Source organism: Silene latifolia, chromosome 9 (assembly GCF_048544455.1).
Source record: "Silene latifolia isolate original U9 population chromosome 9, ASM4854445v1, whole genome shotgun sequence".
Classification (NCBI taxonomy): Eukaryota; Viridiplantae; Streptophyta; class Magnoliopsida; order Caryophyllales; family Caryophyllaceae; genus Silene; species Silene latifolia.
The window spans coordinates 39,530,834-39,602,922 of record NC_133534.1 but is presented as its reverse complement, the minus strand read 5'-3'; the positions used below and the strand labels follow the sequence as shown (position 1 = coordinate 39,602,922).

At 36.9% G+C, this 72,089-nt stretch overlaps 1 protein-coding gene and 2 long non-coding RNA genes across 3 annotated transcripts; 1 reads left to right on the top strand and 2 right to left on the bottom strand.

The window, feature by feature from the left end:
- Positions 1–31,629: 31,629 nt before the first annotated feature.
- LOC141599633 (uncharacterized) lies at positions 31,630–33,292 on the bottom strand. The gene is made up of 2 exons (XR_012523875.1): positions 33,082–33,292; positions 31,630–32,012 (listed from the first exon to the last, which is right to left on the bottom strand). It is a non-coding gene; the product is annotated as an uncharacterized LOC141599633 (long non-coding RNA).
- A 1,236-nt stretch (positions 33,293–34,528) lies between these two features.
- LOC141599624 (KH domain-containing protein HEN4) lies at positions 34,529–45,279 on the bottom strand. The gene is made up of 7 exons (XM_074419695.1): positions 44,458–45,279; positions 43,041–43,550; positions 42,474–42,749; positions 38,021–38,845; positions 37,825–37,904; positions 36,187–36,298; positions 34,529–34,924 (listed from the first exon to the last, which is right to left on the bottom strand). The coding sequence occupies exons 1-7, from the start codon at positions 45,067–45,069 to the stop codon at positions 34,787–34,789; spliced, it is 2,553 nt and encodes an 850-aa protein (XP_074275796.1). The 5' UTR covers positions 45,070–45,279; the 3' UTR covers positions 34,529–34,786.
- Positions 45,280–57,150: 11,871 nt separating this feature from the next.
- Positions 57,151–59,356, top strand: LOC141599632 (uncharacterized). Its single transcript, XR_012523874.1, has 3 exons — positions 57,151–57,318; positions 57,416–57,523; positions 59,269–59,356. It is a non-coding gene; the product is annotated as an uncharacterized LOC141599632 (long non-coding RNA).
- Positions 59,357–72,089: the final 12,733 nt, after the last annotated feature.

Genomic DNA, 72,089 nt, shown 5'->3' with positions numbered 1-72,089 from the left:
ATCTATGGCACTGCCGTATGGGACACATTAATGAGAAACGCGTAAAACAGCTCATCAAAAATGGAGCTATCTCGGCCTTTGATTTTCAATCATTTGGCACGTGTGAATCATGTCTCATCGGTAAGATGACTCGGATTTCCTTCAAAGGTGTTGGAATGCGCGCTGCTGACCTATTAGGACTCATACACACGGATGTATGTGGCCCTATGTCAATCACCGCACGAGAAGGCTATAGGTATTTCATCACTTTCACGGACGATTTAAGTAGATATGGCTATGTTTACTTAATGAAGCACAAAAGTGAATCCTTTGAGAAATTCAAGGAATACCAGAATAGGGTACAGAACCTATTGGGTAGAAAGATTAAAACACTACGTTCAGATCGTGGTGGCGAGTATCTTTCTCACGAGTTTGATCAACACCAAAGGACCGTGGGATTGCCCTACGCTTAACTCCACCGGAACACCTCAATTGAATGGTGTGTCCGAACGGAGAAATCGAACTTTACTTGATATGGTTCGATCCATGATGAGTCACACGGTTTTACCTGATTCATTATGGGGTTATGCTCTTTTGTCAGCCGCTCTAATACTTAACCGAAGTCCGTCTAAAGCTCATGACAAGACTCCATATGAACTATGGAAGGGAACGGTCCCTAACTTGTCCTTTATACGGGTTTGGGGCTGCGAGGCTTATGTCAAGTGGAGACACGAGGATAAGCTCGGCCCGCGATCGGTCAAGACATACTTAATAGGTTATCCTAAAGGAACGCTTGGTCATTACTTTTATTCGCCAACCGAACAACGTGTTTTTGTTGCGGCTAGTGCGACATTCTTAGAGAAGGAATTTCTCGAGAATGCAAAGAGTGATAGAACCTTCGACCTGCTCGAGGTTCCAGAACCAAATACCGAGCAACTATTGGAGGAACCTATTCCTTCAATCCCGGCTGCGGTTAACATTCCTGAGGAACCTAGGAGGTCGGGAAGAGTCTCTATTCCTCCGGACAGATACATCGGTATGGTCGAGGAACATGACATAGATGACGTTCTACTCTTAACGAGTAGTGAACCCGCAACATATAAAGGTGCCATGACCAGTTCGACTCAAAGCTATGGCTTGAGGCCATGCAATCCGAGATGGACTCCATGTATGAGAACAACGTGTGGGATCTTGTTGACTTACCCGCTAAGGTTCGTCCCCTTCAATGCAAATGGCTTTACAAGATAAAGCATTCTGTGGAAGGTCACCAAGATATCTACAAAGCACGACTAGTTGCTAAAGGTTTCACCCAAGTGCCAGGTTTGCACTACGATGAGATTTTTGCACCCGTAGTCATGCTGCGTTCCATTCGGATTATCTTAGCGATTGCCGCTTTTCATGACTATGAAATTTGGCAAATGGACGTGAAAACCGCCTTCTTAAACGGCTTTTTGGAGGAAGAGTTGTACATGGTACAACCCGAAGGTTTCATCGATCCAGTACATCCTAAGAAAGTGTGCAAGCTTAAGCGTTCCATTTATGGACTTAAGCAAGCATCAAGGAGTTGGAATCATCGCTTCGACCAAGTGATAAAAGAAAATGGATTTACTCGATCTGTCGAGGAACCATGTCTATATATCAAGTCGAGTGGGAGCAAGATTGTCTTCCTAATATTGTATGTTGACGACATACTCCTGATTGGGAATGACATACCTCTCTTAACTTCGGTGAAAGTATGGTTGAAAAACCATTTCCAGATGAAAGATCTGGGAGAGGCACAGAGAATTCTAGGCATCCGTATCTATCGAGATAGATCACGACGGATGTTATCTCTCGATCAGAGTCTTACATAGACAAAGTCCTAGAGAGATTCAAAGATGACTAACTCCAAGAAGGGGTTCCTTCCTATGGCTCCAGGGGTGCATTTGAGCAAGTCTCAGGCACCAGAGACACCGGAAGAAAAAGAGCGCATGACACGGATTCCTTATGCTTCGGCTATAGGATCAATCATGTATGCCATGATATGCACACGTCCGGACGTGGCATATGCATTGAGTATGACAAGTCGATTCCAACAGCAACCAGGTGAACCACATTGGTTGGCGGTCAAGAACATTCTTAAGTACCTCCGGAGGACTAAAGATTGGGCATTGACTTATGGAGGCTCTCAAAAGCTATGCGCAACCGGTTACGCAGATGCTAGCTTCCAAACGAATCGAGATGACTCGAAATCTCAGTCTGGATTCGTTTTTACTCTTAATGGCGCTGCATCACCGGAAGAGTTCGAAACAAACTGTTACAGAGATTCTACGATCGAGTCCGAGTACTATGCCGCGTCTGAAGCAACAAAGGAAGCGATATGGATGCGTCAATTCTTACATGGGCTCTCTGTAGTGCCTAGTTCGAATGACCCGATCACCATCTATTGCGACAATAACTCAGACTAACTGGTTAGTCAAATTTGGCATCTACATGACTGTATTTTCATACCGTCACATCACTCAAACGTATCCTATAGGTGTGACTTTTAGGGACCAGTTGATCACCGCCATCTGTATGACAATAACGTCAAACTTATCTAGCAAGCCAACCGTTATTGATAAACGTGGATCAACTGATTATGATACAAAGTATACCCTTTGATCCTTTTAGAGGTTTATAAGTCCTTGCACTAACTGTTAAGGACACCAACCCCAACAAGCTCCCACTTGTCCGTGCAAGTGTATGTGCAATGACGTTATCCGCACTAACTGGAGGACACAAGCTCCAACAATGTGTTCACTTAATAAGGTAAATAGAGAAATCTTTGAAGAAATTCAAAGAGTTCATGGAATCACGATTTAGTCGTGATGAGATTATCAAAGTAAAGACTTTGATATAAGCCAAATGAAATGTGATATAGTATCACAAGTTAATCTCTCTTAGCACGCATTATGGGATAATGTGTGGTTGGATAAGAAATCAAACGCTATTCGATATGGTTTGGACTTCAATCAAGTTACTTTGAGTTACTTGATCCTTTTGGGGATTTTATCATTTTGTCTAAATTATTTTTCCACTAAATCTAAAATGAATCTATGAGATATGAAATGGTAGGGTAGCATGGTTGTAAGTTTTCAAAAGAAACAAATGCTCATTTTTCCTTATTATAATCACGAGTACAACGGGTTTGTGTCTCGTGAAGCTGTCTTTTTAAAATACAAGTTTATTTCTAGAAGACAGAGTGGGAGAAATTATTCAAAGAGCCACAAAGAATGTTATGTCACAAGAAACTGGTCTTTCTTGGCTACATGAAACGTTTTGTGTAAGACGTTGTTTCTTCAAAACCTAGGAGGTTAAAGTCATAAATTGTTGAAGATGATGAATTAGTGTTACTTTTAGAAAGTAAAGAACTTGCAACTTTTAGAAAGTAAAGAGCTTGCAACTTACAAAGAAATTGTTTGATTCAAGTTGATTACTTCTGGAAAGTAATGAACATATGACTTACATGAGAGTGTTTAAGTCACAACTCAATACAAGGCTTAGTGCCATGAAAATCCGAAATAAATTCCAAGTGAATTGTTAGATATCAAAGCTTGATTGGTAGCAAAGGGTTTTGCACTAGTTGAAATGCTTAAGTCTATTTGGATCTTCTTAGGGATTGTGTTTCATTATGATGATATACATATAGCGAGTGAATCTAAAACCCACTTCTTCAATTAGAAGGAATGTATTCAATACATGTCTTGAGTTTTGTAGATTCTTGCCATCCTAAGATAATGTGAAACTTAAGAGAGAGTCTTAAGTAGGACATAAATGAGTTGGAATCAATGTTTTGATCATGTTATAAAACTTTTCTTGATAAGTCGAGAAGTTGTGTTTATACATGGAGTTTAGTGGGAGTTACGGAAATTTTAATTAGTCTTATATGTGGATGACATATTGATTATTGGGAATGATTTAAGACTAGGAGAAAAATAATACATCTTAATATCCGGATTTATGGAGATAAATCCACATGATATTAATGTCAAAAAAGGAGTCTTATGTTGATAAGGTTCATGACTAGTTCAATCGAATTGAACATATTTGATTGATTCTATTTGCTTCCGCTGCCGAATCAATTAAATAGGAAATGATGTATAACACTTCATATACTTTGAGTATGATGAATTGTTTCAAATCGAATTTAAGTAATAGTTACCAAGTAAGCCATGAAGATTACCCTTGAGTGCTTGCAGAAGCATTAAGGATGTAATGCAAAGTGTTTTTGATGCAATTTTGTGTAAGGGTGTAACACAAGTGACAATTGACAATTGAGATTGCGCATGGTTTTCGACAAAACCATAATCAAAACACATTAAGATGGTTAAGATACCATTGTGGCTATGTTATTTAAGAAATAGATTTTCTAGAATCGTTCTAGGCAATAAAGAACAATGAGAAATATTTACAACGGAAATTGAGTACACTTGCAATCATGGGATGTACAAGAAGGATGAGTCCCGCACACTGTGAAAACAGTGGGAGCTTGTAATACCCGCCCTTTTAGGGATCCTTTGACCAGCGTTGACTGTCCTTGGGAGCGGGAGTAACCCTAGGGAAGCGTGCCAAAACCGTCTTGGGGTACGTATTAAGAGTGGTACTCGATAGAGTAGAGGCTACTCGATCGAGTAGGTAGGGTACTCGATCGAGTAGGGGGCCACTCGATCGAGTATGTTGGGTACTCGATCGAGTGCCCGGTTTTCAGCGAGGGTTTTATATCGCGTTTTGTTAAATCCGCAAATCACTTTCGCCACTTTCCTCCTATCCTTCAGCCGCCTCTTTCCCTTCCCTTCACCTCAAAACCTCCATGGATGTCTTTTGAAGACTCTTGAGCCTTAGGAGAGCGTCTCTTGGGTCGGGTAGCGGTCTCTTGCTGAGTTTCCCCTATTAGGTATGTCATATTCATCATCCGTGCCTTTGCTTCTATAGTTAGGGTTTTGCTTGTAGTAATAGATATTTGCATGATGGTAATAGGCTTTGCTTGGTTGCTGGATGTGTTATCTGTCGGCATGGATTGGTTGCGGTCGCTTAAAGGTAGGTTCGCCTACTCAGTTTCTGTTGACGGTCTAGTGTGTCGGTCGTTGTGGTAGTGTTGTGCTTGTTTGATATAGTATTGGCGTGTGTTGTGACTGTGGTGGTGATCGTTGTTGATGGTTCTCGAGATGCGTTCTCGGCTGAGTGGGGTCACTTGCGGGAGTGACTTCACGCCCTAGTTTCGCCCTTCGTGGAACCCGCCACGGGAGGGGATGTGCACATTAATGGACAGGGTTATCGCTCGTACGATGAGCGGGGCTTAGGTGGGAACGGCTGCGGTCCCCCACTGGCAGGGCTGGTCCAGTGGACAGTCAGTGACAGGTTTGGTTGGATTATTGTGATTGTGGTTGGGACTGGTGTCGTTGTTTGTATTGGTGATTGTAGTTGTCGTTGTCTTGTCTTGTCTCAGTACTGACCTTGTTTGGTTGTCTGTTTGTTGTGTGTCAGCCGTGATCCCTTATGGTGAGCAGTCGGTCTTAGCAGGTGTTGATGATGTTGATAGGTGGTTTCCGGGCAGGGATGAGTCTTCACGAGTTATGATGGTCATATCGAGTAGTCCTTGAGTTGTACCCTTTGTATTGTATTTTGGTTTAAATCACTTGTAACACAACTTAATAGTTCTTTTATTGACGTTTGGTAACTGCTTTCCTCGGGCAACCGAGATGGTAACGCCCTTGTATGCTAAGGAAGGCCTGGTTAAGGCTCCTCTGGATATGGGGGTGTTACAGAGCTATTCTAAGGCTAGAGGGCATATGTCTTGATTGGATCTCGACACGTACTCAGAAAGTTTTGTAATGCAAATGTATACATTACAAAGGAAAACGAGTATGTAGTAAGGTTGAGTAAGGTACAAGAAGTTGATAAAACCTACTAACCAAAGCCTTCTCATAGGCTTAACATGATGAGTCATGTCATTTCAATTGAATTGAATTGAGATGAACAACTACATACAAGATCTAAATTGGATATGAAGTAGTAATCAAGTATTGACTACTCATATGATAATCACATTTGTCGTTCGAGTTTTTAAAAATCTGAAAACTCCTTTTATACTTTGTTACATCCAAACGGGTTGTAAAGACAATATTGAACCCCGTTAAAGTGAACCCGGATTAACATGGTATTCGCCCATAGTCACTTGTATGAGGTGACGTCTCGAAGTGAATAGAGTATGATGTGATTGATGGCAAGTTCAAGTGTCATAGAGTCATATGAGATGACTAATCGATCACATAGGCAGACTGTTAGGAACGCTTTGTCGGGCCTTATGACCGCTTATAGAGTTCTGGCAAATTTATATAGCCTGGTCGTGGCGAGAGCTAATATAGTATTCTAATGAGTCAATTCTTTTGACTAAAGATTGTTCGCCTAAGGTGGCACAGTTTCAGATTAACTTTGATTTGTGTTACTACGACCTTCGTAAACGGGGTCAAATGGGCATATTTTGGGTTATGATGGTTGTGGCTAGTCGAACGGAATAAGTGCGATAGAAATTGTCCACCCCCTTGTTAGGGTTAAAACAATATCTCAGGGCTACTCGAGGAGTAATGAACTGGAAATGTGTGGCCACGCTCGGAAGGTATCTATGGTAGATAATTCCGGTCAATCAGTTATTCTCCAGATCGAGGAAACCACTCTCGATATGATCACTTGCAAGTACGACCTGAAAGACACCTTGCATTGAGTGGGAGATAGTAATAGGACAAGAGAATTGGTGACGCACACTTGTCGAGGACAAGTGGGAGATTGTTGGATTAAGTGTCCTCCGACAATAATGCGATCACAACTGTTGATCATAATGATCACATGTTTAAATCTCATTTTAAGAATACATGTGGGATGTAATATTTTACAGTCAACTGGTCCACACATATCGGTAATGATTGGCTGTCTAGAGTTTGACATTACTGTCGTGCGACGGTGGTGATCAGTTGATCCCCTTAGGTCATACCTATAGGGAAATACTCTTAATTGATTATTTAATTAATCGTATGCCGATACGAGTTAATTAAATTGCTTAAAAATTGACGGATGATTTTGTGAGTAAAGTTAACGTGTCTTATTGTAATTCGATTAAATTAGATACGGTCTAAGTAATCAAATTGTCTTGTTACTTAGATTAAATTATTGTTTACGAAACAATTGAAATTGAATGAATAATTTATTATAAATACAAGACGTTGTAATTTATAATTTGATAAACCATTTTGGTACAAGTAATTACGAATTACTAGTCGATTTTGTAAATGACATATTTTATGAGTATGTTGATTTTTAATATGTTAAAAATACATTACAATTTTACATGACAAGTAACATGTCACATTTGTCACATGTGACATATTGACAAAATCACAATTAAAATGGACTCATCCATTTTATGTGTGTGTACCGAAATAGAGGGAGTTTTAGGATAAAAATTGTGTTGATTATTTTTAAGTGGAGAACACAATAATTACCTATAGTCTTAGCCTTGCATGCCTATCTTTTCTTGGGTAGAAAAACTAGCCCATGCATTGGACATCATACTCCCTCCAACTGGTTTTACCATGGTAATAGAGGATGTTTCCTCTACAATTATTCATTCACTCTTATCAAAAAATTTCTAGTGTAAGTAATTAATATACTCTCTACAATTTGTGAAAATTCTAGAGAAATAAACTCACATAATCACTTCCTCTTGAACCGATTTTTCAAGAGCAAAACTATAATTTTTGTGTCAATTTTATAGTAAGACTTATATTATTTCTAGTACAAAATAATATTAGTTATTAAGAGATTTCCTTGGGTATATGCTTTTGGGAGAGATTATAAACTTGAATCTTGTTCATCCATTGTTGGAAATCTCAAGAACTAACAAGAAGGAGATCTTGTTGGTGCCTATAAAACCGAAATCACTTAGTAAGGAAATCGATTTCTTCTCTATTTCAATTTATGTTTGCATGCATAAGATCTATATTTAATTTTATGACTAAATTAAATGTCACATATATGAATATGTAAATTAATGAGATTAATATTTTCTAACACATTGGCATAATTAACAGGGAAGCTTTTCTTCTACCTAGACTCAAGGAAGCAAGCTTTCCTGAGTTATTTATATACATTAACAATTAACAATTAGCACAAACTTTACTATTTTTACGTTTTTATATGCATTATATATTGTTTTAACTTTTATAGAAAAGGGCAATGATAAGATTCTTTGGTATGCTAAAAATTCAATTTGGTATGAATGAATATCATGGTTTTTTTACGTCTCTATATTGCCTTACAATAATTTCGTAACTTTGAGAGCAATAATGTTGTATGTAATGTAAATTATGACTTCCTCTTTGAATGGTGCGGTCGTGCAGTTAGTGAACTTGCAAGTTTCTCAATGTTTACAATGGAAATAGTTGTTAGCTTCAATTGAAGACCCTCATATCATTATTAGCAATTTAGCATTACCCAAAAGTCTTCCGATTTCCCCTTCTACTAGAATCTTTTTCTAAAGAGCATATTTTATTTTTAATATATTTGTAACTTATATAGATTTCTTTGAACACTACGCTATTTTATTTTGTATTTTGCAAGTTATGTTATAGTCATGTGGTCATCCAACAATGGTTGTGAATTGTGATGAGGAGCGAGAAATAAGCTATTGTTGCTGACGTTACATATTTGAGATTGATTGAGACATAGATGAAGAATTAGCCGCCATTAAAGAGTTGGACAATTAGAACTCAGACACACATATATTAAGTTCAATAAATTGGTGAGAGGGATTTAATTTTCAAAGATTATTATGTAAATAATAGTGTGAATAACTGCAAATAGCTCACTGTAGGACGGAGTCGAGGGACGAGGGTGTAATAAGTCTACTAATGGGATATATCATAGCCCTACCGAATACTACGATGCTTTGTTTTACCACGTCATCATATGTCCGTAATAGCTATTACTATATAAGAGAAGTACGTGAATTTCCCTTGAACAATTAATAACCTTATACTATGACTAATCAAGACCCAAACATCTACAAACTATTTGAGTTACCCCTTCTGTTTCAATCATTTGTTCTGTTTCAATCATTTGTTTGTCTTTTATTAAAATACCCCTAAAAAATAATAAGAAAAGACAAACAAATGATTGGTACAAAGGAAATATTATTAAATAGTAGGAGTAATCCTATAAACATTATATTATGATTACAAAATCATCAACATCGTAATTAACCAGCATCGTAATAAGAGAATAAGAGATGTATTGTTGACAATCTTAACATATATGGAGTCCTATATTGTACAATATTTCATACAAATTACTATCCCTTATGTGAATTAATTTTACAATGATATGATGTTTTTTCTTATGTTGTCATACCTAACATATTAGTTTATTAAAAGCGACGATCGAGATACACGTACACTTAGAGATAAATAAACTCAATTTGGACTTAGGAGTTAGGAGTAAACTATTCTATTTAATTTGTGTCGTGCACGATTCTAATTAATTACATAAGTATTTGCTTGAGTAGGGCATAAGTTTTGGTTTTGGCATAAAGACAAAGGAAAGATGAGGGAACCAATTATAAGATGACAAGTAGCACCAAATTGAGTGTGAAATATTAAATTGCTCATCAAATGCAATCTTAAAATAGAAAGAACAACAATTGATTGAGACACCCAAAATGAAATAGGACAACAAATAACCGGGGCGGAGGGAGTAATTGGTCTATATTTTCAGTGCCTATCATAAGTAAGTTTTTTTTAAAGTTCATTAAGAAGAAAGTATATAATTGTAAAAGATACGAACCGGAGGTCAGTTTCTTTCCAATAAGTCTTGCTTGTGACGGGTTATCCGTCACAAGTAAGAGACGGGGCGAATAGTAGTGTTTTAGTGGAAACGGGTTGAGAGTTGATGTTTGATGGATGTACAGTTGTGCATGGGAAATGACAAAAAATATAAATATTAAATAATACCCCTTTCCCAAGACAAGCAACCGTCCACCAATTTTGAAAACCCACCCTAATCATTATTATTTACACATTTACCGTCATATTCATTCATCTTCCCCTCCCCTTTTCTTCTCTCTTAACCTTCTCTCTTCCTATTCTCAGAACATAAACGCCTAAAATACCCACAAATCAACCAAAGTTCCCAACAAAGTTCCCAACATAGTCATCATAATGAAGGAAGCGGTGATCTCTTGTTCATATATTTGTTTCGGTTTGTTTGTTTATGTTTTTTCGTTTTTTTGTTTCATGATTGACACATGCAAGTGATCCATGGTTGTTTCGGTTTATTTTTTTGGTTTGTTTTGTTTTTTCATTGATTTACATCAATTTTTTACATTCATGTCAGGCGGTTTTGGTGATTTTCATTGATTTTGGCTCAGAATATTTTCAGTTGAAATGGTCACAAACTGAGTTAAAATGTTTACATTTTTTACTATTCATAACTTAATATGTTGTGGTTTTGTTCAAGAAATAGATTTCAATGTTTCATAGTTGTAATGTGGCCAAATTGACAAATTGGTAAAAAAAAGTAAGGGGTAATGGACAAATTGGTAAAAAAAGTTTTATTTTGGACAAATTGGTAAAAAATAATGGAGGGATGGACAAATACACCAAAAAAGAAATGATTATCCAAATAATTAGCACAAATGATCATTTAAGATGGGTATATCTATATTAAGTTTAATACGGGTCAAGTAGTCGGAATAAAACAAAAACAAAATGCATGAGAAAAATGCAATAAGTTATACTCGGCCCGTTTTAATATTAAGACGAATATAGTTGTTTAAGGGTTCAGATCGAGTCACTTTCGGGTTTACTAGTTTCGGATTGGGTCGGATTATCTCGGGTTAAGGTCCTTTTTGGGCTACCTAATATCAAGTTAATCATGGATTATAACCGGGTTGCAACAATAAATATTCGGGCCGGGTTACGGTGGGTTGAGTTAATTCGGGTTTCGGGGCTTGAGTTCGGGTGTCGGGTCGAGTTCGAGTTGGGTTTATTCGGTACATCTGACAAACAGGTCAGGCCAGCGCAGGTCGAGTTAGTTCGGTTTCACATTTTTTTCGGGTTTATTCGGGTCGAGTCATTTTCGGTTTCGGGTATGTGCGATATATTTTTCGGCCCGTTTTCGGGTCAATGATTAAATAAGAAAAAGTCATTTCAAGTTTTTTTTGGTTAAATTAAAGTTAGATTTTGTCGGCTCATTTTTTGGGTTGGGTGATCGGATCGGATCATTTCGGGTCGGGTCATTTACGTGTCAAGAAAATTCGGGTCATTTTCACGCCGAGTCGAGTCAAACAGGTTATTATCCACGAATAACTTGATAATAGTTGGCCCGATAATGACCTGAACTGAAATAACCGATCTGAAACCAACAAGTCCGAAATTTACTCGACCCTAACTGACTCGGCCCGAACCAATGAACAACTATATCCGTCTTAAGATTAAAACGGGTCGAGTATATCTCACGTGTGCATATAAGACAAATTCGTTGGATTTTTCTCATGCATTTTGCTTTTGTTTTGTTCGGACTATTTGACCCGTATTAAACCTAATATGACATACCCGTCTTAAATGATAATTTGTGCTAATTAATTGGATTACAATTCTTTTTTGGTGTATTTGTCCAATCCTCCATTTTTTTTTACCAATTTGTCCAAAAAGAAACCGTTTTTACCAATTTGTCCACTACCCCTTACTTTTTTTACCAATTTGTCAATTTGGCCGTTGTAATGGTCACAAAACTGACTTAAAATGGTAACTGTCTTTGTATATTTCTGTAGGTAGGTAACATTGTTCATTAAAATAGGTACTTGTAATGTATTTGGACATGTGTTATTTGCAAGGGACGATGTCATAGAAGATGATCCATTTAAGACGAAATGTAACCATTTTTAGACAAAAAATTATTAGAGCAATTTTTTAAGCTATAACACCGTGTCGTTAAAATGGTCACATTTGTCGTTAAAATGATGACATTTGGTCCGTCTTAAGCTTAAAATGAAAATGGCCCGTCTTAAATGAGAATTTGTGTTGCACATTTATTTGTATATTTTACTTTTTGATTTTTGTTTATGGGCTCATGCAAGTGATTTGTTCTTTTTGATGTTATTTGTTTGTGGTTTAATAATCGACACATGTTAATTTTCTCAGTTTAATTGCTTAATTGTGTATTTTTTTATTTTTGTTTGATTTTGATTTTTGTTTATGGGCATATGCAAAGTGATTTGTTCTTTTTCTCGTTGTTAGATGCTGACGAATTGGTGACAACTGAGCCGATTGAGCAGTCAAAGCCTCAAGGAAAGAAAAAAGTGGTGGTTGCGAGGGTGGGTGGCTCGTGAAATGGTCATTGTTTGGCCATGTTTGTGGGTGCACTACTACAGATACAAGCTATAACAACGGGTAAAAACCGTTGTAAAAACAAAAAGCAGACGTTGTTAAAGCGGCCGTTGTAGAAGGTATTTATAACGGTTTGGTTATTTAATGAAACCGTTGTCGAAAGTATTCACCACGGTTAAAAGCCGTTGTTGTTGGGTGTTCTCCGTTGTGGAAAGTGTTTCAAAAATTTGGAGGGAATAATATAACAACGGTTGTCATATGTATAACCGTTGTTGTAACTTTCCTTCCAAAATTGTGAAGTCTTTTGACAACGGGTTTATGCTACATACCCGTTGTTGAAATTGTTAGTAACAACGGTTCTTAGTTTAAAACCCGTTGTTGTAACTTTAACTCCAAAATTGTGAAGACTTTTAACAACGGTTCTTCGTTTAAAACCTGTTGTTGAATAATATGCGCGATATTTGTGAAAGTCATTCACAACGGTGTTCTTTTTATTAACCGTTGTGAAAGGTCTTCACAACGGGTTTTTTTTAGTAACCGTTTTTATTACGAACTCCTAATGTTTTGAAAAATTAAATTTGTTTCATGCCATTCAAAAACCTGCATATACCAAAGAAAGACCATATACCAAAGACCAAAGATAAATCACAAATGGGTTCATCGAACTCAATAGATTCAATTCAACCACAACAGCAGCATCATATATATATATATATATATATATATATATACTTACAAGGAGTTGAATTTACATGAACTAATCATTCCCTAACTTCAACAAAAAATTTACTAATAAGTTGATCTAAACTCTGAGTATCATGCATTTCTATTTTCTAAGACATATTTGCCCAACATGTCCCTTACCTCGTCTATATCTATACTTGAGTCTTGCTCAATCTTGTTGTGACGGGTTGATTACATACTTTTTAAAAAACAAAGAGAAGACATTATTGTAACAACATCAATTCTCGCATAGCAACATCATGGTATATATAGCAACAAGCAAGACAACATTAGCTCTAATTTAAAAAAAGTAATAAACACATTATTAAATTACTAACCTTTTCTGGAATAATGATATATCTTCGCCTAATAATCTCCAACATGAACCGACAAACGTAGTATCCACATTGTATGCTATCTAGCTGGCGAGGGGCCTATTATTACATAAAAACAAACAGGCGAGAGAAGGCTCACATCAAAATCTTGAACTTTAGGTATTGTATTAGTATTAAACACAGATTTTTGCACTTAATGGATTGTATTTGAGCACGTACCCCAGTTATCGTAATAAAATTAGGGCCATCATCAGAATCTTTCGTGGGTTGATTTTGCTCGTTAGCTCTTCTCTTCTCAAAGGCCCTTATTTTTAAAAAAAAAAAAACAAAAGGAGGCAAACACTCATTTTTTTAGGGGCAAAAATGAGCTTTTTGCTATAAATAAAAATTGAAACTTAATGTTATTATAAATAAATCAGTATTATAAACTTACTTATTAATCAAGTGCTTAAAAGTCTCGCTTGGTTGATTATGTAAAGAGTCTAACCAGAAAACTTTATTCCTTGTCGGCATGATGGCTGCTAGCACCCAATGCGTGAGTCCTACATCAAGAGAAATCATCATTATTAACAAGTACATATATTAGTTATGAAAATGCAATTGTAAGGGGAAACGTAATATTAATTTGTTTATTACCCTTTTTCATTATAAGCGCCAAAAATCAGCTTCTTGGTTGTCGTCAATTGCTGAGCAATATAATCTACTTGTTCTTCGAACGAGAAATCCGGAATAAATAAAGATAAAACATAGGGGCACAGGAATCCGTATTGATCAGATGAAATATTCTTCTCGGGGATCACTTTCAATTTCAATATCCTACATTATTACGGTATTAATTCCGGTATTTAAAACACTATCTAGTAATCAGAATATTAGAATATGAAATTATTTATTAAGAAACTTACTTCATCCAAACAAATAGGTGTGCCACATCAATCTGCTCTAGGCCAGCCCAAATGGCTAGCATATCCCATGATAGAAGTGCTTGGCGCTCAACCCCTAGAATATCCTCCTCGAGCGGAATAACTATCAATTGCTCGATGGCTATGCGATGGTCAGCCTCCTCATGCAGTTTCCTCATCGTCACCGTTCTTACTTTTTGCATGTAATCCTTCCCAGAATATTGTGAGTCGTTTAAACTCCTACCTTCTTTCAGGTCCGGGAAAGAATGAGTCTTTGATTTTGTGCTACTACCACCAGCCTACACATGTAGTAGATAATTAAAATAATAAAAAATCCAAAGGTAACATATCCTAGTTGGAGTAATAAAAATAAAAGCGTACTTAATTAAATACCTCGTCAACCTGCTCTTTCAATGATGAGGTAGTAGTAGCAGGTAAGACTGGGGACTTAGGCTTATCAGTTTTTTTTGTCCCCTACACAAAATTACCATGCTTTTTATAAATACAGACAAAATATAAATAAAGGGAGCGAGGTTTTTAAAAAAATGGAGAAGTTAATTAAATACCTCATCAAGTTGTTGTCTCGACGAGGTCGTTGGCATGTCTGTGGACTTAGGCTTATCCGCCAAAGCCGGTTTTTTTGTTCCCTACAAAAAAAAAATAACATATAAATTTAACATATAAAAACATTCAACAATTAAAAATTTAACATATATATAAAAGTATTTCTTCTAACCCCAACTACTTTCCGCTGCTGAGGCGGAGACGGCCGAGCCAAGTAGATGTGAGTTTCAGGCCATTGGATGAAACTTCCAACCGCATCTCCCAGAATGGCAATGTCGTCACAAATCGGGACAGTTTGAAAGTTTTCATGGCCTGGAAAGACTGTACTTATCTCTACTTTGGTATGATTCGGCAAAAGTTTTTCGCCATGAACTACGATTTCCGCTGCTGCATTTAGCGTGCATTTCTACGAGACCCCGCCAACACGCCCATGTGGCTTTTCGGTTTTAGGGTCGAGCAAGAATAATCGGCCTCTTTTTACGGCTAAGAAATATACATATACATTATTATATCCCAAAATTTAATAGAATTATTCATATAAATTTAACTAATTAAACATTTCATGCATACCTTATCAAAACAGGAACCGACTTGAAGGGGACGTATCTTTTTTTCCATCATCAGCCGTCTTCTCAAGTTGCATCTCCTTTTCAGACCCTTTATTTACCTAATAAAATTAACCAATGGCACCATGTCGGGTTATAGCATTAGAGCCGGCAGAGAACACACCCCCGATCTTACCCCAAAAAAAAAAAAAAAATAAGGAAGTATTAGGTACCGATCGGCTTTAGTTGTTACAACTTCGAAGCATTATTAGGTACCCGATCTTTCGAATGTTGTTGACCGATACTTCCTTCTCATGTATTGCCAAGGTAGTAGCGGCCTCTTGACCAATCTGTTGTACCTTATTATTACCCCCTTTAGAAATGACATCCTCCATCATCTTCACTTCTTCTTCGGAAAGCTTGCCTCCAGCATTCAGCTTTAGTAGTACGGATGCCATTAACTGAAACTGCGTGCCAAGAATGTAATGTGTCAGCAAGTTTTATTCCAACAATAACATGTGAATTGAACTTAAATGAAAATAATAGAATAAATGTTACCATGTCAGCCTTCTCAGACTTAGTCTTCCTTTTCTTCTTTATCGGGGCAGTTGTCCCATAATATTCCGTTACTCCAACCTGTAACGGGACGCCCCTCAAACGACCTGGATGTTCGGGTCGGTTGATCGCTCTAGCAAGAACGTAATTACGACCACTGGGAGTGAATTTCCCTTCTTCTACCTCTTTCAATACGTTGTCCTATAATATATTAAATAAACTTCAAATTATATTTGTGACTAAAATAATAAAGTTAGTAATGAACTCGTCTTAATAAAATAATGCTTACTATGTTGGCCAACACTTCCTCATCATATTTGTCACGCGACCGGGATCCTTTAGGCGTGTGCCCTTCTTTATAAGTTACATGTCGATCCACCTCTTTCACTCCCTTTGCCACCTACACATTAACATGGTAACATTTATACACGTAAATGTGTATCAATGCAAGTCCAAGTGTGATTAAAAAAATAAAGTCTCACAGGGGAATAATGCATGCTACTTACGAGGTTCTCTTCTATCTTTCTGTAACCTCCTCGAGAACCATACCATTTCCCCTTCTTGCATGAAATGTTAGCACGATTTCTTCTGCTAACGGCCTTCAAATAATTATATAAAAGCGCAAGTAGATGAGATAATAAAAAGATTATATAAAGGACTCATTAATTAAAAAAATGATAGGTAAATCGTTAAAAGGCGAGGATATTTAACCCAAACTTCTCGCAGTTCTCATCTTTTTGAAAAGATCCCATTGTTCTGATGATGGTGGGACACTTGTTTTCCTGGTGGGCTCTTACGCATCTCCCCGTTGCCTTGTCCACATACAACCAATCCCTAGCAACGTCACACCTCCACTGCCTGTGGACATCCGCTGCCTTATGCATTAAATACTTATCATGGCTTTCATCGGGTATAATAAAGCCTTCCTTTACACGAGCCAAGTATAACTCCGCCAATTTTGGATTCAAAGTTCTAACATCATCTAAATGGATAGGCACAAACTGTCTTGTGCAAGTACCAATCCAACTGGAGAAATAACCCGCATTTGGACCAAAGAGGGGAAACCCATCTCACTCCATGTTATTTCCAACTACTGTTTAGCGGTACGTAGTTGCAAGGACTTTCTGGCACTTCGTAGCACCCCTCTCACCAGGCTTATTATCCTCAGGCTTATTATTCTTTTGACTTCTTTTACGTTTTTCACCCATGATAATCCTAAAACCCAAATATGAATGATATAGGAAATGAACAGCTTAACAACGTACATGCAGAGTATTATCTAAAACCCTAAACCCTAATAGGAATGAAAATTTAAAACAACAGATTGAGCTTCTAAAATCCTAAAACCGAATAAGAGGAGTGAAGTAGATGATGCGGGATGATAAAGATAACAAAGAAGACGAAAAACAAACAGATGCATGAAAAAGAAAAAAGATGATCGTCTTAAAACCCTAATGACGAAACACAAAATTAAAGTGAACATACCTGGTGATGATGGTGATAAAGAGAACGAGCAGGATGATAATGGAAGGCAACGGAATCTGGGCGTCGGAAATTGGGCGACGGCCGGCAACGAGAATGTAGAAAGCGAGGAAGAGAGAAGAATTAACTCAGGATACCAACGGTTGAACTAATGTTGTGTGTGTTTGTGTATGGTATACTGTATGGGTGTAACACCCCCATACTCCAAGTGCCTTACCAGGACCACTCAGGTATGAAGACATCACCATCTCGGTCGCCCGAGGTATGATAATCAAATAGACAAAACAGAAACAACATTTATTATAAGTAGTTTAATGAATAAATACAATCCTCGAAACCAAACTGAAAGTACAATACATTATTCCAAACTATCTGTTCTCAACTGAAATGTAAATAAATGCTAAACTACAGCGGAAGACTCTATCGTCATGTCGTGGCCATCCCGGCTATCCCAAGTACTCATCTCTATACTGTTCAATATCTGCTCACCATCCCCGAATGGATCACCGCAGGTTTACAAAACAACACCGGGGTCAGTACTAATCACACAATCAATATAGATAACAATAACAAGATACACAGACAGCTGAACTGTCACACACACACACACACACACACCAACTCCCATCATCTCAATACTGACTGTCCACTGGACCAGCCCTGCCAGTGGGGGACCGCAGCCGTTCCCACCTAAGCCCCGCTCATCGTACGAGCGATAACCCTGTCCATTAATGTGCACATCCCCTTTCGTGGCGGGTTCCACGAAGGGCGAAACTAGGGCGTGAAGTCACTCCCGCAAGTGACCCCACTCAGCCGAGAACGCATCTCGAGAGCCATAAACAACCAAACACAATCACAACTACAATCACAATATCAAACAACTAACTACAGCACATCACCAATATCCCATTATGGGACTAATACTGAGTAGGAAATCCTACCTGGAAAGCACAACACGCAGACGGTATCTGCAGCTGTATCAAAACGGCTCCTCTACGAATTCTCCTCCTATCATACAGCACATAAAGACTACACATCACAAACTACACACCAAAACCCCCAATTCCTAAATTAGGGTTTCACCAAACTTAACAAAACATTATAAAAACTATGTTAAAAGCTTACCCTCGACGCAAGGAATCCAACGACACGAAAAACAGCAAGAACCGACCGTCTGAACTCCGGGAATTGTTAAGGATGCGATTAGGAAGATGACTGACTGCTTTCTCTCTTAAACAGGTTTTAGGTTTTGGTAAAAGTGTTTTAAAACAATGACGGTTATGTTTAAATACCTAAATCGCATAATTAACAAAACCCGCGAAAAACACCCCGTAAACCGGACACTCGATCGAGTACCCAAGGTACTCGATCGAGTACCCCCTTACTCGATCGAGTACCCCAGCTACTCGATCGAGTACCCAACAGGTCAGAAACTATTTTATTTCGCAACTTGCCCTTACTCGACAGAGTAAGGGCTACTCGATAGAGTACCCCAAGACATATAAATACGGAGTATTACAGTCTTCCCTCCTTAAAAGGAACTTCGTCCCCGAAGTTCAAACCACCACTAAACAAAGGTACTCCCATAAGCCTCCCGACTCGAAGGTCAAACAAAACACAACGTAAGGCATGATACTAACCCAACTTATCCCGACAACCATACCGACACAACATATAAAAGGTGTATAAACTCTTAAAAACTCTCGCGATCATCTCCTACCCCCCTAAAAGAAACAAGGTTACGTCCCCGTAACCATACATACCTGATCAAAAAGGAAAGGGTAACGCTCTTTCATGATATCCTCTGCTTCCCATGTAGCTTCCTCAGTCTCGTGGTTAGACCAAAGGATCTTAAGCAAAACTGTCTCACCACTCCTGGTCTTTCTAACCTTTCGGTCTAGGATCTGCTTAGGCACCTCAAGATATGATAAAGACTCATCCAGCTCTAAGCTCTCTCGCCTCCAACACATGTGACGGGTCACTCACATACTTCACAATGCGATACATGAAACACATTATGCACTCTCTCTAACGCAGCTGGTAATGCCAGATGATAAGCAACTTCCCCAACTCGTTCTAAGATCTCATAAGGCCCTATAAACTTCTGACTTAACTTGCCTTTCTTCCCAAATCTCATAACTCCACGCATCGGAGACACTTTCAGAAGAACCTTGTCCCCAACCTGAAACTCTATGTCCCGACGATGTAGATCTGCATAACTCTTTTGTCGATCCTGGGCTGCTCTCATCCGTTCCCTGATCATCTTAATCTGTTCCACCATCTCATGCACCATCTCTGGTCCTAAAACCACTGCCTCGGCACTATCGTCCCAACAGATTGGACTCCTGCATCTCCTCCCATACAAAGCCTCAAACGGTGCCATACCAATACCGTGTGATAGCCGTTGTTGTAAGAAAATTCTATCAAGTCCAACCTCTCCGCTCCCGCTACCACCAAAATCCATCACACAAGCTCGCAACATATCCTCAAGAGTCTTGATTGTTCTCTCTGTCTGCCCATCTGTCGCAGGATGAAATGCTGTACTCATCTTCAAAGCTGTTCCCAACGATTCCTGCAACTCCTTCCAAAACCTCGATATAAACCTCGCATCTCTGTCAGACACTATGTCCTTAGGGACTCCATGTAACTTAAGCACGTTCTTTCGATAGGCCATAGCCAATTGTGCCTTAGTCCATGTATCTTTCATTGGAACAAAGTGAGCCGATTTGGTCGACGATCCACTATCACCCAAATCATGTTGTTACCTTGTTGACTCTTAGGCAAACCCACGATGAAATCCATGGAAATGGATTCCCACTTCCACTCGTGCACCTCTAAAGATTGAATCTTACCTTGTGGTCTTCTCTGTTCCCCTTTAACTCTTTGGCATGTCAAACAACGGGACACAAACTCAAATGTCTCTTTCTTCATCCTGTGCCACCAAAACGTTTTCTTCAAATCCTTGTATAGCTTGTCTCCACCTGGATGAACTGAATATGGTGTGCAATGCGCTCATCATGATCGTCTTTTTCAACTCCTCATCGTTCGGAACACACCACCTACCATCAAACCTCAAACTACCATCTGTATGAATGGAAAACCGGACACTGTCCCTTTCTCTACTCCACTCTCCCACTCCACTATCTTAGGATCCAAAGCCTGCTTATCCCGAATGTCATCATAAAACTCCATATGTACTTTGTCATATCACCCATGGCATCTCCTTTCGCATCATATGTATCCCAAAGCTCGCTACCTCATCCTCACCTCATCAAAGATAGAGTCATACACAGAGAATGTACACTCTTTCTACTCAAAGCATCAGCAACAACATTGGCCTTCCCTTCATGGTAGATGATTTCCATGTCATAATCGCCAATCAACTCCATCCACCTCCTCTGTCTCATGTTCAACTCCTTCTGTGTGAAGATGTACTTGAGACTCTTGTGATCAGAAAATACCTTAAAGATTGCTCCATAAAGGTAATGTCTCCAAATCTTGAGAGCAAACACCACTGCACCCAACTCCAGATCATGAGTAGGGTAGTTCTCCTCATAAGGCTTCAACTGCCTAGAAGCATAGGCAATCACTTTACCATTCTGCATCAACACACATCCCAACCCATTCTTCGAGGCATCTGTATAAACCTCGAAATTCTCGCTCCCTTCAGGCAATGCGAGGACAGGAGTTGTGGTCAAACGCTCCTTTAATGTTTGGAACGCCGTCTCACAACTCTCATCCCAACGAAACCTGTTCTCTTTCCTCATCAACGCTGTCATCGGTCTAGCTATCTTGGAGAAATCTTTCACGAACCGTCTGTAGTATCCAGCTAAACCCAAGAAACTTCTCACCTCAGCAACATTCTTCGGTGCTTCCCACTTTGTCACTGCCTCAATCTTCGCCGGATCCACAGCTACCCCATCTTTAGAAATTACATGCCCCAGAAAGGCAACTTTCTCTAACCAGAACTCACACTTGGACAGCTTGGCATACAACTCATGATCCCTCAAAGTCTGCAACACGATTCTCAGATGCTCCTCATGCTCCTCCTTAGTCTTAGAGTAGACTAAGATGTCATCGATAAACACTACTACAAACTGATCCAAGAACTGTCTGAAGATTCTATTCATCAAATCCATAAACACTGCCGGCGCATTAGACAACCCAAACGGCATCACCACATACTCATAATGGCCATACCTCGACGTGAAAGCTGTCTTCGGTATGTCCACATCTCTAATCTTCACCTGATGGTACCCCGACCTCAAATCAATCTTAGAAAAGACCGTTGCACCGCTCAACTGATCAAACAGGTCATCTATCCTTGGCAAAGGATACTTGTTCTTTATCGTCACACGGTTCAGCTCCCGGTAATCTATGCACAGCCTCAAACTCCCATCTTTCTTCTTCACGAAAAGAACTGGTGCTCCCCAAGGCGATACACTTGGTCTAATGTATCCCTTCTCTATCAAATCATCCAACTGCTTCCTAAGTTCCTCCATCTCCTTAGGACCCATACGGTACGGTGCCTTAGAGATTGGCCCCGTCCCTGGCTTCAACTCAACGGTGAAATCTATCTCCCTCTTCGGTGGCAACCCCGGAATCTCCTCCGGAAGACATCTCGCAAACTCTCCCACCACCGGTATCTCATCAACTGTCGGACTCTCTATCCGGTCATCTCTCACATGGCACAAGATCAGAGGGCATCCCTTCCTCAGATAAGACTTCAAGGTAACAGCTGCAATCAACTTAACCTTGGGTTTGACTAGAAACCCACGGTAAGACACACTAACACCCTTAGGACCTCTTAGGGACACTTTCTTTTGATGACAGTCTATCTTAGCTTTATACTTTCCTAACCAATCCATCCCAACTATCATCTCAAAACCATTAAAAGGAAACTCTAGCAAGTCTACAGGGAAATCGACTTGCCCAATTATCAAAGATACATCTCTAAACAACCTCCCACACGATACAGACTCACCCGAAGGTATGAAAACTTGCTCCCTAACAGACTCATATACTCTCAAACCCAACTGTTTTACATGACTCGAAGACACAAACGACTGAAAAGCCCCCGAATCAAACAAAACAAACGTAGGAACACCATTAACAAGAAATGTACCGGTGATAACGTGCGCATCTTCCTCAGCTGTCTTCTTGTCCATCATGAACAACTTGCCACTGGTCTTCTGCCCACCTCCCTGGACAGTACTGGCTGATGCAATCGGCTTAGCACCCGACCCTTGATTGTTGTTGTTGTTGTTCATCGGTGTCTTCTGATAAGAATTACCGCCGTTGCGGTTGCCTCCACTCTGGTAGCTCTGACCTCCCCGGTTTGGCCATGATCCAGCTGGTCTGTTGCTCGCAAAGCTCTGTGCAGGTCTCTGAGCAGATCCCGGTGCACTCGTGCACTCATGTCTCTTGTGGCCTACGCCACCACAACCAAAGAAGGTCACTCCCCAGCTATTGCTCACACTCCCACGGCCTCTCCCAAAGGAAGTTCCAGCACTAAACCCAGACCCAGAAGAAAATCCCTTAGGTTGATTGTGGTTGCCTTTCTTGAAATTAGATTGGCCACCACCCTCGCTCTCAGACTTCCTCTTCTCTCCACCTGACCTCTCCTGAGCCATCTCCACCGAGTCTCTCGGCTCTCCCGGCCCTCTCATACGCTTCCTTTACATCGCAAGGACTCCCACGGGTAACTTATCCATAATTTTCGTGGTTAGCCCTCTCTCAAACCTCAAAGCCGATTCTCCTCACTCAAACCCATATCCTCAAAGATATATAGATTTCTCATTGAACCGCTCTGTAGTACTCACCACGACATCTCAAAAATAGTCATCTTAAACTTGTCGAACTCCTCTCTCAACTTACTCCTCACATGTTCGGTATGAACTCCTTCCTCACAGCCCTACGAAACTCCTCCCAAGGTATAGCAGGTAACCCTTGGTTGGTATATATCTCCTTAGCACTCACTTTCACTGAATCCCGCCACTTGCCACCGCCTCCCTCGGATAGAATGCAGCCTGATCCACTCTCATCTCATCGGACAAATGAACTAAATCTAGTATGTTCTCCATCTCCCTCAGCCAACTATCAAGAAGGTTAGGCTTCTCAACTCCCTTGTACTCCTTCGGGTTAAACCTCGCAATATAGAGGCTGACTTTAGCATGGTCAACCTCCTTCTCCTTACTCTTATCCTTGTCCTCATTCACTCTCTTCAGGGTCTCAGTAAGAGCATCCTGGTGCTCCAACATCTTAACGATGTCATCCGTGGTCATAAGCTCTGCTCTCGCGTACAAAGCATTTCTCTTGGGCGGCATCTTGAAACTATACATATATAAGAAAAGGGGTAGATATGAACATACGTACTAAACTTCAAAACACGAAAACACGCTGCCCAGAACCTACTCGATCGAGTATCCAAACCCACTCGATCGAGTAACGGGCTACTCGATCGAGTGCCCCCATGTACTCGATCGAGTACCCAAACTCCAGAACCAAACAGACCTTCTGATCTCTAACACACTCGATCGAGTATCTAGGCTACTCGATCGAGTGACCCCCTACTCGATCGAGTACCCCTAGTTACTCGATCGAGTGCCCCAAAACTCGATTCTGGACTCAAAATCGCCAAAAACCCACCCGATCGAGTCAGTCTCACTCGATCGAGTACCACTAACACGTAAGAGCTACCCGCATGTGTCATATACTAACATGCTAAACTTCATAAAACCACATGATATCATAATAAATATGCTACGCATCTATTCTACTATCAACAAGATCAATTCATCATGCTATTAAAGCCACATTGTAAACATCCAACATGTTATTCCAACATCAAGTCTACACATATATTACTTTTCTTTCACATTCTCAACTTCTCCTTCAACATCCAACAATCACACACTTCATCACATTTTTAACAAGTTAACCAAGCACACATATACTCGACAAACACTTTCCCCCGTGACCGGTTCAAAGTTGTAGGGCGACCCCCGCGACTTTAGGACGTCTCCCAAGCCTTTGCACTAGCTCCTACAACCTTTACCCCGGGTTCATTTTAATTGACTCCCTATGTTCATTAAGTTCATTCGTTACAGGTTTCAGGATCGTCGCTCTGATACCATTTGTAACACCCCCATACTCCAAGTGCCTTACCAGGACCACTCAGGTATGAAGACATCACCATCTCGGTCGCCCGAGGTATGATAATCAAATAGACAAAACAGAAACAACATTTATTATAAGTAGTTTAATGAATAAATACAATCCTCGAAACCAAACTGAAAGTACAATACATTATTCCAAACTATCTGTTCTCAACTGAAATGTAAATAAATGCTAAACTACAGCGGAAGACTCTATCGTCATGTCGTGGCCATCCCAGCTATCCCAGTACTCATCTCTATACCTGTTCAATATCTGCTCACCATCCCCGAATGGATCACCGCAGGTTTACAAAACAACACCGGGGTCAGTACTAATCACACAATCAATATAGATAACAATAACAAGATACACAGATAGCTGAACTGTCACACACACACACACACACACACCAACTCCCATCATCTCAATACGACGTCCACCGGACCGACCGCCAGCCCGGGGGGACCGCAGCCGTTCCCACCTAAGCCCCGCTCATCGTACGAGCGATAACCCTGTCCATTAATGTGCACATCCCCTTTCGTGGCGGGTTCCACGAAGGGCGAAACTAGGGCGTGAAGTCACTCCCGCAAGTGACCCCACTCAGCCGAGAACGCATCTCGAGAGCCATAAACAACCAAACACAATCACAACTACAATCACAATATCAAACAACTAACTACAGCACATCACCAATATCCCATTATGGGACTAATACTGAGTAGGAAATCCTACCTGGAAAGCACAACACGCAGACGGATCTCGAACAGTATCAAAACGGCTCCTCTACGAATTCTCCTCCTATCATACAGCACATAAAGACTACACATCACAAACTACACACCAAAACCCCCAATTCCTAAATTAGGGTTTCACCAAACTTAACAAAACATTATAAAAACTATGTTAAAAGCTTACCCTCGACGCAAGGAATCCAACGACACGAAAAACAGCAAGAACCGACCGTCTGAACTCCGGGAATTGTTAAGGATGCGATTAGGAAGATGACTGACTGCTTTCTCTCTTAAACAGGTTTTAGGTTTTGGTAAAAGTGTTTTAAAACAATGACGGTTATGTTTAAATACCTAAATCGCATAATTAACAAAACCCGCGAAAAACACCCCGTAAACCGGACACTCGATCGAGTACCCAAGGTACTCGATCGAGTACCCCCTTACTCGATCGAGTACCCCAGCTACTCGATCGAGTACCCAACAGGTCAGAAACTATTTTATTTCGCAACTTGCCCTTACTCGACAGAGTAAGGGCTACTCGATAGAGTACCCCAAGACATATAAATACGGAGTATTACAATGGGTTTTTAAATTAGTTTTTTATTAAGACAAACTATTGACAACGGGTGCTCAAAGAAGAACCGTTGTTATATGTTAATAACAACGGGTCAATAAAAGTCAACCGTTGTCAAAACTTTATTACAACGGTTAAAATATACCCGTTGTAATATATTTTCACCAAATTTGCGCCAAAATGAAATATGTCAAAAAAATCATTGACAACGGGTAGAGGTACTACACCCGTTGTTGAAAGTATTAACAACGGGTAATTTAAATATAACCGTTGTTATTGTTGAACCTTTTTTTTTAAATTACTGTAATTCCATTACAGTCAAACTCAGTAATAATACATACTTTGTAATGAGAAGCACCATATACTTTAACATTATTCGGCAATTTCAACACCAAAGATCCACATCTAATAATAAGATCAAGAAAATAAGACAACACCAAAGATGCATGCATACTTTGCATATCTAAGCTACAGAATTTACCATGCCATGCAAATTTGGGAATTTTTATTTAACAATGACCATTATTGATTTACCAATAAATTAAACCATCAAATTATTGGTCTGAAAATGACTCAAAATGTTGGTCGTCCATATCACTGTGTCCTGATGAACTATCTCAGGATCGGGGACGTTTCTTGGATGTCATAGTTTCTTCGTTAACCCAAATACCTTCACCATGGTCATCACGCATATAGATGCTTTCAGTATCCTCATGATCAGGGTCAACATCGTCGAAATAAGATACAGTGGTAGACTGATCCATTCCCTCAAAAATGACATCCTGATCATCATCACCATTATCGGATGGACTACTCCTTCTACTCCTTATAGACAATACAACAGACCACTTCTTATCCATAGGATCAGTGACATAGAACACTTGTTTAGCTTGGGATGCCATTATGAAAGGATCATCCTTATTATTGTCAACCTTACCCAGATTGACCAACGTAAATCCCATCTTATCCTTTCGGACACAATGGATGTTGTTATCAACCCAGTTACATCGAAACAAAGGCATTTTGAAATCAATGTAATCTAGTACCAATATTTCTTGAATAACACCATAATAAAGGCATTTTACCCAAATAGGCTTTTTATCTTTTGAAGTAGCAAAGTGCATTGCCTCAAATTCAGAACTCACACCACTAATTTGCATTGTGCTCAACTCATCTTGCTCGCGGGTGTAAAAAGTATATCCATTAATGGCAAAACTGTTGTAAAAGGTGACCCTGGCATTTGGACCTAAACCAAGACGTAGTAACCTAGGAGAGATGTCATCACCAGTTTGATCAGTACACTCTAAGACAATATTCCTAAACCACTCTGCAAACGTCTTCGTATGCTCGTTCGCAATCCACTTCTCGGTCTTGTTTGGGTGATCGTATTTGAGCTCATCTTTGTGTTGTTGAATATAAGGTTGCACCTCATCTTCGTTGTTTAGCACATACGTGTGTGCTAAATGCAACATTTCACGTGTTACAATTTTTTCAACCCGGCCCCTAATACCTTTTCCTGTCATCCAAATCACTATGACGATTCTTAGAACGCCAATCAACTCCTCACGGGAGAGATGAGCGTAACAATATGAAAGAGCTTCGTCTAAAATAGCGCGTTCAGCAATACAACCTTCCGGACGATACCGATTAGATGTATAGTCCTTGTAGACTTTCATCAATCTTTCGAAAGGATACTGGTATCTCAAGTACACGGGCCCAAGGTACAAAATCTCCCTAACCAAGTGAATGGTCGGATGAATCATGATAGTGAAGAAAGAGGGTGGAAAATACATTTCCAACTGACAAAGAGAGGTTACAACGAGGTCCTGCAATGAATCTGCGTCATCGGGATCGATGACTTTCTCGCATATGGACTGGAAGAAGAGACATAATCTAGTTATAGCATATCTTACCTTTTCAGGTAAAATGGAACGAATAGCCACAGGTAGTAATTGTTGCATCAAAGTGTGACAATCATGTGACTTTAACCCGGTGAGTTTTAGGTCTTGCATCGACACTAGGCTTTTGATGTTCGACGAATAACCATGTGGCACTTTAATTCCATTCAAGCATTCACAGAACTCTTTTTTCTCATTCCGTGAAAGGGTATAAGCTGCTGGCGGTAAAAATGTACGATTACCTCTCTTCTGTGGTGCCAACTCTAGCCTAATACCCATCATTTTCATATCTTCCCTAGCTACGGCGTTATCTTTTGTTTTACCAGGAACATTCAGAAGGGTATTGATAATATTATCACAGACATTTGTCTCAATGTGCATGAAATCGAGGCAATGCCTGACCTCCAGGTCAGGCCAATATGGAAGTTTATCAAAAAATATGGATCTTTTCTTATACCCACGAGTAGACAATTTAGAGCCGCTCTTCTTCCCATAATCTATCTCAATATGCTTTACTTTCTGATAAACTTCATGCCCACTCAAAATTCTAGGAGGTTGACGAAGTTCTTGTCTTCCATTGAATGCTTTCTGCATCTTGCGATAACAATGGTCATGATACAAGAACCTCTTATTTCCCATATACACATACTTACGAGAAGACTTCAAGTATTCAGACTCGATATTCTCCCCACACAATGGACAAGCCTCTTTCCCATGAACTGTGTGCCCAGAAAGGTCGCCATAAGCCGGATAGTCAGTTATTGTACACAATAACATCGCTCTCAAATTGAAAGTTTCGTTCTTATATGCATCAAATACTTCTATCCCACTATCCCACAACAATCGCAAATCATCTAGAAGAGGTTCCAAATATACATCTATATCATATCCAGGTTGTTTAGGGCCGGAAATTAACAACGACAACATCAAATACTTTCTTTTCATGCACACATATGGAGGTAAGTTATAAATAGCCAACACTACTGGCCAAGTACTATGTTGGCTACTCATGTTTCCGTGTGGGTTCATTCCATCGATGGACGAGTGCTAGACGTAAGTTTCTAGGTTCATTGCCGAACTCGGGATACTTAGCGTCGAACGATTTCCATTGCTTACCATCTGCCGGGTGTCTTAGCTTTCCATCATTTATTCTTCCTGTTTCATGCCAAGTTAACATTTTTGCATCATCGAGATTCGCATAAATCCTTATGACTCTTGGTATCAATGGAAAATACCACAACACCTTAGCCAGGATCCCTTCCTTATCCTTATAACACCACTCCAAACATTTAGGGCAATTGGTTAAGTTTTGATATAATTTCCGATACAATATGCAATCATTTGGACATGCATGTATTTTCTCATATTTCATACCCACTCCTCTTATTAGTTTTTTCGCCTCATATGTCTTAACAGGTAGAACATTACCATCAGGAAGCAACTCCTTTATCAAGGCTAAAAAACTAGTGAAACACGTGTCACTCACCCCATTTGCCCCCTTGATATTATACAACTTCACCACAGCTGACATTTTTGTGAACTTACAACCAGGATACAGAGGTGCTTCAGACTCACACAACTTCTCATACATGTTGTTAAGGTCATCCCAATTACTAGTGTCATCACCTACATCTTCAAAAGCAATGGACTCATCATCATTCTCTTCATTATCTATAGACCCAACATTCAACTTCTCTACTTCCAACTCTTCCAACTCAAAAACTCGGCAAACTCAGGGATCATCGCTTAGCCTTTCGTGTACCTCAACATCATCTTCTTCCGAGTTATTCTCTTCCTCTAATGATTCCCCATGAAAAATCCAACGTGTATAGGATCGACTAAATCTCCACTTTTCTAGGTGTATTTTAACGTCCGGAAAAGCCATATAGCTAATATTACCACATCTTTCACAAGGACATGCAATACTAGAAGAACCTTTCAAATTGTTCGAAACGAATTCATAAAATTCAGCTAAACCATCCTTGTAGGTGCGGTCACTCATATTTGCATCAATCATCCAAGTTCGAGTCATTATTCTACATTCGTAATAATAGGCAACTAATTCAGAAAATACAATAATAGGCAAACAAATAAACGAAATTCAGGAAAGCAATTAAGCTAAATTATCAACAAATTAGATAATAACCCAAAAAATCCTATATCTATAAGCGTTGCTAAGAAGCATATATATACCTGATTGATAAACACGATGAGGGAGAGAAGACGGTGACAACAGTGACGGAGATGAAGACAGAGAGACGATCAGGGAGGAATGGAGGATGATATAGTAGCAGTATTAGCTTGTGTTTGTGTTTTATAGCGTATAGCAGAATAAAGCAATCTGTTGTTCTTAAGATTTTCATAACATTAATAACAACGGTTATTGAGTCTACAACCGTTGTTAAAAAGTATTAAAAACGGGTTCTAATATAACCGTTGTGATTACTTTTCACTAATTTGGCGCCAAACCATTAACAACGGTTAAAATTTAACCGTTGTTATTAGTTTTTTCATTAACAACGGTTTTTCAAGTATGATCCGTTGTTAAAACCAATAACAACGGTTAACAACACAGAACCGTTGTAATTAAGTTTGGTAAAATTCGCGGAATCAATTCTACAATGTGTTTTGATGATTTTCGTGAATAAGCGTTGTTAAAGGGCCGTTGTGGTTGCCTGTATTTGTAGTAGTGGTAATCCGTGAAAGGGTCACTTTTTGGGCATAAACTTTTGCACAATTGTTCCTATAATTTATCAATATGTAACCTGCTATTGAAGGTTACATTTCCATCAAGAATATAAACTAACTGGCAATATATCTTGGTTATTGAGGACTATTAAAATGATTACATATTAAAACACAAGTGTTCATAAAATTAACACTTATGATATCATCTTGTGTATGGTAACATATTTTTTAATAATGACAATGTATTTGTGTACATGTTAAAAACATATTGAGCATGCATGCCAATTCTTTACATTTTGATATTCAAGAATATGAACACAATTGTTTATAATTTAACAATTATGTTACCAACTTGTATATGGTAACATAATTTTCAATAATGACAACAATTAAAGTTCATAGCCATAAGAAGTACATCTCGTAAATAAGTTCTCACTTTTCTGCTTTCATTCCCAATAGTTATTTCGAATAATCTGCCACAAGTTGACTGGGTGACATTAATACAGAAAATATAGACATTCATTAGATATACACTGCCATGAGAGATATACCAGTAATGTCAAATGCTCCCATATTTACCCAGTATAATGTATTTGGACATGTGTTATTTGCAAGGGACGATGTCATGGAAGATGACCATTTAAGACGAAATGTAACCATTTTTAGACAACAAATTATTAGAGCATTTTTTTAAGCTATAACAGTTTGTCGTTAAAATGGTCACATTTGTCGTTAAAATGACGACATTTGGTCTGTCTTAAGCTTAAAATGAAAATGGCCCGTCTTAAATGAGAATTTGTGTTGCACATTTATCTGTATATTTTACTTTCACACCATTTGTGATTACATACTTCGACCCATTTGTTAACATGATGATATTAGGTGTAGCAAAAAGTTCACATTTTTATTAATAATGTTACCAAATTGTAAATGCTAACATATTATTCAAGAATGACAACATTTCCATTGTTCACATATTCAATTCATTTATTATGTTAGCAAACCATATGTTCATGATATAAAAAAAACATGTCTATCTTAATAAATCATATGTTACCAAACAAATGACTGTAACATTCTGAATATAGATGTGAACATAAATCGAAAACAGCTATGAATGTTATTACACACTAGTATAAACTGTAAACATAATTCACATAATTGTAAACATAACATGTTCACCTAACTAAATGCATTATACTAACTTAAATTGTTCCACAAGCTCTACTTACACCTTACATATCCCAAAAAGGTGGTTACATAATATTGAACGTCGCAAAATGTTTAAACCGATATATGGTTCTACATAAGGTGATGCTATTAATTAGCTTCCAAAATCCAACTATGATATTTTTGAATCCCACATGGAACATGCTTTCCTAATACTAAAGACTACGGCCGGAGTGTTATTTATACATCTTCCATATGAGTTTTCACTTCTTCGTAGTCGATCCAACAATAGACCATGAGTAGTTTGTACCTGTGGAGGTTAACATGACGACAAAAGAATAAAAAAAGTAGACATTCAAAAAACAGTTACCAACATATTAAGTATAATTAAATTCAAAATAGGAATATATAAATAAAAATAATAAGAAACACAATAAAAAAAATCACATGAGATGAACTAGCCAACAACTGCAATGAAGGCATGTTGACAGGGCAACAAAAAGTTTAAAACTACGTACATATTGATTCATCATAAAACACTGACTAAACAATACATGTCACGGTTGTCAGAGTAACAAAAGAATGGATATACACACATTATCATGATATATGGTTACATATTAATCGGTTACAATAAACATCTTCTAAACTTCCAATATGTCACTATTTTTGCTTTACATACAACCATTTCATTTAAGCATAACAATGTAATATGTCTCTACTTCATTTTAACATAGTAAATTAATATGTAGTCACTTCAATCTAATATATTTACATCTGAGTACTACATTTTATCACATCAATACATTTTTGGTAAAAAAGAACATATCTAATATCATTCAATTTAATTATTTTAGCATGCATTAAAATATGTGAGTGCATCAGTGTATCATGTTACCACATAAATACAATATTATAAAAATCAACATTTTTCATATTTTTTTATATTTAAACTATTTCAATTCACTATGTTATAATTTTAGCATATGATGTCGCCATTGTAGAGGTATATATTATCATTTTTCAATCACTAATCATCAACATAAAATAATGTAATAAATATGTTACCATTCAATCAAAACAGTGTTACCATTCACAAAACAAATAAGAATTCAAATTTAATGGAACGAAGACAACCACCAAAACAAAAATTTCCATACCTTCAACAAGAGTTTTTCAAATTTTTTGTTGTTTTTATGTAATACTTTTATGTATGGATCTGAATAATAATGAATGAATCTCTATCAAATTTGATGGACCAAATAAATTAAGTTTTTTTTATTGATTTTTCCATACCTTCAACAAATGTAAAATAAATTATGATTCTTCTTTTGTATTGATTTTTCATACCTTCAATAAATGTAATATTATAAGAATACCTTTTGGATGGGAGTAAAGTATCCATCGTCTTCCTTGTTATCGAAATGTCGATTTTTGACTGAAATATAGATGAAGATGATGATTAGTTGAAGATGAAAGGGAAATTATTTGTGTTTTTGGTAGAAAAAAAAAAGTTAAAAGAGGAATTAGGGAGAAAGATGAACTTTGATGGAGGAAAATTAACTGATGAAAAAAATCTTTTGAAATCATGGAGAGAAATTGATAGAAGTGAAAAATTGATAAAATAATGAATGAGTGGGTGTAAATCAAGAAAAGTAGCGGCCTAACATCTACCATCATACCCCACTTGCCAATTTAATATTATAACAAGTACATGCTATTCGGTAACCGTTTCATACAATATGGTATGTATTTGACCCGTCTCTTATTTGTGACGGATATCTCCGTCGCAAATAAGAATTTGTGGTTTCTTTATTAGGAGTACAACACCACACGAAGTAGCATAATTTTGGTATCACACTTTGACTTCTTTTAGGGGGTGTTTGGTTGGAGCTTTTGGAATGGATTAGAATGGATTCAATCCATTCTAGTGTTTGGTTGGAGGGTTTTGGAATGGAGTTTAATACCCAATGGATTCTAACTTCATTCCAACCCCTTGGAATCTCATACCCATATTTCCACTCAAGTTTCTAACTCCATTCCATATTATTCCATATTATTAGTACCTCTATATCCATTCCAGGGTCGAACCAACCAAACACTCATGAGCAAGTATGAAGTTCTAACTCCATACCTCTATAGTATCACAATCCATTCCATACCATTCCAAAACTTCGAACCAAACGGTCCCTTAGTTACTACATATACATGATTGGACACTATAAATAGGAATGTGCATCTAAGCCTGTTTTAGTTTAACTTATTTCATCCAATTAAATCACTAGGCACTATTCTTTTGGATTTAATGTCACTCTCTTTAAGTCCGATTCATCTATTATAAGTTCAGTTGAGAAAAGTTAAGCACATATAAGTTCAGTTCAACTCATATAAGTTCAGTTAAAAAAGTTAAGTTCAATTTATACCCAGTTTTCTACAAGTTAAGCTCATAAAAGCTCAGTTCAGAAGTCCAGTTCATAAAAGTGAAGTTCCTATAAGTTCAGTTCAATTTAAATATGTTCAGTTCAGCAAAATTAAGTGTAAAAGAATATGACCTTAGAGTTTTATTACATCATAATCATAGGATATTACAGATTGGCCCGGACATTAAGTCTAGTATCTTATTAAAAAAAAGTTGATGTTAACCCAAAAATAATGGAATTATTTGTATGAAATTTTCAACTAAAAAAAAGGATCGAATACGAGACACTCGCTAATACAATACGGAGTACAGTTTATTTGTCTATGAATGAATTCCCCTACTAAAGTAATCCACATCTTCAAATTAAGATTTCAGATGATTTAAACATAATTCCACAACAGCCAAAATTGTAGTCCTACATCTCTTGCATAAATTAATGACTAATTTACAATGTACGCAGCTTAATTTTTGTTACATGGTCGGAAATTAATTTGTTGAACAGAGACAACTAGTCCTTTTTCTACCCAACAATACCTGGCAAACAAGGAGCGGAAAAAAAAGAATGATGTACAAGTGCGCCACCTTCTATCACCCCTTGGTCAGTTACATCCAGTGCCTGCAGACTACAGGCACGGTCCGACATCCTATCGTGGTTCGGAGTTGACTTAGGACGACCCGGTAAGGATAAATGCATGGAGGAGGCTTTGAGCTGCCTGTGTCTCTTCGGGAGTCCCGGATATTAAAACCGTCCTATCCCTTGCCCCGGAAGGAGCTTCATGCACTTCGACCTTGGCACCTGATATCTGAATCATGAGCAATAGGTCAAAAATTGGGTACATCAGAGCTGCAGTGTTTTTCTTTCAAATCGGTTCAATAATGTAAATATAATCTAAAAATTTTAGGAGTGAAAGGGAGAGACATGAAAATTGAGCTATGGTGATTGGTGTTTTTATTAGAAATATTTTAACTAAGCTTTGGATAGAGGAAAATGGGTAATTTACACGAAAGCAGGAGGCCAAGGAAAATAAATCCTTAGCAAGAGCACATATACAGATATGCTCGTATGTAGAAAAAGATCACGTAAGAACCCCAAAGTAGGTCAGAACCATGAGAACTGAGAACACGTCTCTAATACTCCCTTAGATATTTTTAACAAGCATTCTCACATTTCGAGACACTCGCTTCTCTCTTCATATCTCTCAAAATATATGCGCAAGTATTATGAAATGTAAACTCGTATAAATAGCTTTTCCTAAGAAATTTAATGGTATAACTTAACAATGTTTGGACAAATATATTTTTCTAAAATTAAAGGCAAAGGCTCACTAAGGAAACGAAAACATATCTAAAGAAAGGGAGGGAGTAATTTTTTTTGTACAAAAAAAAGACACATTTGATTTTGTAGTAGTATTTGCGATTAGAAGACATGTTTGTTGGTCAGAATTTTATTAACTAAGACGGTAATGGTTGTACGCATTTTATAATTTAGCGTACCAAGTAATTTTGTATAACTAGTACGGAATACATATTCTAGTGTGCCTACAGGCTAGAACTCATTTTAGCGTACCTATCAAATTTTTATGTAGTTAAATACATTTTCCTAATGTAAATAAATTATGTTCAAGTTTACCTAGTAAAGTGTAAAAAAGAATAAGGTTAAATGCTTCATCTAAACCTTTGATCTTTTTCTCTCAAAAAAAAAAAAAAACCTTTGATCTTAATGTGATCCAAGGAGACCTCACGGTTTTCACCAAATTTGACCCTGTCCACTAATCTCCTCCGCCAACCCATCTCACTATCCAAAGAAAGGAAGTTGTCTCCCTACTTTACTGCCAAATCCCTCCATCCAAATTATTCCAAACAATGGGTAAAACAAAAACACCAGCAGATTCTTTCACTCCCTGGTTCCCAAGCAGAAAGACTATTACTTGGCTTTTTTGGATATAAATCATATAGTAAAAGGTCAAGCCTTCCAAGACAATGTCAAGAACTTGAGTAAAGAGACAGACCACAATTCCACAAGCAGTGTAAGTCAGAACTAATATCTAGGAAGTTTTCATTGTACCTGTCTTATACGCATTAGATTTCTCCCATTCTCACCATATACCGAGTTGATAGCATCTTCAGGAACCAAAATCTCCACTGTTGTATTTGTTACAATAGGCGGTCTGTTTCCACTGAAAAATACAAAAACATAGTAAATTACAGCTTAATGCACACATACCCATTCCGTAGTAAAGACTTCTACTCCTATATCATTTTGGGTGCCGTATGCAAAAATAAGAACCCAAATTACGTCTCTGGCTGGTCCAATACATAAATTGCATATAAATTAATTGGCAGGACCACGTACAAAAAAAAGACGCCACAAATCGCGTATGATTTTACTATTAAATAAGGGTTTTTTTTGTCAGAGACTACCTTTTATTTAGGGTTATTTGTGAACAACTGCCTTTCATTTTATTTTTGGCTTTCAACTACCTTTTATGTCTTCATTTTGCGAAAGACTTGGAGAACAGAAAAGATCCCTAGGGGTAGAGGGAGACCGAGACAGACATGGTTGAGAGTGATAGAGCACGATATGAGATTTCTGGGGCTTGAGGAGAGTATGGTGACGGAGAGGGCACAATGGAGGGAAATGATACATGTAGATTTATAGTATTTGATGTTATTTGACATATTTAGTGTGTTTTTTTTACTTTTTTTTAAACAAAAATTATTTGTTATTCTCTCCGGTATTACACCTTTTTTACCCACCACTTTCTTATACTCCCTCCTATTCATTCATTTTGTCCCTCTTTCCTTATCGAAGCTAGTCGGATTTTTGTCCCTCTTTCCTTTTTTGGTAACTTTTATATGGTCCAAATTTAATTACATGTGGGGTAGAGTGGAATAGAGTGTTTTGTGTGATCCAAAATCATTTTCTTAATTCTTGTACAAAATAGAAGGGGGACAAAATGAATGAATAGGAGGGAGTATATTTTACTTGGTTTACTTTTAAGGTATTCCGGATCCTTAAATTCTACTTCGGTTTTCAAAATTGTTTTAATCTTTATTCTTGATTTAAATTTTAAGTTTTTATAAAAGAAATCAGGAATTCGATTTTAAAACCTATAAGTTTACCTTGACTTTGTATTATGTTTCGCTCTCCCTTTTGTTTTTCATTTTTTCCCTTTTCTATTTTTTTCGCATTTTTAGGTGTGCATTCACCCTCATTTTGGGATTAAGGCTCTTGTTGTTGTTGTTGATTAGGACTTTGATTCGGGTAAGAGATAGACAAATTGAGGTGATTAATGTTGGGTTTAATCAATCTTTATCGTCGATTATTAGGGTTATGAAATAAAGAGTTAGATTCAACATGAAATGGTAAGTCAACGCCGGAAAGTTGACTTTTTTCGCCAGAAGTGGATTTTTGGTAGTCTTTTGCAAAATGAAGAAATGAAAGGTAGTTGAAAGCCAAAAATAAAATAAAAGGTAGTTGTTCACAAATAACCCTAAATAAAAGGTAGTTTCTGACAAAAAACCCATTAAATAATTTCAAACTTTGGAACATGCTCACCGATGTATTATCTTCAACTATGTTCGCGCGCTTTTGGGTAAGATGCAAAAGACTAAGATACATTTTCCTTAGAGGAAGTACGTCCATCTTGGAACCATAAAAGTGAAAACTAGAGAGCACAGATGCAGAGAGCCAGACACAAACCTGCCAAGTTCTGCTCCACCGTTAGCTGGAGCACCTCTGCCAAGATTAACAAAACTCCTGGAATTTACACCATCAGCTACCTGCAATCACCAAACCAACATTTCAAAGAAGATATAGTAAGGGGCAAGGATGGGTGACGAGCGGGACTAAAGAAATATTTGACGACAAAAAAGGTTTTGTTGTTTTTGTTTCATACCTCAGGTATTCGAGACCCTGCCAAAGATGAATGATCTGATCTCTCAGGGTAATACAAGGATTCTACACCCTGCCTCATCGCAGATCGTCCATCAATAGGCTGAGAAGGCGCAAAGGAGCGGTGGAGACCAGTGTGTAAATCTCCAATTCTTCCATGACGACTTGCATCTAGCGACACCTCAGATGTTCGAGGCCCAGACAAAGGTGAATGATTTAATCTCTGATGATTGTATAAAGAGTCCAAGCCGTGCCTCACAGTAGACAGTCCATCAATAGACTGAGAGTTCCCAAAAGAGTGGCGCATGCCAATGGGTAAATCTGTGCCTCTTCCATGATAATGTGCATCTAGTGCCACATCAGATGGTCGAGGCCCTGATAACGGTGAATGATCTGATCTCTGGTGATTGTATAAAGAGTCCACACCGTGCCTCATAGTAGATAATCCATCGGTAGACTGGGAGGGGACTACTGAGGGGTACACACCAATGGGTAAATCTCTAACTCCTCCATGATACCTTGCATCTAATGCTACCTCAGATGTTAGCGACCCTGCCAAAGGTGAATGATCCAATCTCTGGTGGTTGTACAAAGAGTTTAAACCCTGCCGCATAGTAGATAGTCTACCAATAGACTGGGAAGTCGCCGAAGAGTGGTGTATATCGATGGGTAGATCTCTAACTCTTTTATGAAGGCTTGAATCTACTGATAGTGGGGTATTTGTCTGGCTTTCAGAGAAGCTTGTCGTATCACCAGGGAAAAACTTACTTCGGAGTCTACTGGTAACTTGATATAAAGCATCCTGTATTTTCACGAATTGCCCTGTGACCTGACATTTGACAAGAGAAAGTAACTAATGACAGCATATTTGGCCCAGTTGGAATCAGCTCAAGAAACATTTATATTTGGATTTTTCGTGAAAAATTACCCAACATTTACGCCATTTTCAAATATGATATCTTAAGTTTTTTTTTTTTTTTCTGTTTAAAGGTACCTACATTTTACATTAGTTTTGTCGAACGGTACGAACTAGGAGTAACTTTTTCTGCCAAAAAAAGTCCAGATTCGGTCTTGACTTGACGTAAAAATATGATTTTTGTTTGTTAAGATCTTAAAATAATAATTAACCTCTTAATAGTCTATAACTATAAGTCTCATCTAGGGATGGCAGTGGGTCGGGGACCCGACCCAGACCCTGAGGGTCGGACCCTAATGGGTCGGGTATGGGTCTCATTTTTTCAGACCCAATGGCTATGGGTCGGGTATGGGTCTTAAGAAAATATTTCGGGTCCGGGTCCGGGTCTAAGTTATGAGACCCATACCCGACCCTTAGACCCTTTATTAAAGAACAAAAAAATCAAAATCACAACTTTTCTGAATTCATACGACTGTAGAAACCCAACTAAAGTCTCTTTCTCTTCCCTCATCCCATAAAGTGATAAAACCCAACCAAACTCTTCTGACAATACCACCACTACACCACTGACACAAGAAAACCACCACCACAGCACTAATACGCGACTGGCAACCACCTCTCTAATAGGCGGCGACCGACAACCACCATTAACGGCAGATTAATAAACTCATAATGTTAAAGTAGTATGATTTTTTTTTTAATATTATAGACCCCATAGCTGTTAATCTTGTTACTAAAGTGGCTGAAACTCGGACCCGCGGGTAGACCCAGACCCACCCTTACCCATAGGGTCCGGGTATGGGTCCTCAAATTTTTTACCCTTGCGGGTCTGGGTCGGGTACGGGTCCAAAGGGAAAATCTCGGGTCCGGGTCTAGGCGAACCCTACCCAGACCCTACCCATTGCCATCTCTAGTCTCATCCATCCTAAATCCTAACCCTTACCATCTACTCATTCTCCTTCGCCACCACCAAATAAACCACCACCATATCCACCTCATTGACAACTATGCAAACAACCAAACCATAACCACCAAATCGCACCACTGAGTCATCGACCCACCTTTTGCCCACCTCAACTGAACCACCAACGAGCCATTCTCTGCATATCTTCACCCCTCCATCTACGATGACACCCTGATGCACCATGAGTCTCTGACTAGCACTGCCAAACAAACCTAGTTCCTCCATTTCAATACCTTGAATTTACAATAGTCAACCACCATGACAAACCACCAACAAATCCACTTCCACATACCAATTCGCCCAGCCACCCTCAACCGAGCCCACAACCCTTCGAACCATCTCTTTAGTTCCAACACCGAACCCAATAACACCTCCATCGTATCCTAACCCTCCCCTCATCCTCTCTTCTCTCCATCCTCATCCTCCATAGCCACCACCTTCAACTACTCTTCTCAGACTACCATCATAAGAACCATTCTCGCCACCACCAAACTCAAAATTGCTGCAACAAACGTGATAAAATTCAAACTAAGAAAGGCAAGAAGAGAAACTTAAAGTGGAGATGTGGAAGAGGAGGTGATGGTTGGGAAAAGGAAGGAATAGGAGACATGTTTGATAGGGTGCGGGAGGGAGGAGGACAAAGGTGGCTGAAGTGAGGGAGGAGGGTGGTGGTAATGGTGGTGGAGGGTGGATAAGCGATTAATCAAGATTAAATGTTGTTTTCCATCAAGCAACGGAAAACGTTTGTTGCTACCTTTCGAAATTAAAAATATAAAATATAGGTACCTCTCAACAAAAAATAAACTTTAGGTACTATATTTACAAATGGCAAAACGTTGGGTACCTTTTGACGAAAAAATATTTATATCTTACACCGATATCTGAACTTGTACCAAAACAAAATGAAAACTTAAATATAAACCCCGGATAAAAAGATAGTATCAACCTATGTTACTCCGACACTTCACTTAGCTGCCATGTCGCGTGTCCGACAAGACAGACACTTCGACACTTCACTTTAGACCCAAAATATTTAAAAAAAAAGAAAGAAAGAAAAAACTCGCATAAAATAGCCATATCTGACACTCCGACATGTGTTAGACATAGAGTAGGGGTAATGCAGGTATGAACCTTTTGGGTTCTTCTCAGAAAAGTAAGAATGGGAAAAAAATAACAAGGAATCAGCAACAGGATTATTAGTTTATTACTAGAGCTGGAGAAAAGGAGTAACAGAATAACAGTTGCCAAGAGGTGAGGGGGGAAGAAAGAGGAAGTTAAAAAAATGGCGACTTTTGACATCAATTAAAGCCAACGGCAAGTTGATTAGTTGCACTGAATCTCCTAAAGCAAAAGAAACAAACCCTAGCAGAAAAAAAAAGGAGAGATCTATTGAGTTGATACCACGTGCCCAGTGACTGTTGTGTTCTTGGCAGTATCGGCAAATATTCCAATATATGGTCACATTGTCTTGATTCGCCAATTCTATCAAAGTTTCATACTCCCCTCGTTCCATTTATATATACATTTACTTGACATAATGTTTTATGATGATTAAAAAAACGTGAGGTCTTAGAGTACAATAATATCTCATTACCCCTCAACACCCCAAACAAGGAGCAATGTGCATTAATGGATGGGAAGAAGGGAGCATCAATGGCAGCCTAACAAACATCTCATCTCCTACGTGTACAACTGACTTCAGACACAACCACTACCAGTGGTCTATTTAAACCTACGACATGAACTCCCCACAACCACCCTCAGCCTACCCCTCCCACCCTCAGTAACCCATCACCCTCAACTCCACCTTGCTCGACAATCGACCACCCACAACCCCACCATCCAGTAAACCACCTTGCTTCACCACTCACTAGGCCACTGCCCTTAAAGTCAGTTTCACCCTAGAAATTAAATAACCCAACCTACCTCATTGTATCGAATTTCGGCAGTTACGCAAAATGTTTTCAAGCATCTGTGCCGATTATTTCCTATATAAGAAGGGTGGCCTAAAATAGCTAAATTTTGGCCAATACTTGACCAATAGAGTCAATACTTGGCCAATACAATGTTAATAAAGCCAATACTAGACCGATACAACTTATATGACCGATATCAAAGACTGATATAAAAAAAAACAGATAAAAACCGGCAACTTTGGACATGCTACCGTGCCATAGTACACAGCCGCGATTCACGATCGTGACCGCTACTGCTATTTTATACTATGACCCACCTCTTCCCATCCAAACCTGCCCCTTATCCACCATACTCAAGTACTCAACCACTACTCAGCCACCCATGTCCTTCTGCTATCGTCAAATTTTCTTCATCTAGAATCTGGGGGGTGCGAAGCCGCTGAATGTGGGAATGAAGTATATGGATAAGGGTATTATTGTATTGTTTGGCTAAAACTTATTGAAATGGCAAGTGTGCAATAAAATGAAATGGCCCAATCGGCAAAATGCATAGAACCATACGGAACCAGGCATCTTGACATCAGATTTAAGCAATACAGCAGATATGAATTAGAAACCAGATAACTGAAGCAAAAGACAGAAAAGGCGTCAGGGCATGTACCTCAACTACATGATCGCCATCTGACGCGCACTTCGGTACCTGCTCACCTTTGAGTATACGAATATTAGCCCCAGTTGCCTTCCTCATTTCAGAAACTATAGTGCCTCCTTTACCCAACAAACAGCCAACTTGACTTGATGGGATAATAAGTCGTGCAGAGACAGAAGAAACCTTGTCTGAGCCTGTATCTGGTCCCTTCTCTGCAGCACCCTCAGCAGATCTAGAAAAAACCAGAATCACCGCACGCTGAGCAGGAGAGGATCTTGTGTCAACTTCCTGCACACATATAGAGCAAAAATATAATAAGCTTGCAATCCAAAGATAGTCCTTTCAGTACTAGAACAAAAAGCAATTAGCCAGTTATGAGACACTGACAAATAAATATGATCTGAAAGAGACTAACCCAATTCAACTAAGGTCCCCATCCATATGCCTATTAACCCACCAAGAACTGAAATTAAGAAATAACTACCAAATATACGGGCAAGACTAATGAAAATATTATAATGAGACCATTTCATAGGAGAATTTGGGAACTAATATTAACATATCCAGCAATCAACACACCTCCTTTGAAGTAATAGTCACCAAACGCTCATCACAATCGGTAACAGACGGTCCGATGCTTATATGAGCCCCTGTCTCTTCTTGAAGAGCGCGTACAATTGACCCTCCTCTGCCAATGAGACCACCAATTCGTTCATTCGAACAAACCATTTTAAAGACCACCTCTTGCGGTTGCGTTGTTGACTCCATTGATGCATGTCGATGGACCTCAAACGACAAAGGTCTTGATACTGCTGCTGAACTTGACAACATGGGGGCCATGTATAGTGGTGTTCGCTGAGCCTCAAATGATAAAGGCCTCACCCCAGTAGCAGGATTTGAAGCAGTCGCCACATATAGTGGCGCCCTGTGAACAAGAGGATCAACACGAAAATCAAGAATGGTAGGCTGAGAAGTTGACTCCAAAGGTTTGCTGTCTTTATTACTCAACTTATCTCCTTGTGGACATAGTTGGAGACGGCCACATACACCAAGAATGCCCTTCTTAACAGCCAGCAAATCCCCCTCAACCTATATAACAAAGACAAAATAAACCCTCAATCAGACAACGCAAACCCCCCAGTTCTAGACTCTTTAGCTTTAATTCAATTTTAACATTAACACAAATTAATGACGCAGATCAAGATGGCATCAATACATTCACACAAAAGTTGGCCAAATTACACTCCCAATAGATTAGAACCACGCTCATAGGGTAGCATTAAGTCAAGATAAACATGCAACAGCACAAGGTAGAGGATGACACAGTAAAAAGTGTGTTCTAACAAGCAAAACAAGTATCAACTCTCTGACATTGCATCAAACACTTGCTGACTAGCCATCTACTGCTATTGGCCGTGACTGCTAACAACTCTTTTCAAGCGAAAATGCTTGTTCTTCACATCTCAGGAGTCATGACATTAATAAATTCCCAAACATTTTGGCCTATAAACACATATCTGCCAGAATCTCAACCCAACAAAACAAGCAAACAAGAAATTGAACTACTTTACTTGAAATCAGCTCCACTGAATTAAGCTAAGGAGAAAGTGAAAGTAAAATTACCTGAATAATTTCAGGGGATAAGTGAATCCAATTAATCAACATTATAATATACATTGCACAAAGCAATGAACTTTGACCTCATGGGACATAAACTAAAGAAATACGACAATCTCATTTAAGACCGTTTTATAGGTCTCAAGTACGAAACATGAAGGAACATCTCATTTACGAACAAAACTTAAAATTTAATTCCAGAACAACCCATACAACAGTCTTAGACATGACAAAAGAAAAGAAACTGAATAAAAATCCAGAATTACTTTCGTGAATATCAGTTTCACAGAATTAAGCTAGGAATACAAATGACAAATGAATCCAATCAACATTCTAACATACAATGCACAAAGCAATAAACTTGGAAAGAAAGCGATACCTCGACGACATCGTCAGGAGGAGAAACATAAGAAGGCAATTGATCTCCTAACAAAACCTTAATCTTAGCACCACACTCAGTCCTCAACTTCTCAACAGTCTTCCCCCCTTTCCCAATCAAATACCCCACCATACTCTCATCAATCAACACCCTAAACGACGTCGTCCCACCACTACCAATCTCCTCTTTCGAAACTTCCAGAACCTTCTCAAACACCCTAAGCGCAGCCACCTGGACAGCCGACACATCCTCCCCATACTCCACCTCATCCTCCGACACGTCACCAGGCTGTTTCCGCAATTTAACCCTCGTGGATGGAACACTGGGACCCAAAACGTGGATGACCCGGTAGTCTGAGCCGGGTTGGAGAGAGTCGTCGACACGGATCTTAGACCCGGTGTCAAGCTGGAGTTGTTTGATGGTGGAACCGGATTTGCCGATGAAGCCGCCGATGTGTGAGGCGTGGCAGAGGATGCGGATGGATGCGTGGCCGGCGGGGATTGGAGGGGGTTGTTGGTGTTGTTGTTTGGTGCGTTTGGAAGGAGAGAGAGTGTGATTGTTGTCGGAAATTAGGGTTCGTTTGGAAGGAAGAGATTGGAATGATTCCGCCATTGTTAATTCTTGATTTTGTAATTGCTTAATTTTGTGTGTCAATCAACTACTCCTATTAACATGAATGGTGAAGATACTTAGGTTGAGCTTCAATGGCTTCTACTTGTAATTGTACTTATCGGGCTTCTATAGAGAGCTTCGATATTAGAGTTTAGGTTTTGTTTGATGTCTCAACTCTCAACTCTTGAGTAGATAGGTTGAAACTTATTTAATCTCGGATCAAATTTTGTGACACCTTTTAAATCTACGGAAAATTCACTGATGGGGTGTTTGCTTGGCTCTCTTAGAATGGATTGGAATGGATTTGCCCCATTTAAATGTTTGGTTGGAGTTTTTTTTGGGATGAAGTTAGATATTTATCAATGTATTATAACTCTACTAGTGTAGTTCCCGTGCTATAGCACGATATTTTTAAGATGAAATTTATAAAGAGGAACTTTTAATAAAATTATTTACATAAATTAAAGCTACTTTTAATTTAATGTTATAATATACTAAATATAATAATAGTAAGTAGATAGAAAAGAAAGCTTACTATTAATAATAACACTATAATGTTAAATCGATAAGGGGAACTAATTTATGAAATTAAGTTAGATGTAAAATCTAGTTAAAAAACCTATTAGCCTTATTAAGAAAACTGGTAAAAATAATATACTACGCGTCTAAAAAGACAATTTACAAATTATTAAAACTAACAATTTCACTTTCTATTTCCTATAAGAAAATACATAAAAATTGTGATACATTATTTAAAAAATACTCCATACTCCATATACTCCATATTACTAAAATAAAGATTTCATAATTCGAGAGTGCAATTGATATGTTGTAAAGTTGCATAATATATTAGGGGGTAATTGATTGTGATTGCATATTTTCGGGATAATATTGTAAAGATTGCATAATTTGAGAGGTTGTTTCCATGTATAGGATTGCATTTATTCGAAAAGTCAAAGCATACATTTGTTTCCATTTATAGGTTTTCAATTGATTCAAATCATACGTTAATTAGACTTGACGCAAAAGCAAATTTGATTTATTAAAAGTCGACGGCCCAACTTAGATTGACCCATCAAAGAGTAGTGTAAGTTAGGCGGGAAAACTATTTGAGAATTTTATTCTCTTAGTAGTAGGGGAGATTCCAACCCCCTAAAATCTCATATCTAACTTCCACCTTGGTATCAAACTTCATTCCTCTCTTCTACAATTTTAAGATGAACCAAACAAGTTTATAGGGAATGGATTTAGAACATCATACCATTATGAATTCATATTTCCAATCAATTCCATTCCATGATATTGAACCAAACGCCCCCTAAACTTTGTCTTTTTATACATCATAGACTCATATTCAACTTTTAAATTTGATTACATGACATTTTTAATTTTTATTTTTTTGTCGAAGGGATCCGTAGCCGCTGTCTTTGATGCGCATCGGGTAAACGGTAAACCCCCGGTCTGCAAACCACGTATATCAGATAAGGCACCCGAGAGTGACATGTCATTTTTATCGTTCTTAAAATCTTCAATTGAGCATAAATTATAGCCAGAAATCGTAATTGAGCATTTTTTTTAAAGAAATTGATTACCACTTCGTGATCTATAATTTGATAAAACGGATAATGGTCATTCGGAAATTTAAGTTTAAAATTATGGTTGATTTGATATTTCCGCATAAAAATAAATAAATAAAAAACACCAAAAAAATGTCAGTCGATACTTTTTTCCTCAAATCGTAGACAATGATGAGTTAATCATTCTTGAACAAAAAATTGGCCGATTCCTAATTCCTTTTTAGAAGTAAAGACTCATTACTCTTTGGTTATGGATTATAATGGAATAAATAAAAATGACTCACTAAAGTGGTTGGACTTCTTTCTTTTGTGAAGTAGCGGTCCTTCGATGAAGTTCTCGACGCAATTTTCATCTTGGGTCATGCGGAAACAATCTCTTTGTGTTGCTAACACAAAGGTAAGGCTGCGTACATCCGACCCCCCTTACCCCCGCAATTTGCGGAAGCCATTGAGGCAATGGGGTAATGTTGTTGTTGTTGTTAACATAAATAGGTATGTTGTGCACGGAAATCAAACGCGGAGGGTACTATGTACACAAACTTAAAATACTGGAAACATGTGTAAAGTAGCAAAGTTCGGAGATACCACGTGAATTTTCCATTAAATTTAAAATTCAACTAATGTCTCTTACGACGAATATGTCGATTATAAGTTTAAAACGACTAAATAGCACTCTACTTGAATGAGCAATGTTGTGGACCGTTTATCTCAAGTCTTATCTAATATTCTCTTCTCACGTACATATAAGATTATATTCAAGCAACTTGCATTTGTCATCATGTAAAGCAAAATATAATGTATTTTATTTATTTTTAAGGGGAGAAGTTCATAGAGAAGACCCGAAAGAGAAAATCTTTATCATTGAACCGGTGGAATAATTTTTCCGTACTCTCGAAACATTTTGCCTATCTTATCTATCATATTTATGTCCCTTTAAGTTTAACACGAAAACAAAAAATCAATTGACTTTTAAAATACTTTGTTGGGACTTGATTTTTCTTTACAAATTCATCCTTATAAATTGTTTTTAGGTAAACAACTAGTCTCTCTTAAAAAGTACTAGAGGTGATCGTGGTCCGGTCCCATTCGGGCTTAGGCTGGGCCAAATGTATGGGCATATTTTATGAGCCCAAACCCAGCCCAAATGAGCAAGATTGGGATTCCGGACCCTAAGATTTACGACTTGTCAGGTGAGATAAATAGTCGCATATCGTCCATTAGTACCTTAAATACATGCTTGGATTACGTGAAAGTGGTAATTGGCCTCCTTAACTTTGACCAATTGTGAAATTAAGCCCCATAACTTACAAATATAGTAATTAGGCCCCATAACTTTGATAATAAGTGAAATTTAACTCAATTTCTCTTTCAACCTAAATTATAACATTAAATCATTTTATATATAAGCTCATTGTGCACTAACTCATTATACGTATTTTAAAACTATTTATGGACCATATGGTTATATGTTTATGTTTTGATAATGACAAGTGTGCTTTATTACGTATATACTCGTAATCATTTGTTTAGTCATGATAGCACTACGCCAAATAATAGGTGCAACAACGGTTAGATAAGGTGATATACCGTTGTAATACAAAACACAGAACTGTTATTACATCGACCGTTGTTATTTTGTGACCACGATTGTTAAAAAGGCGGAACCGTTATGAAATGTAAATAACGGGTTCAAATAACCGTAATACAATATTAAGAACAGTTCAAAAACCGTTGTCTATAATATTGAAACCGTGGTAGTATTAGTTGAAATGCTCTACGGAAACCTATGACAACAGTTTTACTGAAACAAAACCGTTGTAAAATAGTATTAAATATGACAACGGTTTATGCTTATTAAACCGTTTTAAATGTCATGAATTCGACAACGGTTTTATTTCGTTATATTATATTTTTGGCCGTAGCATTATGGATGAATATTCAACGGGTTTCTATTTAAATGCAACCGTTGTCAATATATTTATTGACCACAGTTTTATTTTTAACCGTAATCAAATTTATAAATATTTTTTTAAAAAATTGTTTTAGCAGGTTCCAGCAGCTGCTGAAATGTTAATTTTTGCAATAGCGGGTTCCGCTGAAATGCTACTGCAAAATAACATTTTAGCAGCTGCGCATTGCAAAAATTCAATCCTGTACCATTAGAATATTACACAGATTGATCTATTCAACCCAACATCAAAATATTATAAACAAGGTGACCAAAACTAAATACACATTGCTCTATATACACACATACATAATGAGCGGACTATTGACCATCCGTTAATGAAAGAAAATAAGTGGTCCACTTATTTCTCATGTCGGCGATGTCTTCCTTCGAATAAGTTGGGTCTTTGTTGTTGATTAAAGGTGGGAACTACAAATTAAAATATACTTAATCAAAATAGACAAAATAAGTGGAATATTACTCAGAATTAAACCCAATTTACGTTTGAAATAGTTATTAAAACACACTAACCGGTGACTCTATGTTGATATACTTTCGGGTGATAATCTCCCACATGGACCGACAACAGAAAAAGGCGCATTGTTTGCTGTGTAGTTGTAGAGGAGACTATTATATAAATCACATACAAATAAGCTTAATTAGATCAACCTCTCATAATTTGTGATTCGTTACAAGCTTGTGACGGATATTGCTCCTCTCACAATAAGGCAATTGGATAGCAAGTGGGGGAAAATGGAAATTCAAGACTAAATTATACACAACCCAATGTAATTAATGCATATATTAAAAACTTTTTTCTTTAATTAATTTCCTAAATACAACCCAATGAGCAATTAATAAACATACATTAATCAAATGACCCAAAATACTCTACGTCATGGACAATATCTCTTCCCATTAATGATGGTGTAGGAGTCTATTTCAACTCTGGTCTTTTCCTCCAAATCCGACATCGGCTTCGATGACCTAAACATCCATTGACGCCAAGCTTTGTTGCTTCACTCACGGTAGATACATACCAATCGCATTTGGGTAATATATAACCCACCATCAAATCCTCAGAAGAACCAAATTCGAAAGCCGATGAATTCTCATATGTACCTTCAAGAATTATATGTTTAGGGGGGAACTTAATGAAATGGAAAGGACATTGTTCCTTTAACCTTTCACGTAACGCATCCATTTTCTTCTCGCTTTCAATATATAGCTCGGTTGACGACGCAATTCCCTTAATCTTTTATTTTCTGCTTCTTCTGACAACTTACGATCCCTCTGCACCCATGGACTCACAATATTCGTACCTTGGTTAACGGCCATAATTTTGGAACAAAATTAAAATTATAGAATCACCCACCAATAATGCAACGTTGATTCAAACCCACTAATAATGGAACGTTGATTCAATAAAAAATAATTGAACAGTCCGTGCATTGGTCAAATCAAGAATAATGAGAAATATTCACCACGGCTTAAAAAAATCCGTATGATCAAACAATTAATTTTTTTTAACATATTGAGTCGTGTGGTCATATCTTACATGTATTTATTTTTTTAATATATTGAGTCGTATGGTCAAACAATTAATAAACGGTCCACGTTGAAGTTAGAATGTCACGATTGACAACGGTTGTAGGTGAACCGTTGTTGATGAACCGATTGACAACGGTTGTAGGTGAACCATTGTTAATGAACAAATTTACAACGGTTGTAGGTGAACCGTTGTTAATGAGTATTATGTAGCAACAATCTTGATCTTGATTATTGACTGATCTATGGAGTTCAAAAAATGGAAGCAAATCAAACAAGCATAACTCAACACTTTCAAAATGATCATTTCATTTAATTTAAACCAAATACATTATAGCATTTATCAGAAATCAAAAGATATATAATAAGCCGTAACAACCCCGGTTAAGACTAAAAAACGCTTCTCAACCTGCCACCAATTACGCCACTCTGGTATACCGCTAACTTCCGAGTCATTGGCTTCATATTTTGCAATAACAGATTGAATATATGCAAGGACACGACTTGCATGTGGAGATAAGGTTGGAAGAGTAGAACTCAACATATCTCTCGCTGCAGCCAAATTGCGAGTAATAGACCGACGAGGGTATGAAGATGATGATGATGAGGCTTGGTTGACAAGCCGGACTGCTTCACGCCTCTTAATCCAATAATTCCGTTGATGTTCAAAGGATGCTTTGATTAATGGGTGTTGATCGGCGGGAAGCCCGGCGAGAACCTTCCCATCATCTGCAATCGTTCGTGTAAGTCATTCTTCGTTGTTGATAAAATTAGGGTTCATTGACATGTTGTTTCAAATTTGTGTAATGGGGATGAAATATTGTGATTTGATTAATGGATGTTAGTAAAAGATGCTTTAACATTATAGTCACATTTATAAATTTTTTTCAAAACCGTTGGTAATTAATTCTTAAACATTAATTACCTAATTAATTTAATGTAAAAGTTGACTTATATATTAACAAATATTTTAAATCTACGTAACTTGCAATAAATAACTAGAAAATAAAATACACTACCACGCATATATTCAAGAAAAACACATACATAACAAGAAATTAAAAGACGCGCGGTTTTAACAACATTAATTAGAATAATAATAATAATTAATCAACATAATCATCTTGTAATTCCCCTGTGATTGAGATAAATATTGGGAATTCAATACGTGTATTATTAGGAGGCACTTGTTCAGCCTCCCATGAATGAGGCATAGTGTCAATATTGTGCCAATATGTTCTTAATAGATTAATCTCACAATCGGTTGCAATCCATAAATATTGCGCTTGTAACATATCATCCGTATAATAATTTTTCTTCCCAGCATCATGATCCTCGTATCTTGCCTGGAGTTTTCTCGCTTGACGAAAATATTCCAACTTCTTCCCAAAACCTTCAAACTCGATCATTGCGTAACCAAAAAAACCATGAACTTTAGTCCAAGCTGGGTGGACCTTTTTAACGTTCGTATAACCATCTTGACGAAGCATATCTCTCATCCAAGTAAAACTTCTCGAAAAAGCCTTACCATTGTCATCATATTTGATTGGAAGGTTGTGTATAAAACAGTGTGCAGGCCTAAGTCTGAGGGTGGTCTAGGGCTCAAAAACCTGGAAATGATGAATAAGGCTCTGATAGGCAAGTTGGTTAACTGGATTGCTGAGGATAAGGATACCATATGGGTCAAATGGGTGAAGCACAATCATCTGAAAGGAGTGAACTGGTGGCAGTACCAGCCTGGTGCTAATACAAGTTGGGTTTGGAGGAGAGTTTGCAGGGTTAAGCAAGATCTGGTTGCAGCATATATCAATGGGACATGGGACATACAAGGGGTAGGATTCACCACTGCTAGATGTTACCAATGGCTCATGGGATCTCGTCCTAAGGTGAGCTGGGATGGGGTGATATGGAATGAATGGGTAATCCCAAAACATCAATTCATGGGATGGCTCTATGCACATGGATCTTTCAAAACCAAAGCTAAACTGATCAGGTATGGGGTGGATATTGATGATCGTTGCTGGTTGTGTGGACAGGCATCAGAGGATTTGGATCACTTATTTTTTGGGTGTGACTACAGTATCAGAGTAGTTCAACACCTACAATAGAAAACTGGGTTACAGTTACCAGTTGTTAGTGTCCTGGACTGTTGTGTACAGGATATTGGCACCAAACTACAGAGAGGAGTGAAAGCAGGAATGGTATTGGGAGCTATATATCATGTATGGCACCATCGAAATAAATGCAGGAATGAGGGGAGTCTACTGAGACCACAGAAGGTTGCTGCAAATATTGTCGAGGACATGAAGCTGATAGTCCATGGTAAAGACAGGAGAAAGATTTCCACGCTAGAAATAGATTGGCTTAAGGATGTTGGATTAATGTAATTGGTATTAGTTGATATGTACCCTTGGAACACTCTTTTTTGATATATATATTATACAACTCACATTTCACCAAAAAAAGAAGGTTGTGTATAATACAGGTAATAGGATGGACATAGCGGGTATTTGATTGTGGTTCGGCGGGTGTAGAAGACGACGACGGCATGGTGATCGAAGTGTAATATTTTTAATTAAATTATAGGCTATGATTAATTGAACTTTGAATTGGTGAATATGGTTAATTATGAAGGATTCATAAACCTCTTATTAGGCACTTCTAATAACTTAATAAATTTAGTTTAGTCATAAACTAACTTGAAGTTATGCATGCATAACAAAATAATACAAAGTAAAAAGAAAACGATCAACTTACAATGAGGGCCGAATAGTTAGACTAATTGGACACCTTCCAAATTAGTCTTCTTAAGAAAGTCCTAGTGCTCCGAGGATGGTCTTAGATCCAATAGTAGAATCTACTCCTCAAGGATTTGTACCAAGATAACCCTCTTAATACAAATACTAATTTGGATACTAGAAATTAGTATATGTCCCTTTAAAATAACTAATATAATTATATTACTACCACTAGTAATGGGATGTAAATATTAGTATTTCAATGATGTTTTCATGTAGTATCTCAAAACAATTTTAGAGTATATTGTTAAGAGATTTATTAAAAACATAAGAATGAATACTTTAGTAAATAAGAAAGACAATTCTTGTTAAAGAGAGGGGAGAGGGGTCGGGTGCCTTGGGGTAGTAAGGCCAATGCATGCTTATGTTTTCTATCAATTGTTCTTCACAAGAAAGGCTAGATGAGCATGTCTAACCCTAGCATAATTAAGTTGTCTTAAGCATTTAAGTTAAGAGCACCCAATGTCCCCACCCTTGCAACATTTCGGTCCCTTATGTAAAATGGGATTCCTTTAAGTTTGTGTTTTGTCAATTGTATTATGTGATATATGTGACATGTTACTAGTCATGTGACTATGTAATGCATTTTTTAACTTATTAAAAAACCATTACATATAAAATAAATCGCATACAATAACACAACTATCAATCCAAGATTACATACACTTAAAACGGGCCATTAAATTATAATTCACAACACCTTGTAATTATAATAATTATTCATTCTAATTATAATTGTTTCATAAACAATAATAAAGTTTCAATAATAAAACACATTATCAATTTTAAAGAATTAATTAACTTGTATCAATATACAATTAATTAATTGATCAATTAAGAGTGTCACCCTAGAGGTATGACCTTAAGGGATCAACTGATCACCACAGTCATACGACAGTAATGTCAAACTCTAGTCAGTCAACCATTACCGATTAATGTGGATCAGTTGACAATAAAATATTACTTTCCCTCATATATTCTTATTATGAGATTTAAACATGTGATCGCATTATTGTCGAGGACACATACTCCAACAATCTCCCACTTGTCGGAGACAAGTGTGCGTCACCAATTCTCTTGTCCTATTACTATCTCCCACTCAATGCAAGGTGTCTTGCAGGTCCTACTTGCATTTGATCATATCGTGAGTGGTTTCCTCGATCTGGAGAATAACTGTTTGACCGGAATTATCTACCGTAGATACCTTCCGAGCGTGGCCACGTATTTCCAGTTTATTACTCCTTGAGTGGCCTTGAGATATAAGATGACCCTGACAAGGGATGGACAATTCCTATTGCACTCTTCTCTTCGAATAGCCACATCTCATCATAACCCAAAATGTGCCCATTTGACCCCAATTACGAAGGCCGTAGAACATAAATCAAAGTCACTCTGAAACTATGCCATCTTAGGCGAACAGTCTTTAGTCAAAGAATCGACTCATAAGAATACTATAGCAGCTCTTGCCACGACCAGGCTATAAAAATTTCCAGAACTCTATAAGCGGTCATAAGCCCGACAGAGTGTCCCATACAGTCTGTCTATGTGATCGACTAGTCATCTATTATGATTTTATTATGGCACTTGAACTTGCCATCAATCGCATCACACTCCAGTCATTTCGAGATGTCACCTCATATAAGTAACTAGGGGCGATTACTATGTCAATCTAGTTCACTTTAATGGGGTTCAATATTGTCTCAACAACCCATTTGGATATGACAAAGTAATAATAGAGTTTAATATAAAACTCAAACGATGAATGCATTATCACATATGTAAAATTGATACAATATCAATTACTACATAATCTATAATCCATATTCCATTTTGTATATGTTACACATTTCAACTCAATTGAAATAACATGACTTATCATGTTAAACCTATGAAAAGACTTTTGGTTAGTATGCACTTTCTCTAACCTTGCTATATGCTTTTTCCTTTTGTTATGTATAATCTTTATTATAAAACTTTTGTGTACGTGTCTAAATCCAATCTAGACATAGGCTCTCTTGCCTTAGGATAGCTCCCACTGTCTTCACAGTGTATGGGATAGGACCTTTGGTTACTGGAATGAACTACCATAATTCTTCCAATTCATAAAACCGAATCCTAATATCATCCCTTCCTGCTTGCATATCTCATTATTGCAAGTGTACTCAATTTCCGTTATTAATCCCTAATTGTTCTACTGCCTAGAACGTTTCTAGCAGATCTGCTCCTTAAATAATATAGCCAAGATGGTTCTTTAACCATCCTTATGAGTTTAGAACATGGTTTTTGTGTAACTCATTGCACATAAATCCATCTCAATTCTAAATGCTTAGCTTCATTCTTTAGTGCTCCAAGAGTACTAACCAATGAACTATATGGCTATACAGAGACTTTTTCTCAAAAAAATTAATTTGTAACTTTTCGTCATACTCCAAGTTTACGAAATTTAAGAATGGTGATACATCTTAGCGTAATGAATTAATCCCGCAGCGGAAGCAAGTGGATTCAATTTCTACATGTTCAATACCTTTGAACTTGACTAGATTCTTATCAATATAAGAATATTCATTTAACGCTAATATCCTCTCAGAACTATCTTTATAGGTCTGGATACCTTAGAGATGTATTATCCTTCTCCTAAGTCTTCCATCATTCACAATGATCAATATGTCCCTTACATATAAGACTAGTAACACCACATTACTCCCACTAAACTCCATGTATAAACAGAACTACTCGACAATTCGAGAAATTTTTATCACATGATCAAAACATATAATTCAACTCCTAAACTTCTACTTAAGACTTCGTCTTAAGTTTTCATCCTACCTTAGGTTAGTTGTGATTTACAGAACTCATGCAAGATGATTTTATAATCCAACTAAATCAAATCATTTCCAAATATAATGAAGTGTTGTTGTTGCGTGCAAAACCCTTTGCCACCAACCAACCAAGCTAAATAAACATTTTCATGTTTGTGCCCATTTCGGACTTTTGCGGAGTTGAAACTAGATAAAGCAACTTAATAAGTTACAGGTTTGTTACTTTTAAAATAACATGAATCCTGTCCACTCAGATTCTGACCTTGAAATATTTATTGATTTTAACCAAGAAGAAACATCTTCCCACGTCTTGTTTTCAGTTTGTGGCTCTTGAACATTTTCTCCCACTCTGTTTTTAAGAAATAATCCTCATTTCACTACTACAAATCCAGGCAACTACAACGCCCCTTTAACAACGATTATTCACGAAAATCACAATAGACTTGTAGAATGTATGGCGCGAATTTTACTAAAATAAATTACAACGGGTATTGTTATAAACACCGTTGTTATTAGTTTTAACAACGGGTCACACATTCACAACCGTTGTTAATAATTTGGCGCAAAATTGGCGCAAAGTTAGTGAAAAGTAATCACAACGGTTATTTTTGAAACCCGTTGTTAAACCTTATTTAACAACGGGTATTTTTTACAACCGTTGTTAAAACTTATTTCACAACGGTTGTTGTTTAATAACCGTTGTCAATACCTTCCATACTATAAACCACACAAATAGAAGTCTGCTGCAGCCACAAAACACAACCCTTAATACACAAACACAAACACAAAGAGACAAACAAACACATACACACTCTCTTTCTCTCTTTCTCTATTTCTCTCTTTCTCATCGTCGCTTTATCTTCTCGCCATCACTGTGATTTCATCGTCTATTACGTTCTGTATTTATCAGGTAAATCTCGCCGTCACTGTTAGTTTCTGTAACGCCCCGTAAATTTCGGACCGTTAATATATTTCAGAAATAATTTATTAATCAAAATAAAAGTGATAATTAAGTATTTAAAGTAAAAATAATTTAAAGAAATATAATTTTATTATATTTTGGAGAAAAGTATTTATTTTGATAGTTTCGAGATGTTTAAAAATAGTTTAAACCGTGTAAAATCTTTTGTTTCGAAATAAGGGCGTATCGGGGGGAAAATGACAATTCGTTTGAACGTTGGGTAAACGAAATTGGAAATGGGTCGTATGAATACTCAATTTTATTGTAATCTCGTGTTTAAAAACTTTGGACTTGACGGAATTTGCGTTTGACTTACGGATTTAATTATTATTGAAACGAGTCAAAACCGACTCGTTAAAAATCCCGACTAAAAATCCCGCACTTCCTTTTTCCTCCTTTCTTCTCTCACGCGCGGCATCCCCTCCCCCCTATTCTTTCTTTTTCTGATTTTGTTCATCATCATCCTCAACATATTACAAAAACACCAAAACACCATTAACATAAAATCAAGCTTAAAATCGCCATAAAATCTTCGTTTCTTGTCCGTTTTTCGCGAAATTTACCTTTCCGGAATCCCCTCGCCACGATCTACAACTTAGTATGTTCTAATTTCAATTTTCATTAAGTTATTTTAAGACCAAATTTCGGTGATTTCGGTTTTGTGCTTAATTTTTGTGTTTTTATTGTTTAATTAGGTGAAGGATTGGAAGACGAGTTCGGGGACTCGTATATTGTAGAGGATAGCGGCTAGTTGTGGTTAGGGTTTCGGTTTTGAGGACTAATTGCTCATTTTCTAGCTTAAGGTAACATATTTCGAGTTACTCGACGAAAGATCGTCACATGTTTTTGATTTTTGTATGTTTGGTGAATTTTTGTTTGGGTAGTAATTTTCACATGTTAAACTTAGTTGCATGCAAGCCTAATTTGTGCCTTTTGGTAGTTTTAAATTATCAAAATTGAATTGGGGACGATTAATTAATTTTCAGACGGTCTTATAATGTATAAAAATGAAAAAAAAAAAAAAGAAGAAATGGTGCGGCAGCGGGCCCGGCAGCAGCCGGCAGGCCCACGGCAGCCCCGGCCGGTCTTGGGGTTGGCCCGGGTCGGTCCGTTGCTTGTTTCGCGGTTTTCCATGCTTTGTCCGTCATTTTAGGTTCATCACGGATATAAATAGAGTGAGTATACATGGTTAAATTTGTTAAGAGAATCACAAAAGTAGCTAAAAGTTATGTTAATGGTAGAAAAATTATGTTATATTGACAATTATCACATGTTAGGATAATTTACAAAATGAATTGGTAATTAATAGGCTCAAAATGAATTTTATAGTGATAATTGTAATGTTTTGTTGATTGTGCCGAAAACTGAGCCTTGGTCCCTTTGACTGATGCGATGTCAATTAATTGAGTGATTGGTCAGCCGCAATTTGACCCGCACTGTCGCAGGGTCAAGGGGTTGCGGGTAAAAAAATTCGGTTGAATGATTTAGATAATCGGCCTTTTTCTTGTTTTAGGCCATTTATCAAGCTTTTGTTCACATGTATAGCTTATTGAATTTAATAGTGACTTGTATTGTAGAAATGGCCCTAGTTTCCCCTAAAGCCTTAAATATTGTTAGAATTGCTAGGATTGGAATTTAGTATTGGGTACTTATTGAGGAACTGTTGGATTGTATGCTGTATATAGCCTTTCACATGATAGAATATTAGATTTTATGTTGGTAAGTAGGACTTTTTGCCCTCTTATGGTTAAGTGGGTGCCTTACTTGACTTGTGTGGTGAGTTTTGGGTGGTGTGGGCTAAAATATTCAAGATGGGACTAGCTGTGACTAGGTCCTAGGTGAGTATTTCGGCCTTCATCATAGATAGGTCTTTATAGTCTCTGACGAGTATATGTTCACTGCTTGATAGCCTTTGTGTTCCTGACTAGTGGATGTTTATCCAAGTTGGGGCATGACCTCGGTACTAATTTTGATAGTATGGGGTCGACTTAAGTACTAGCCGACCCTTCGGTGGTGTCCTTAGGGTACTCACTTCACTTTGTTTTAAAAAAGTTGTGAGTCTTGGGTGCGGTGGTGTGTATCCGCATGTCTAGGTCTCATGCTTGATTTTAGGCTAGGGTTGTGTTGTCTCTTGGCCATGTTTTCTTAATAGTAACCGCTGAGCCAAGATACCGGTTCGATTACCTTCCCTACCTCGTGGTATAGACTTGAGTTACAAAGTGACTATTGACGGGACTAAGAACTTATGCCTGTCTTTGTTATATTGCCCTTTCTTGTATGGTGATTTTATGAACTGTAATAGGTGAGATGTAAGCCGGTTACAGTTGATAAAGTTTGGATTCCTATTTGAGTGATATGATTCACATGATAGATTAGTGGTCAGTTTAGGGGTCATAGGTCAGAATTACATGATAATTACATTGTTTATCATATTGCTTACATGTTTTACTACATGTTACATTAATTTTGACGATTCGTGGCTGGGAGGACTCGAAGTTACTCCCCACTGAATTGTGGCTTTCGTGTTTGTATAAAATGCGATTGACAGGTTGTTGATGCTTAGTTGGGGTCACAGACGGCTAGTGAGCAAGGAACCTTGGACCTAGTTTTGGCTATTTTATTAGTCAACCTTTTACACTAATGGTTTGTATATAATTTGAAGGGACATATGTCTCCCTTTCTATTTTTGGTTTGTATCCTTATATTTCCGCGTCTTTAGTTATGTATGTAAATTAGTTTATCAGTTGTTGCAGGGTTTTTGACACTCTTCTTGAGTTGGAATTGGTTGTGAATGGTTTAGTTAGAAATTTTTTTGAAATTGCAGGTTTTTGGACTAGTTGAACCATTTACAAACATATCCTACCAGCTTTTTCTCAGAGAATTTACGTATATAATTAAGGCTAGATTTAAGGGTGTCAAAGTTGGTATCAGAGCCTATTGCTCTCGACGCACGTTTGTGCACCCCACTTAGAAATCACTTGACCTTAAAATAATAAACTTGAGAGAAGGGTAGGATGGGTAGAATTAGGATTTTATGTGGTAGTCTGTTTGTGATTGCTAATTGTTAGGGTTGTTGATTGTTAGTTATTAGTTTTGGTGCCACTAAAGGTTGGTTATGCCAAATGTAGAATGCTTCCACTTTCTTGATATTTCTTTTCGTATTCAGTGTATCTTACCTTAATCTTCCATTTTCGTTGGTCATTCGTCTTTCAAATTCCTCTTATCTCGCCTAGGTAACTACCTTTCAATTCTTTCTCCCGTTTCATCTTAGGTTCGTTTTCTTCTTATAATAAAGTCCATGTGGACACCTTCCTTTTATACCGTAGGATAGTTCCCTTGTTCAAGAGAACCCAGTTTTGAGAGAATGTATCATTGGAGGGCGTGAACGAGTGGAGAAATTGATTGTTTAAGGTTTGAGTTGTATAGGAGAATATAATTTGGGATCCTTTGGTTAGTCTTGTTAGTTGTGCTTGATATGAGAATTTAGTGAATTGAGAAATACCTTGGGATTTATGTCTATAGAGAGCTTGCTTGTTATAGATGATTAAGCATGGGTACTACCTTAGCACATAGGATGGAATGAACCTAAGCTACTTCATTTGAGAGTCTCGATAGTTCTTGTGGAGAATTAAAGGTATGATAGTTAGCCCTAATCCTTGTGGGCCTTGAAAGGAATACAATAGGACATTGATGTTGATTAATGGATTGGTATTGTACTTTGGAATTAGTTAGTTTGTTAAACCTTTTAAGTTGACCAAATCTAGTATAGAGTAGCCCTTGTTGACCTTTCGAAATTTGAGAACACGTGGTTGATCTTAGTAATCATATCTGGATTTGGGAATTATGGTGGAATGTTGTTCAATGTAGTTCGTGAGTTCAAGGATGTGATTCCAATTTATGGTATCGGAGACTAGAAGTATTAAGTGGTGAGATGATATACTTGGGGATGACATAGTAAGTGAAGTTCAAGGACGAGAATTGTAAAGAAGATACTTTGGGACATGGGTGGTAACAAATGAATTTGTGTGGTGAATTGATTTTGGCTCTTAGAACCAATTGAGTTGAGGAATACCTACCATTGTGGAGTCCTTGTTAGTCTTATAATTTGGTAGACTTTTGGGGCTTTGTTGAGCACCTTAGTGGTGTAACCTTATCATATCAATCTTAAGCTTTGATGAGTGTTTGGTAAGCGGTAACCCTTTCATTGTGCCGCTTCTATTCTCCTTTCCTTCTCTTTAACGATCGTTGAACCTTGTCTTTATGCTAAATTTTACGTATCTTCTTCTTTCCCGAGATATCTTCTTAACTCGAATACCTCTTATTTTTGTCAATCGTTATCTTTACGGTCTGACTCCTTAGTTTCCTAACTTGTCAGATGCATGCACCCTTCAGAAATGTTTTACTGTTTCTCTATTCCGTTATCACTTCTTACCTCCTTAGTATAGTTGGTACCTTGTTGACCATGTTTACGGAGTTAGTGAGATGTGACTTGAGGATATAGGATTGGCTAAGTAGTCAAGCTTGTGTTTGGCTTCTATAATCACTTTGGAGATGAAGGTTTGATAATGTATATGTTACCGTGTGAGAAATGTTAAAGGTGGGATTATATAGTTAGTTTTAGAGGGTGATACTGATTACTACTTGAAGTATGTTATGAGAGTGAGAGTAAGCTACATTGTTGGGAAGTTTTAACACTTGTTTTGGTAACTAGAAAGGGTAATGGTTTGGATGACACCAATTGTTAGGCTAAGGAACATAATTTCAATTTATGGTTTTAGGAATTCTGAGGAGATAAAGTGTGGTTACAATTAAGACCTTATTCCTTGAGAATTTGATGGTAAGTAAGTTTAGGATATCAAATTTGAAAGAATACACCTTGGGGATGTTGATGACCAGAATGGATTGGTGGTGTAATTTGGTATTAGTTGGCTCTTGTGAGTCCTTGAGTTTAGAGAGACTTAGTGTTGAGAAGAATTTGTTAATCCTATAGTTTTATAGACCTTGAGGTCGCATTGAGTGCTTGAGATGATGAGACAATGTTGGAGCTGGGTGTAGTTCTGCTTTTGAGAATCCTTAATAAGTAAAATGATAGAGAAACTTGAGATCCTATTGATTTTTCATAATTTGAGGTTGGTATGTTACTACCTTGTTTTGAAAATGAAATTTTGATTTATTTCCGTAAGGTATTCCTTTTTCTTACTTTTGTTCCGAGTTACTAAGCCTTAGTTAATCATAATTTAGTAAGATATCGTTCTTACTATAGAATTTTAAACTGAAATTTTGAAAATACTTTTATGATTTTCAATGGTTTTAACATTAGTGAATGTTGAATCTCGTTGTTGGTGACGTCCCAATAATGGGTTTTCTCATTTATTGGTGAAGAAGTATTTTTATATCTTGATATGAATATGGATGTTCTTGTCTGATCAACAAGAGTATCACCGTTTCATTGAAAAGATATCTATATTTTCTTATAACTATAATTTCTCCTTCTAAGTTTCGAGGACGAAACTGTGACACCCTTAAATCTAGCCTTAATTATATACGTAAATTCTACAGAAAAACTGGTAGGATATGTTTGTAAATGGTTCAACTAGTCCAAAAACCTGCAATTTCAAAAAATTTTCTAACTAAACCATTCACAACCAATTCCAACTCAAGAAGAGTGTCATAACCCCGCAATGAATGATAAACTAACTTACATATATAACTAAAGACGCGGAAATATATGGATACAAACCAAAAATAAAAAGGGAGACATATGTCCCTTCAAATTATATACAAACCAAAAGTATAAAAGGTTTACTAATAGAATAGCCAAAACTAGGTCCAAGGTTCCTTACTCACTAGCCGTCTGTGACCCCAACTAAGCATCAACAACCTGTCAATCGCATTTTATACAAACACGAAAGCCACAATTCAGTGGGGAGTAACTTCGAGTCCTCCCAGCCACGAATCGTCAAAATTAATGTAACATGTAGTGTAACATGTAAACAATTTGATAAACCATTTACTTATCATGTATTCTAACAAATGACCCCTAAACTGACCCAACTAACTATCATGTGAATCATATAACAAATTGTAATCCAAACTCTATCAACCATAGCCGGCTTGCATCTCACCTTCTATGATTCATAGAATCATCAAACAAGAAAGGGCAATATAACAAAGACAGGCATAAGTTCTTAGTCCCGTCAATAGTCACTTTGTAACTCAAGTCTATACCACGAGGTAGGGAAGGTAATCGAACCGGTATCTTGGCTCGTGTTACTATTAAGAAAACATGGCCAAGAGACAACACAACCCTAGCCTAAAATCTGCACAGACCTAGACATGCGGATACACACCACCGCACCCAAGACTCACAACTTTTTTAAAACAAAGTGAAGTGAGTACCCTAAGGACACCACCGAAGGGTCGACTAGTACTTAAGCTGACCCCATACTATCAAAATTAGTACCCGAGGTCATGCCCCAACTTGGATAAACATCCACTAGTCGAACACAAAGGCTATCAAGCAAAGAACATATACTCGTCAGAGACTATAAAGACCTATCTATGATGAAGGCCGAAATACTCACCTAGGACCTAGTCACAGCTAGTCCCAGCTTGAATATTTTAGCCCACACCACCCAAGACTCACCACACAAGTCAAGTAAGACACCCACTTAACCTTAAGAGGGCAAAAAGTCCTACTTACCAACATAAATTCCAACATTCTATCATGTGAAAGGCTATATAAATGTCTATTTACAGCATACAATCCAACAGTTCCTCAATAAGAGTTCAATACTAACTTCCAATTCTAGCAATTTTAACAATGTTAAAGGCTTTAGGGAAATCTAGGGCCATTACTACAAAATAAGAAGCTATTTAATTTCAACTAACTAAATAAGAAGCTATTTAAATTCAACTAATTACACATGTGAAATAGAGATATAATAAATGGCCTAAGACAAGAAAAGGGCCGATTATCTAAATCATTCAACCGAATTTTTACCCGCAACCCCAGCCCTGCGACAGTGCGGGTCAAATTGCAAAATGACCAATCACTCAATTAATTGACATCGCATCAGTCAAAGGGACTAAGGCTCAGTTTTCGGCACAATCAACAAAACATTTCAATTATCACTATAAAATTCATTTTGAGCCTATTAATTACCATTTCATTTTGTAAATTATCCTAACATGTGATAATTGTCAATATAACATAATTTTTCTACCATTAGCATAACTTTTAGCTACTTTTATGATTCCCTTAACAAATTTAACCATGTATACTCATTCTAATTATATCCATGATGAACCTAAAATGACGGACAAAGCATGGAAAACCGCGAAACAAGCAACGGACCGACCCGGCCAACCCGAAGACCGTCGGGGCTGCCGTGGGCTGCTGCCGCTGCTGCTGCCGCATTGCGCACCATTTCTTCTTTTTTTTTTTCATTTTTATACATTATAAGACCGTCTGAAAATTAATTAATCGTCCCCAATTCAACTTTGATAATTTAAACTACCAAAAGGCACAAATTAAGCTTGCATGCAACTAAGTTTAACATGTGAAAATTACTACCCAAACAAAAATTCACCAAACATACAAAAATCAAAAACATGTGACGATCTTTCGTCGAGTAACTCGAAATATGTTACCTTAAGCTAGAAAATGAGCAATTAGTCCTCAAAACCGAAACCCTAACCACAACTAACCGCTATCCTCTACAATATACGAGTCCCCGAACTCGTCTTCCAATCCTTCACCTAAATAAACAATTAAAACACAATAATAAGCATATAAACCGAAAATTCCGAAATTTGGTCTTAAAATAACTTAATGAAAACTGAAATTAGAACATACTAAGTTGTAGATCGTGGCGAGGGGATTCTGGAAAGGTAAATTTCGCGAAAAACGGACAAGAAACGAAGGATTTATGACGATTTTGAGCTTGAATGTGAAAATGGTGTTTGATTTTGGGTTTGGAAGCTTAAGGAAGATGAAAGAAGAAAAAAAAAAACAGAATATGGAAGGGGAGGGGGCTGTCACGCGGGAAAGGGAGAAAGGAAAGGAGGGAGTCGGGATTTTTAGTCGGGATTTACGAGTCGGGTTTGACTTGTCTTGATAATAATTAAATCCGTAAGTCAAACGCAAATTCCGTCAAGTCCAAAGTTTTTAAACACGAGATTACAATAAAATTGAGTATTCATACGACCCATTTCCAATTTCGTTTACCCAACGTTCAAACGAATTGTCATTTTCCCCCCGATACGCCCTTATTTCGAAACAAAAGATTTTACACGGTTTAAACTATTTTTAAACATCTCGAAACTATCAAAATAAATACTTTTCTTCAAAATATAATAAAATTATATTTTTTTAAATTATTTTTACTTTAAATACTTAATTATCACTTTTATTTTGATTAATAAATTATTTAAAATATATTAACGGCCAAAATTTACGGGCGTTACAATCACCCCTCCTTTTAAAAAGTTTCGTCCTCGAAACTTAGAAGGAGAAATTATAGTTATAAGAAAATATAGGTATCTTTTCAATGAAACGGTGATACTCTTGTTGATCAGACAAGAACATCCATATTCATATCAAGATGTAAAAATATTTCTACACCAATAAATGAGAAAACCCATTATTGGGACGTCACCAACAACGAGATTCAAGAGTGATATGATTCACATGATAGATTAGTGGTCAGTTTAGGGGTCATAGGTCAGAATTACATGATAATTACATTGTTTATCATATTGCTTACATGTTTTACTACATGTTACATTAATTTTGACGATTCGTGGCTGGGAGGACTCGAAGTTACTCCCCACTGAATTGTGGCTTTCGTGTTTGTATAAATGCGATTGACAGGTTGTTGATGCTTAGTTGGGGTCACAGACGGCTAGTGAGCAAGGAACCTTGGACCTAGTTTTGGCTATTTTATTAGTCAACCTTTTACACTTTTGGTTTGTATATAATTTGAAGGGACATATGTCTCCCTTTCTATTTTTGGTTTGTATCCTTATATTTCCGCGTCTTTAGTTATGTATGTAAATTAGTTTATCAGTTGTTGCAGGGTTTTTGACACTCTTCTTGAGTTGGAATTGGTTGTGAATGGTTTAGTTAGAATTTTTTTTGAAATTGCAGGTTTTTGGACTAGTTGAACCATTTACAAACATATCCTACCAGTTTTTCTGTAGAATTTACGTATATAATTAAGGCTAGATTTAAGGGTGTCAAAGTTTCATCGTCATTATTTTCTTTTTCTATTTATTTCTTTTGCATGTATGTGTTTTTATCGACCATTATGTTATTTGTTTAAGTATTGTTCGCATAATTAGTTAGTAAAACAATGAAAAAGCAAGATGAAGAAGTAAGATAAACATAATTAATATATATATATATATATATATATATATATTTATAAATACATAAATTAAAAAAAAAATTACATATGTAAAAATGCAATTCTTATATTTTCATAGAGGATCTTATTCTGCTCTATCGTATCCGTCCTCTCCTCCTTGGCTATTTGGAGGTTCCGTTCGTCATTCTTGCTATATCGTCATATAGCCGCAATCGCTCGCTCCGTCAAGCCATCTTCTTTGGCGTGCTTCAGTGCGGATCGAGCATCCGCAAGGTAGCTCCTGAAACTTTCCTCAATATGGAGGAACCGGCGGATGAAGTTGTTGTTGTTCTCGATCATGGTAAGAGTCTTAAGGATGAAATCATTCATTTTCTTAGAGTTTTTGAGTTTGATTTGAAAGATTAAGTAGAGTTTGTTTTAGCGAGTTAGAGTTTGGAGATGAATATATGAGATAATGGAAATGTTAGTTGAGATATGCAATGTATTTATACTAAGCAATGTGTGGGTTGAGTTAATTGCTTTTTAATTAATATATATGTTAGGAAGTTGTGCCATAATTAATCATCATCATATCTCTCAATAATGTTGCTTCAAATCCTATTACTAACCCTTCTCATTCCATATTATCCGTTCATATGTACAGTGATGTCAGTAATAATGCATGCATCGGAATTCTAACAGGCCGTAATTATGCATGCATCTAGTAATATTTAATTTAATTTTTTTTTATTTTTTAAGAACAAACAACAACGGTTGTTTTAAAACAACCCGTTGTCTTTAGTTATAACAACGGTTTTGTATATTAAAACCCGTTGTTATAACTTTCCCCCCAAAATTGAGTCACACTTTCCACAACGGGTTTTTATACATAAAACCGTGGTTAATAGTTTTAACAACGGTTTCCTTAAGTAAACCAACCGTTGTTAAAACCTTCTACAACGGACGCTTTAACAACGTCCGCTTTTTTATATAACAACGGTTTTTGACCGTTGTTATAGCCTGTATCTGTAGTAGTGTTTCTTTAATAGACAGCATCACGAGCCACAAACATGTTGTTCTCGTGATAGTTGAGTTAGAAAGCCACATGCTTTCTTTTGAAACAAGCTACAACTTAGGTACCATGCCTAATCATATCATATATGATTTGTACTTGATTGCTTTAACTATGTTTTGCTTTAGGGGAATAAATAAATACTAGACAAATTGTGATAGAGTCTACTTCCAACTTTATAGTAAAGATTCAATCATATAATGAAAGTGAACTTGTGATACCATATCACACTCCTTTTGGTGTATATAAAAGTCTTCACTATATTGGTCCCAATTTTGACAAAGTACCAATACTGTATCGTATAGGTTTTAATCTCTAGGTTTTGATACTTTTAAACATTCATTGAACTTATTCAAAGAATTTATCTTCTTGCCTCATTAAGTGGATACCAAGTATCTACCTAGTTTGTTGGTTGAAGAGATGAAGAAGTAATAACCCTTTTTTATTGAAATTGTATTCGACCGTACACTTCAAAGTGTAAATAGGGCGAATATCTTGCTCTATTCATAATTTTTTTCTAGAAAGAAGTCATGAATTAATCTTGTTTTGAATACAAGATTCGCACACACCAAGAGATTCCCAATCAAATGGTTTGGGACACTAGTCAAAACTAGTTTCTAAATGCAATTTTCAATCGAGAATCGAGAAATAATTGAGGTCACTAATTTGAGTCTTACACAATATATATGACATTTATTTTAGTTTGAATATAATTACTGAGATTAGTATGGTTTCACCATAACCTCAATCGTGGTAAGTAAGGGCACAATACTTGTTTTAATTGCACAATAGTGAAACCCTTTGTGTTTTTCTTAAAAAAAAAACTTGAATTATATTCTTATTTAGACTTAGTGTACATTATAACAATTATTGAGGTACATTTCTAAATACAAAACTAAAATGAACACACTATAACACTTATATGTCCATAGATGTAATGACAACTACTTTAGTTTCATTCACGTAAATTTCTGCATTTACTCTTGCTAGTCAACATACGATCATTCAATGTCAAGGATTTACAAAACCCCTGGGTTGTGTTATGAACACATTCTCCTCTAAATACCCATTTAGAAAGGTGGTATTGACATCCTTTTGCCATATTTCATAATCATGAAATGTGGTAATTTCTAACATTGTTCACATATTTGTATCAAATACTCATGACGTGATAATTCGCAAGTAAGCAATGTCAATGTCATATATATTAAGAAGGAATATGTTGGTGTCACACGACCAACTTCCTTGATCTTTAATTATTAGGGATTTGTCTCTATTTTAGTGTCTAACACCTTCTCTTTCGAGCCTAGTTATATCCTTGCAATTAAGATGGATACTTACTTCTTATTGCTCCCACTTTCTTCAAGAATTTCTACTTGATGAAGACTTATCTTCATATAAATTCCTAGTTAATTCTTCACAAGAATTACCTTTATAGTGGTAATTAGTTAATCTAACAAATCAATTTACCAATTTAACATTGTCATGTTCTTAATGACTTAAGTGCTTGATGACATTTGTTTGGATTGAGCAATAAGACTTTTGAACCATGTATGCATTGAAGATATTATCAAAACATATTTTGACTAAATACTACTTCTATTCATATTTCTTCACAAGAAATCATTCATAGGTATGTTAGGAATTTAAGATGCTAATCTTGTATTTGCATAGGACGACTCTTATCTAGTTCTATGGAATAGAACGATTCCTATGGAGCTAGTCCACAACCTATGATACGGTTCAATTTTAGAAAGAGATTCTTTGTCGTTAGGAATAGTGGTTTAGCGGAGATTTGTGTTACAATCGAATGAAATCGCATATGAGTAGGAGTAATGAAATAGAACAACATTAAAAATAACGAAATAGTGGGAAAATCAAACATTCATCGTTATAAAACATTTAAGTAGGTTTTAGCATTTATATAGTGACCTCTAACCAACTATTATAAATGATCCCGAGATCCAAATTCATATCAACTCGGGCACGGTGAGCCGATTCATCCCTAATCAATATAACTCGGTGGATTAACTCTTTAATCGATTCTACTTCTAGAACTCTCGGTCGATAAAATTACTTTAATATTTATCTCAAGCCCGGAACACATGCGGCTACGGTCGCGAATACTTCCGTTGAGCTCAATCCAAATTTCGATGTAATAACAATTTACTATCCACTTACCTAACGTAACAAGTTTAGCACCCCGGTGAGCCGAGCCTACTTCCTTATGAAATTGGGACTCATGGTTCTACTATTCGGTAAGGCTAATTCTCATTTACTCCCTCCAATTCACAATAAACCTCCCATTTTATTTTGGCAAAAAAATTAAGGAAACACACTACCCCACCATATAATTAAATTTGGACCACACAAATACACTACCCCACCATACAATTAAATTTGGACCACACAAACACTTACCAAAAAAGGAAATAGAGAGGTTATTGTGAATAACCGAAAAAGGAAATAGGGAGGTTTATTGTGAATTGGAGGGAGTATTATTTAGTGAGAGGTCTTGTCAATTTATTATCTATCTCGTTTTAAGTGAACTAAAGTGGTGAACTAGCGATAATAATTGACATGGTCGATGATTCGATAAAATATGATATGCATGTGTAGTTGTGGCGATTTGGCTATGCATGCAAACATATAAAACAAATGCAAAGCAAAACTATAAATTCCTAGTATGGCCTTCCTAAAATAGTAAATCTAATAAACTATTTACAAATTTGGAAACCAACTCCTTTGGTCCCTTGAACTTCATTTGGCACCTACTCCAAGGCAACACCGTCTTCGTCGGAACGCCTTTCCGAATGACACCGTCTTCAAGGAATTCCGGGATAAATAAATTACATACCTTTTCTACTTTATACATTATAAAAAGAAAAACAAAAAAATAAAAGTGATACGAGATCACAAATAATTACAACCGAATCGATATCCCCATTCATTTCGGGAAATATCAATTAAAAAAAAAACTAAGGCCATACTAAGTACAAATTACATAATTCAAAATTACATAAAATAAAACATGACATTCATACTAAAAAATGCAGCATTAATATATGTATGATACATGCCATGTGATGTGCCAAATCGCCCTATTTAAGCTAATATCGTATATATTTGGTCCGATTTTATGGATGGTTGCGATTATTAACTTATTAAAATCACACAATATTACATAAATCAATTTATGTCCAAGTTAATTACCCCAACTGTTTTAGGACTCAAAAATTTAGTCTTCACTAAATATTTGACAATAATTCAACTTGATATTCTATTATTGCTCATTAAACATCTTTTAATCATAAAAATAAAGAAATAATTCCCAATAAGTCATAAAAATTCGAAAATTTTAAAATCCTAATTTTGTATATTCTGAAAAATTTCCAACATTCCAAAACTTTAATAAAATTTGCCCATAGAATATTTTTATTTTATTTCACAAATAAACCGCATAATACATAACTTCAACCTTTTAATTCCAAATTAAACATAAAATTATAAAAAATCAAAATTAAAATTTTGAATATTCTATGTAAATTTCCAAAACCTGGAAATGACAAATTTTCATGCCACAAAAATCGAATTTACAATTATGACCATTAAAGTTGCTATTTATCAATTTTATTATATAAAAATCAATAATCACCCAAACCAAATGAAATTTGACATGCAACTTTATATCTGATGTTCATATCATATATACAACATTGAAAAAAAATTTTATGCCATAAAATTCTTTTTAGCTATTTTTGCTAAAATAGTCACTATTTATGTGATTTTTACATCTAAAAATCATAAATCATGCAAAATAAAACCATTTTACCTCAAAATTTACATACTGTGTGTAAATATTGCATGTGACAACATACTAAAATTTCATGGGCAGAGACGGAGTCTAACTAATTTTAACCAAAATACCTCCATTTAATCGATTTTTATCATGTAAAAATCATAAAACATGCAATATAAAACACTTTTATACGAAAGTTTACATACAATAAGTAAAATATGCATGTGAGGTCGTGTAAAAATTTCAAGGTTAGAATCATAGTCTAACTTATTTTAGTATTTTAAAAGTCATTTTACTAAATTAAATGTAATAAAAATACTAAAAAATAAATTAATGAGCAATAAAAATACCATAAATCATCAAAATGACCTAAAATCAATTTAGGACCAGAAAGTTAATCATGCAAAATTTCGTGGCCTTTATCTTCATCAATCACAAAATATTAGTTTTATTTAAGTTACATATTAACTCGAAAAAAAAACTATAAATCGATTATGCATGCAACAACCATTGCTATGATACCAATTGAAGGATTCATAAACCTCTTATTAGACACTTCTAATAACTTAATAAATTTAGTTTAGTCATAAACTAACTAGATCTTATGCATGCATAACAAAATAATACAAAGTGATATTTATAGGAAAATATGTATGCTTGTGTGAATATAATAATGGACTGATAATAATAATGGTCAAACAAAACAATGCATGCAACTGTTCATTATTTATCATACATGCATTGGTTGAATATTAAACATTGAAAAAAGTATATAACGGTTATTTTTAACCCGTAAATGATAAATAACAATGGGTACAGATCGAGGAACCGTTCTTTCATAATAGAAAATGATAACGGTTACAAGAAATCCGTAGCTATAACGTAACAACGGGTACCAAAAACCGTTGCTGATATTAATTTAGTAACGGTTTTCGAAACGCCGTTTTCTTAAACTGGTAACGGTTGTCTAACAACCGTTGATAAGGGTGATCCTATAACGAGTTTTTGGAAACCGTAAACATTTTTGAAAACGGTTTGTTAAACAACCGTTGTCACATTATAATAACAACGGTTTTCGACGGAAATCGTTATTCTTATTAGCGCGGTCTAGGTTTCCGCCAATATTTTTAAAACGGTAATCTAAGTGT

What these genes read in the sequence shown, in the direction of transcription:
- LOC141599624 (XM_074419695.1), bottom strand. Translation starts at nt 45,069, where the DNA reads ATGGCGGAATCATTCCAATCTCTTCCTTCCAAACGAACCCTAATTTCC. An exon ending in GGTGGAGCAGAACTTGGCAG is followed by an intron (nt 36,299 to 37,824) that starts GTTTGTGTCTGG and finishes TGTATTTTTCAG; the next exon opens with TGGAAACAGACCGCCTATTG. An exon ending in ATCTAATGCGTATAAGACAG is followed by an intron (nt 34,925 to 36,186) that starts GTACAATGAAAA and finishes CTCATGATTCAG; the next exon opens with ATATCAGGTGCCAAGGTCGA.